Here is a 72,089-nt window from a genome sequence, read left to right as displayed (position 1 = left end):
TCCCTCTTCATCATGGTGATGATGGTGGAGATGTTGGAGAAGGTGGAGATCCCTTCGGAGGCGGCTCCGGCGGAGTTTCCCCTCCAATCTTTGCTGGTTCTAGCTCTGTTTCAGTGTTTCTCTGTTTCTGTTGCGCTCCCCTCGAGGAAGCCTCGAAAAGCCATATATATGGGTTTTTAGGTTAAACAATGTTCATGGGCAAAAGAATCAAGCGGATCATATGACCAAGGCAGAAAAGCAGGGGTGGCGCGCCCTCCTCGCTCGGGCCGCGCCACCACGCCACTCTTTGGGCACTCCTGGCACATCTCGTGAGGTCCAAGCGCTGCAGATGCTTCTCTTGATGAAATATTAACATCCCCAAAATTCTACCTTAATTTGACTTTTAAGGTCCCTCAAAGTCAAAAATACTCAAAAACAGAGTTTCCTGTCCTGTAGATTTATAACCCAAATAATGGGGATCTTTGGTAAATCCTCAAAAATCAATATAAAACCATGATATAACATCATATACGTTGCAAATACGTTGGAATGTGTTTCGAAAACTACAAAGTTCATGCATGCATTTTACAAGCATAAGGTGGTTGAACTTTATGTCTTAATAATTTCTTTGTTTGCTCATAGCTATGTCCTTAGCATCAATCACTCACGAGTAAAGAAAAGCCTACTAGTCGTGTGCCGAATTAGGCTACCAGTCGCGGGGACCGGTCTGCTAGTGGTAAGGCCGTACTAGTCACGTGTTTACCCTGACACGCGATCAGTCTGTCAGCTACTAGTCGTGTGCGCACCCAGCACACTGCAGGTGTTTAGGAAGACATGGGACACACATTGCTCCCCAGGTCACCTGGCCAACGAGGCGGAAGATAGCTATTTTCTGGAGCCCTATGTTGCCGAAATGCAGATGATCTTATCAACGGCTTCTTCATCGTGTGCGCCGCTGAAGGCGACTCCTGCCGGAAGGAATATGTTCTTTCTCATGCATTTTTATTTAAGTAGACTTCCGATCTGATGCGTAACATAGTTAGCAAGGGAGGATCCATTTGAATTTTGTGTTAGGATCGGTGAGTATGGATTTTGTTACTCATTAGCACAATTAGCAAGGCTGGATCCATTAGAATTTTGTGTTATGGATGGGTGTTTTGTGATCTCATGTGTAAGCTTCCTTGTATATATGTTTTGTATACTAGGATTATATTATTAGATATGTATGTTACATGTTGTGTATATGGTATTGTGTATAGTTTGATTTATATGTTAATGTGTACAGCATAACCGAATCTATTGTTGTGTATAGCTTGATCTATATTTTTTCTACACATTTCTACTTTATCTATCTATTTCACATAGTTAAAGCTAGCTCTCATCTTATAACAGATTTGTGTGTGTGTTATTTAATGATTGGGACGAGATATCGGGGTTGCTTGTTTCGAGAAGCTCAATTACGCTCTCTCCATGTCATAAGAATGCATACCACACGCTGCACCTCGACCTATTTCTATTGCGATGTTTTGGTCTATTGCATAAAATACTTCTTTAGTTTAGAGTGTCATATGCAGTGTGGCCAAAATATCACACAAGTGACGACAAGATCACTGAAGCTACTCAACAAAGATCGAGCATTTGCAATATAACCTTCTGATGCATGGGAACAACGACGTAACCAAGAATTATAGTTAGCAATTGAGTCTATGTCGAAATACATATGCATATATGAGATGTACAATAAAAACAGAAATTAGTTTTGCAATGTATTTGCATGTGTTGAGTTATGGGATACTGGGTACAACTGAGTAATGTTTGGTGTATACATAAAACATTTGTGATGTTTGCGTAAAGCATACGACTGGATGAAACAAGCGTGTGCCATATTTTATAAATACATATAATTGCCGAAAAAGCATCGTATGTGATTGTATAAGTGGCTTACGGTCAAGTGTAAGAAAACGTCTATGATGGCCCTTTAAATCATTAAACAATTAAGGGAAGAAAACAGTTTGCAAAAGTGGACCCCAATAGCATACGGTTTATTTAACTCGTGTGTGTTGTAGATGAGCAATCCATCCTTTTCAGTGATGGTTAGTTTGATAGTTTCCCGCGTGCGACGGACCATTAATTACCGCCGTCTGTGAAGCTCTGTTCTGTACTAGCTGTAGCTTATTTGGGTTTGCTTAGAGAGTTAGGATCTCTCAATATCAGCCTCCTGTTCTTTGTTATCATAACATTTTTGCAATGTACCTTTCGTAAAACAGGGACACCGGGAAGAACAAAACGATAGCACAAGGGCGAGGCACAAGGTCAGGTTTTGAAAAAACCCTAGCTCCCGCGTCGCTCCCGCGAGCGACCGGGAGCTCCCTGGCGGCGCCTCCCCTCCCCTTCTCCTCGCCACCGCCAGAGGGCGCTGCCGGGCAAAGCCCGTGCGGGGCCGGCGGCGCTGGGGCCTTTTCTTCTCCCACGCGCGGCGGTGGAGGCGCGGGTCTCTGTGGTCGTGGTGGGCGTCCCGCTGATGGAGGGCGCGACGGCGCGGTCGTCTCGGCGATGGCGCGGCGGCTCCGCGTTCCAGGCGGTGGCCTCGTGGCGGCGGCTTCCCCAGATGCGGTCGTGGCGGTGGGCGGCGTGGGCTTGTGTCGGCCGGCTTGTGGAGGGTGCTGGGGTCGCCGCTCACCCGACGCACCGTGCTGTGCTCGTCCGCCCACGGCGGCCTGGTGCGCCGGCGGCGTTGCGGTCTGCGGGCCTAGATGGGCTTGCACGGGCCCGGATGGGCTCGAGCGGGGCGACTCCCCCTCCCCGGCAGCGCCGGCTCGCTCAGTATCCGCGCCTACGGAGGGCTGTCCTCTTGGTGGCCCTCCGGCGGCGGTGGTGGCCGGAGTGCTCCGGCGGCGAGCAGGTGACCCAACTACCGGGAGCGGACCTTCTCGGTCTCGTTTCTCGGCCGGTTTTGGGTAGCCGATGCGGTGGCTTTTGGTGCGTTTCGCCCTTCTCCATCGACCTCTAGTTGCCTCCTGCCGCGGTGGTCCGAGCCTCGCTTTTGGCGCGTCTCCATCTCGCCGTTGGGCGGTCTTTGGCCCGGTGAAAACCCCGCTTGGTTCTTCCGTTGCGGACCACGGTGACACTCGTGGGTGCCATCTCCCTCCTTGGAGGCGTGGTTTTGGGTCCCGACCGTTCCTACCCTCGACGCCGGGGAAACCCTAGGTCGGTCTTGCCGGGCCGGGCAGCGGCGGCGCAGCAACGCCGTCCCCTTCTTGAAGGCGCTGTTTTGGCTGAGAGGGATGGCTCTCGGTGATTGTAGCCTCACCGGTTTCTGCTACTACTCCAGGTGTGTGTCTCTGGAGCGCTATGTACGCAATCGCCAACACGCTTGTCGACCCATTTCCAAGTTTGGCCACACCCTGCCAATCGCGCGCTTCATCTTCTAGGCATATGATGTGGTACGTTGGTCTGGGCAGTTTGGGAAGTTGGTCGTGTTGTTGGAGTTGGCTGTGACGCGGTTTGGAGACTCTGTGCCCCGCCGCCTCGCCATTCTTGGGTTGAGGTTGGGCAAGGTGTGCTTTGCGTGGGTGTTGTAGGAGTGTGTTGTAAGCCAAAAGACATGTGTGGTGTTGTAGCCATTTTTGGCGTTTCTTGTCAGCTTAATACAATGACGCGCACGCTATTGCGGGTTCTCGAAAAAAAATGTACCTTTCGTAGAATCTAGCGTTTCATACCCGAATGAAATTAAACTATCCTTTATATGGAAAAATGGTGCTCATAAGGTACTCCCTCCGTTCTTTTTTAATTGACTCGGATTTAGTACAAATTTGTACTAAATTTAAGTCAATTAAAAAGGAACGGAGGGAGTACTTCAAATCTATTTTGCCTCTTCTACTGACGTGTTCACGAAATCATTGTTGTTGGCGCGGCCGGTACATGGATCATTAATTGGGAATGTGTGTGTCGACGTGTCCTGGTCCTGGCTAGTTACTACTACACTGTTTGGCTGGCTAGGCTAGCTAGCTTTGTGATGGCACGTCATTTACACCCCTGCGCCGACTCGATGGGAATGTGCGTGTCAGACGCAACCCGTATCCAGGCCGACCGGCCGTAAACGCTAAGCTGGACCCTGCGCCGCGTGATCCTGGACCATCCAATAAGTCCGGCTGAGGAAGTATCGACGGAGGAAACAGCACTCGCGCGCACTAGTGTTGAAACTTTAACGATCCCCTGGCAGCGCGTCATGCTGCCTGCGAGCATGATCTTCATGGAGTAGTGTACTACGTACGTACTATCCGCCGTCCGGCGTGTTGAATTAACTGGATAGCTTTGCACTGGTCCTCTACGATCAAGTGCGTACATAAATTGTATATATGGGATGGAGCTGGTGATACGTCGATATCTTCGGTGTCTGGGACCAAATTAAGCATATGATCAAGCATCAACTCTCTAGGTGGCTACTAGATAGGTAGGTACCGTAGACGACACTTCAAGCCAGCGCCTAGCACTTGCCGTACGTGGCTAGTTAGTTAGGTGCTCCCTCCAAATTATACGTGCACGTCAGCCAGGGCAGCATGGTTTTGTACCAACGAAACATTAGAGCAGCCAGCCGTATATTGCGTCCCTCGTGAGAGAGCGACGTCGTACGTGTCGAGTCGTGTCGTGTGGGGTCCAAGTGGATGGAGAGGTTGGCGCCTGCGTGCGTTCATCGTCGGTGACGAGTCGTCGCCGGTTAACCGCCGCTAGTAGCAGTGAGGCAGAGGGCCGTCCATGCATGCCGAACTGCACGCAGGACGGCGCCATACCCTTGTGCATACTATCGTTCCGGCAACAGTGAAATCTCGGACTTGGCGATGCTAGTCATTCCGGCTGTGGATCTCTTGGCGAGAAGCAACTTAATTTGTACCAACCTGCTAGCTTGCTGTTACGTTGCAGCTGCCGCACCCAGAGTAATGTGGCTATCTCCAGGCGTATGGGCACTGCGGGTACCATACTCGGGCGTCTGCTCAACAACGACCTGAGCTTCTCCAATTAGCGTCACTCTAGCTAATCCCCATGAATGATATCTCGGACCCGAAGCTGGAAACTTTTTTTCAAGTATGAGATATCCTGCACATGAACAAAACCTAGAAATTTACATTGCATTTAAAAAAATACACAGAAGATTTTGCGCTAGGATCAACACGATTTTACTGCCAACATAATTTACATAGAGAGATAATAGTTTGCTACATTTGACCAAGACCTAACCCTAAACATGGAGACACTGAGGTGGCGTCGTGCGGTATTGTTTTTGTTTCAAATAAATTCTTAACCAGCTAGGCATTTTGATTTTTCTCTTCAACTCTAATCGTGTTAGTTTTTTCATACATGCCCCCACAAAGTAGATAGTGCATGTTGTAGTATGGAAGGCAACCCAACATACAAACCTACAGTTTATGACGTCACACACATATAATTTTTTATGCAAACATTATAATTTAGCAGATCACACTACCAATGCATTGCTTATCTCTTTTAAGTCCTAGATCGGCTATAATTTAGCAAATCAGGTTACCACTTACATTGTGTTGTGAATATGCATAGAACCTTCGGCGTGAGTCGGTCACTTCAAAAGCAACACTTTTCTCTGGCACATGCTTTTGTATGCGACAAAGCTGGACTGAATTGTTGGCAATTATGAGTTATGTTTGATTGGCGATGGTCTCAAGAGTATAGTCCACCGCAGGGCACTACAAATTGGGAAACAGTATGACCAAATTTAAGCTAATGAAACCCTAAATCCTACACTAAACTGGCCAAAATAGTAGCGACTCGCCTAAGAAGACACACATCGCCTACCTAGGATCCACTGGATGTCTCTCTGTCGTTCCATCTTGGCATGTCGGAAGGAGGCGGCGGGAGCACAAGACACGTAGCGGAGTGGAGTATTCAGAGTTGTGGATCGGATGGCCGAACCGAACAGCAGGGGCTTCCAAACGACAACGCGAGCAACATATAAAATGGGAGGGTGGTGTGGGAGTGCCAAACCAAGTTTTGGGCCACGCCTATTGCCGGCAACGATTTGGGAGCGGTTATGCGAGCCCATTGTCATGTGGGAGTCCCCTTAGCTCTATTGGGATCATTCTGTGGGTGCCGGTGAAGATGCTCTTACTAGGCTATTCTAATAGATTTTTGTACAATTTGTTTACCAAATGCACCCATATTTCTACCTAAACACACAATCATGTTGTACCTCAATATAGACATGAAATTTTGCAAATTTAAATACATTACAAAAAGTTGTTTTCGTCGATGAAGTTGGCCGACGATCATGGTCAATGGTGACCCATCTACGATGTTTTTGGTTAGTTCTGTGGTAGACCGTAAAGCCTTCTTTTTCTCGTTTTAGAGGCCTTCTATCTCTATGGATTTGAGAAAAATGTGGCAGATGGCCGGTCGATGCATGGTAGATGTCGATTCTTATGGTGAGCGTGCTAAGTCAATCCAAACCGGAACCCATGTGATGTTTTGATGATTGTGGGGCCACGACTCTGGCAGATTTTTTCAGGCACGCCCTTTGCTTGGACATGGTTGACGTTCCCCGATGAAGTCATTTACGGTTTTGCTAATGGTTCCTGATGTCAGCCCCTCTATATAAGAAACGTTACTATCTTGGATTATTTTTTTACCCGTGATTTTTGGCTAATTCATTTTTATTTTTGGCCCCTTCCGTCTTGTTAAGGGATCGCTGAAATATTCGACGGAAAGTATTACCCATATCTATGAGGAATGCAAAAATATCAGTAAGACTTTATCAATTGAGGCGTCACTCTAAACGATACCCAGTATCAATATTCTCAAAAGGGAAGTGGTGATCAAAGCAGTAGAACAAAGCAGTAAACAATAAGAGATGATTCCCACACTAGTAGGAAAAGCCTTATAGATGAGATCTTATTTCTGTGACGCACCAGCTACATATGCGCCACAGAAATAGTTTATGTGGCGCACCAGTCATGGTGCGCCACAAAAATAGCTAGAAATAAGGTGGGGTCCACACCCTGCCACCCCCAATCATTGGTTTCCCTGATTCTGTGGCGCATGGACCTCGGTGCGCCACAGAAATAACATATTCTGTGGCGCACTGCACTCGGTGCGCCACATAAATAAGGTATTCTATGGCGCACTGGCTCTGGTGCGCCACAGAAATAACATATTTTGTGGCCCACTGGCTCTGGTGCGCCACAGAATTAGCGAACCAGATCTACAAAGGTGCCAACCTCCCACCTACCACACTACCCAAGTCATTCTTCTTCCTGCTCCATCTAGCTCGTCCCCCTTCTCTCTCATCCCATTTTTGCCATACTTTTCACTTGCTTGGGTACTTATTGCACTTACTTTGGTTGATACACAATTGGTGTTGAGGAGAAGGCTCTCCATACTCTCTCCTCCTCTCCAACTCATCGTTCACGGTCTTGTCTCGGTATCAAATCTACAAGGTGAGTAGTTGGAGGAGACATGCATATGCATGTCGATCTTGTGTGGCCGTCGGTGTGTATGGATACTTGTTGCAGGTGAAGCGCTTGTGTGTGTGCCGGTGTGGGTGCATGGATGTTTGCCGAAACATAGATTCATTTCCGTTTCGGCAAATTTTTGCACTACCCATACGTCCTACCTTTAGGAGAGGTCATGCCGAATTTTTCCGCTCCATGTATACCTTTAGGAGAGGTACGGCCCATACATGTGTGTACATGTGTTGCGGTTCTAATTTCCTACTCTATGTATACCATTGGCAGGCAAGCATGGTCCTCTCGATGAGTTCCGCTCGAATCTCTAGATGCAAGATAGACGCGAAGGAGGACATGATTCGGAACAATAGGCGCCAGATAAGATGTCCGTGTCGATCATGCAAACTCGAGCGCTGGATCAACCCTGATTCTGACAACTGGAGGAGAACCTGCTGAGGCGCGGTTTCATGCAAGACAACCAGGCGCGGCCGGCCCCATCAAATGGTGCGCATGAAGACCATGGCGAGCGAGACGACGAAGCACCACATGTCGGCGGAGACTATCATCATGAAGAAGAAGTCGACGGAGAAGATCATCATGAAGAAGAAGATGCCGGCGGAGAAGATCATCATGATGAAGAAGAAGATTCCGGCGCGACCCCGCTAATTTCGGCCTTGCGGGACTCTCATGTTCAAGATCTGCTCCTCCAGGAGACGAGCAACGACAGAGAAGTAGCCAGAGAGAGCCAAGCTGTCGCAAATGGAGAAAGACGGGATGACTCCGATCTTTCCTGGGTGCCGTCCACAGGATACGCGCTTGCATGTAACGCTTGATTATCTGCAGATGAAGACGCATAACAAGTGGACCGATTCCAGCTTCAACAAGAACTTGAAATTCTGGCACGATCGTCTCCCGGAGGGGAACAAATTGCCAAGTAGTACCGAGGAGGCCAAGAAAGTCGTGTACCCTCTTGACCTACCGCACGAAAAATACCACGCCTGCATCAATGATTGCGTGATTTATCGGGGCGAGTACAAGGACAGAACTACATGTCCGGTGTGCGGCCACGGACGGTACAAGGTTGGGAACAAGAAGGTACCTCGAAAAGTGGTATGGTACTTTCCTATCACTCCCCGTCTGAAGCGGTATTTCGTTGACCCTAAGGAAGCAAAGCTCATGTAATGGCACGCGAAAAGGGAGAAGCCCGAAGAAGATCCGGAGATGGGCTATATGCTGACACACCCTTCAGACGCTGGCCAGTGGGAAGCATTGGACATCGCCTTCCCTAGGTTCGGGGGCGACACAAGGAACATCAGGCTGGGTATGAGCACCGATGGACTCAATCCGTTCGGCAACCGCAGTAGCACGCATAGCACTCGGCTCCGTGTTTGTATGGCCTTACAACCTACCCCCGTGGTTGTGCACCAAACAAAGGTACATACACCTGAGTATTCTCATTCAGGGGCCGAAACAACCAGGTGTCGACATGCATTTGTATCTCGGGCTGCTGAAAGAGGCGTTAGACACGATGTGGAAGACGCCACCCCGTACGTGGGACGCCTACACTAGAACTTATTCCGATATGAGAGCCGCGTTGATCATGACGGTCACGGACTATCCTGGTTACGCATATGTATCTGCCCAGGTAGGCCATGGATTCTGCGGCTGTGTGAAGTGCATGGACGAGACCCCGCATCTACAGCTACCAAGGGATCCCGGGTCCTCGAAAACCGTGTACCCAGGTGCTCTAAGGTGGCTTCGCTTAGATCACCAGTGGAGAAAACGCGGTGATATTTTCAATGGTAAAGGTGAGCCAGATGGACCCCCGCGCCCGAGGAGCAGCGCAGAAATCGACGATCTTCTGAAAAAATGGAAGGAGTGCCCAGCACCGGGAAAGAAGCGACCGAAGCCAGAGCCGCTGCTCGGTGTATGGAAAGAGAGGTCTGTTTTCCACGACTTGGAGTACTGCAAGGTTCTCCAAACGCCCCACAGCCTCGATGTCATGCACATTACGAAGAACGTTACCGAGAGTCTGCTTGGCACTCTTTGCAACTCAGAAAAGTCCAAGGATGGACCGAAAGCAAGATACGATCTGAAACATTTTGGCATCAGGAAAGATCTTCAAGCCCCCGATATTGATGATGACAACGATGACGATGATGATGATGATCAGACGGAAGGGACTCAACGTCTCCGCAAAAGGGCTAAGAAGAACGCGGTGCTGCTTCCCGCTGCCTGCTTCACAACGAGTCCGGAGGAGCTCGAGCAGTTTTTCAGGTGCCTCCTAGGAGTGAAAGTTCCTCATGGTTACTCGGGGAATATAAGCAGATGTCTGGACGTAGCAAAGAAGAGGTTCACCGGGATGAAGTCTCACGATTGCCACGTGCTCATGACGCAGATACTTCCCATTGCGATCCGAGGGATAATGGACGAGCACGTCCGTGATACGCTATTTGGCCTTTGCAACTTTTTTGACGTTATCACCAGGAAGTCGATCGGCGTGAGGCAGCTCAAGATGCTACACGATGAGATCGTGGTGATACTATGTGAGCTCGAGATTTCACTTCCCGCCCGCATTCTGTGATATATGCGTCCATCTCCTTCTCCATGTCGTTGATGACATCAGGCAGCTCGGCCCGACGTTCCTCCACAACATGATGCCTTTCGAAAGGTAGAACGGTGTCATGAAAGGATACGTTCGCAACAGGGCACGTCCAGACGCAAGCATGGCCAAGGGGTTTCTAACCTACGAGTGCATCTCCTTCTGCCAGAATTATCTAAGCACCGAGGACGACGAGGATCATGTTGGTCTATCCCCAGGACGCACCTCGGCAGGCTCGCTGGAGTCGGTCACCGCGAGGGTTACCGCTCAGTCCATGTGGGCATTGTCAATCGACGCGATGACTTTGAAAGGGCTCACCGGGTCGCGCTACAACACTTAAAAATGATCGAACCTTTGGTGCAAGAGCACAAAAGCATGATCGAGCAGAATTACATCGATATGGGCCGGTCGAGGAAGATGGGAGACGTAACCAAAGAGCACAACTCCAGCTTCACGCGTTGGTTCAAGCAAACTCAAATGCTTCATGCACAGAGAAAAAGGCCTTCTACCGAAGATGAAAAACTCATATCACCTTATCACAGGGCCCTGGGCATAACGTAAGGACCTATCAGGGGTACGACATTAACGGTTACAGATTCTACACCGAGGAAAAGGACAGAAATAGTGAAAATCAAAACTCATGAGTAACTATGCTGTCATACGCTGATGACGAGACTAATGTCAAGGGAAGATTTTTTGGAAAGATCGAGGAGATATGGGAGCTCAATTACTGTGGAGAGACGGTGCCAATGTTTCGTGTGAGATGGGCCAAGAAGGTCAAAAAATAAGGCCGATATTTCACCACCATGGTTATAGCCGATGCAAAATCGAAGAACGCATCCGCGAAAAATGAGCCATGGGTACTCGGTAGCCAAGTTGACCAATGCTTCTTCATCACCGATCCGTCAAGGCCTAGCCATGTTGTCGTGAGGAGGGGCAAGAGGAGCATCATAGGAATGCAAGGAGATGCCAACGAGGAAGACTTTGACAAGAACGGTGACCCGAAGATCGAGGAGGAATTTGACAAGCACTTCGACATGCCTACTACTAGTAAAGTAAGAAGGAAGACCTCCCTACCCTCTAAAGGTTGTCCGTTCACGAGAAGAAATCTCAAGGTGGCCGGCATAAAGCATTCAACCGCCAACAACAGAAAAGGCAAGAAGATTGCGAAGAGATGCTAGAGCTCGGAGCCGGGACGAAGAAGATCTTTTTTTTGGTCTATGCACATGTGTGTGCGTGTGTGTGTGACAAGTACATGCATGTGTGTGTGAGAGAGACAAGAACATATGTGTGTGAGACAAATACTTTATAATTCTCTACTAATTACTAAATGTTGTGTTATTTATTGAAATGTAACTAAAATATGAAAAAAGGAACAAAATTGTGTGGCAGCCAGGGTTCGAACCTGGCTACTAATGGGCTAACGTTGGCCTTAACCGTTGGGCTAGTGCTAAGTATCTGTTAGGACACATCAGTAACCCAATTTGTTTTTCTAAGTGTCTGAATTCTGTGGTGCACCCCCCTGTAGGTGCGCCACATAATCCCTTAATTCTGTGGCGCACCAACAGGGGGTGCGCCACAGAATTAAGACACTTGGTGAAATAATCGACTTGAACCTTTCTTCCCCACTCACAACAACAGTACTTCTTCCCCGACAAGCCAACCCTAGCGCGCCCACTCGCAACCACCACAACCGCCACCGCCGAGCGCCGCCACCTAGCTCCGCGGCCACCTAGGAGGAGGAGGAGGAGGAGGAGGACCGCCACCCCGCCGCCGAGCAGGACGCCCGAGCCTGAGCCGCCGCCACAGATCAAGGAGGAGGAGGAGGACGCACGAGCCCGAGCCGCCACCGCAGAGGAGGAGGAGGAGGACAACGCCATCACCACCGCAACCCTGCCACCGCCGCCGTTCGGTTGGAGCCCCTCTCCCCCTCCCCACTGTCCTGTGCCCGTCCCCAATCCGATGTGCTCCCCATTACCCAATCCTATGAATGCCTATGATCCTATAGTAGCCCAATTTTTCTTGCCTACGAATGCCTATAGCAGTACAATTTTGCCAATTCAGTGGTTGTTCAATTAGTGTATCAATTGGTAATGAACTAATGATGGTCTTCTTCTCTTGTTCTTCACCAAATAATACAGTGGATGATGCTTTCAAGAATAAAGTGGCTAATTTATGCCGTGGCTACTTTAGTTGCTGTCATATTTGATGTTGTCTCAAATTTAGTTGTCTTAATGCAAAATAATATAGAGTACTGCAACACTACATCTCCATTGAACAAGCATTCATGAAATAGAAGAACATAAATATAGCAACTTGATGGTAGTAGTTTTAGTTAAATAAAAAATGAATAATGATTTAGGGTTTGGCAGTAGGTTTAGTTGGAACTAATTTATTTAGAATTTAGTAGTAGGTTTAGTTGGTAGTGGGTTTTTAATTTATTTTTCAGTGGTTTAGTAGGTTTAGTTGATTTGGTAGTGGGTTTACTTGGCAATGAATAATGACTCCAATTAGGCTTTCATTTTAAATGATGAAATGCTACTGCCTAGTTGATTTAGGGTTTAAATTTTTTATTTATTTAAATTTGAATGAAATGCTACTGCTAGGATTTGTTAGCAATTCTTGGTAAAAGCTAATGATGCTACTAGTTTAAATGAAAATGATGAAATGATGCTATGATGCTATGATGAAATGATGAAATGTACAAGCTAAAAATTGATTTAGGTTCTCTGGCTCATGCAAATGATGCTACTGGTTTAAATGTAAATGCAAATGATTTTGGCAGTTGAGTTTAAGCAACATTTAGCTTAGTAGTGTATTGCTTGTTAGTCTTGCCTGCAGCATATATGTATTTTTAAATGGTATTACCCTGGGTTTGTAAGTTACAATAATATTATGTGAAGTCTATTATCTAGTGGTATTGCTCTGACCATTTAATCTCTGTCTAGGATGGTTATGGGGAAAAAATCCTATAGTACTACTTTGATTTGTAAAAATCCTATAGGATGGTTTGCTCCAAGTTTTTTACTATGTTGCTGCTACTGCTATGTTGTTGCTGCTGCTAAATAGCTGCTGCTACTATGTGATGTTTAAATGAATTGTTAGCATTGAGTTACTGTTGAATGAATTGTTTACTGTAAAGAAGCAAAATTCCAGTAATGCAATATTTTTCCGGCGGGTTTATTCTAGTAATTTGTCTGAATAATGATGTAGATAATGGTTATGTAGATACTGGTTATGTAGATAATTATGTATATTTTTTTGGCAGGTTTATTCCAGTAATTTTTCTGGCAGGTTTATTCCAGTAACATTACTTTGTTGAGTTGCTTCTCATTTAGTCCAAATGGACAAGTGTCAGCTCTAGTGTCCTTGATATGCTCTTGATTTCATGGATACATATAAATTTTTGCAGGGATTTCATTGAGTTGCCCATTTCTCCCGAAGCGTTGATTAACTTCCGTTTTGGTTGAGAAATGGGCACTCTTATGTAGAAAAATTAGCAAAGGTCATGCCGAAAATTTGAATTTTTTGGTTGACTTTTGTACTAACTTTTTGCCTCTTTTTAATGAAGTGCAAATAAACATGTCGGGCACACTTCTAAGCCCAGGAGCCAGAATGAAGACGCGAGAGAGGCCAACAAGGACTTCTGGGTTGACTACGATGGAGAGCAGCGCCGGAAGGCTGCCGCCGAGTCGACCGGCGATGAGGAAGAGGGCCGGGACGCCGCCTCCGAGGGAGAGGGCCGGGGGGCGCCGCCGACACCGGCGATGAGGGAGAGGGCCGGGGGGCTTCCACCGACACCGGCGACGAGGACGAGACCTGGGACGACGCCGCCGAGACCGCTGGAGAGACCGGTGAAGAGACCGCGGCCAACCGACGGAAGGTGATAGTGGCGGCAACCCTCGGGAGGGTAAGAAGAAGAGGACGGCGAGGAGGCCAAGGAGGGATCGGAGGCCACAAGTGCTCGCCAACGTCACCGATGCTATCACGGTAGTCTCCGAAAGTGGCCTACCCTTGGATCCTTCGTGGGTTGCCAGAGGGTACAACATGCAACTAGGGTGCATCATCTGTGAAACCGTGCCGATCCTAACTAAGGACATCAGAAGCGAGGACAACGCGGCTTTGGCCGAGTCCCTCCTCCAGAAGCTTCACCAACAATACGTTCCCAGACCCGTTCAATAAGAAGGTGGACTCTTTAGCTCTCACGAAGATGAGCACCGCCTTCAGCATCTGGAAGAACCGGCTGAAGAAAAAGATCGAGGCCGGTGAAAGCTGGGAGAAGATAAGTAGAAAAGACCCGTCGCTCTCCATAGAAGACTTTAATGCATTCAAGTCGTACTTAGAGACTGACAATGTTAAAAAATGGACCGTCTGGGGGAAGAAAATGCGGGAATTGAACTTAGGGACCCACCATTGCGGAAGCAGCGGTTACCGAGGAAAACAGCCCACTTGGGACAAGGAGGATGCCGAGATGGTACGTCTGGGGAAAGAAAGCCCCTGGCTAAAAATCGAGGATGTATAGGCTAGGAACTTTTTCCGGTCCCGCTACTACTTAGACTGGAAGACAGGGGAATTTATTACGGATTGCAAAGACGTGAAGGATTTCGAGCAGTACCTGGTTGCGCTGATCTTATTAGGCAATGACGCCAAATGGGATATCCTTAAGTTCCTTTGTCTGAAGGAGGATGAGTTGAAGGCTAGTTGTACGGCTGGCCCGTCGTCCCAGGGGTCGACGGAACCGTGGGACACACCTTTCAACAGGGCGACGAACAAATACAAGAACAGGGACCTGGACAAGCCGCCGACATCGGGTGGCTGTGTGTCCGGCTTTGGCACAAGTATGAAGCTATCCGAGTACTACGGATCGGATGCCAAGATGAGAAAGCTGGAGAGGAGGTCGTCGGCTAAGGATAAATCCGAGGTTCAGGATCTGAAGAAGAAGGGGGAGTCACTAGAGAAGCTGGTGGCCGAAAAGCCTGCGGAGAACACCGAGCTGATGAAGTTATTGGACGAGAAGATCCGGCAGATCATCCCCCCTGGGTTGATGGAGGGGTTAGCTGCTTGGAATGCGGGAGGTCAAGTGGGGCCGATACATGTGCCCAGCATCAGCGGCAACAACTCAAGCTTCCACGTGTCGCCGACGCCGCCGCTCCACTCGACGCCGCCGCTCCACCCGACGCCGCAGCTCCAACTGGTCGCATCGACGCCCCCAACCGCGGAAGCTGATAGGGTGGCGGTGCTTGATAATGCACCCGGCACCGACACCCTTGTATTGACAGTAGCCGAGATCGACGCCATCAAGAAGGTAAACTCATTAGTTAGTCCTCCGCGTCATCTTGTTTAACTATATATGCCTTTCGTGACTGCCATCTCATGATGCCCAACATGGCACCCCTGACTCAGGACGAACCTTGCATACTCCTGCATGCGGTGGAACCCGGCGGCAAGTTGATGGAAGTTGCTAGCGGCACTGTCATGGCCACCCGCGTTATGCACAACGCTAGAAATAGCGGAAGACGTGGTGAAGGTCAAGTTGGCACTGGTACTGCCGGAGTACAACTACATCATCCCCCCTATCAACCTTCGGGCATAGACGAGGGAGACGTTTTGACCCTTGGAGATTGCACATCATGGATTATGACATGGCCGAAGAACCAGATTCGTCTAGGGGGGGTCTTCCGAGTGCTAGGAGGAAGAGCACCGGCGCCACCTCCCCTATCATCCGGCCCAAGATCGCCCGTGCCGACGACACCCTTAAGGAAACGACGGTCGCCGCCGCCCCCACTACCCTGAAGGAACCGGCGGTCGCTGCCGCCCCCACTACCCTGAAGGAACCGGCTGTCGCCACCGCCACCCGGAAGGAACCGACGATCGCCGCCACCACCACACTCCACCAACAGCTGTTGGGAGTCGACCAGACGCAAGGTACGCCAAGCGGCGGCATCGCAACCGCCACCACCTAAGGTCCAGGACAAGGCGCCACTTGATGGCAACGATGGAGATGATGATGATGACATCGATGCCTACATCAACACTGGCGCCTGCAGCCAAGATATGTACATGCCTCCTATGGATGAAGAAGCCTTCCGCACTCATCACGGCGATCAACTTGGTTGTCCCACTACAATCACGAAGCAGCGCCTGACCTTCACGGTTTTTCTCTCCAAGACACTCCTCCGGAGGCTGGCAATCCAGCTCAAGTCAAGCCTGCTACCGTTTTCAGCCCTAACATGCTGCGTAAGACGATCATCGGGGAGCCACCCAAATCAACCCCAGTAGCACCCCAAGCAACCCCAGAAGCACCACCAGCACCACCATCAGCACCACCAGCACCCCCAGCAGGTCAGGTGAAGAAGGCAAGGAAGAGAGGAGCCAAGAAGGGCGCATCTTCGAGCCAGCCTGCTCCTAAGAGGATCCGAGCTGACGACATGGTACCACCTACACCGGATGGCTTGCCCCGGTGTCATGAAGCTGGTAAACCGATACTTCCTACGGACATGGAACACCTCACAAGTGGACCAATGCTCCCTTTGCAGCACACTATTAATTATCTAGAGAGCATCCTTCTTAAAGACAAGGATCCAAATTACCCGGTGTTCTCGGTCAAGGTGCCAGAAGACCCGAACTTCGTCCATGAAGACCCCGCGGATATCTTCTTCATAGCGTTCGAGGACTTTTTCAATCTATTTCACTGGAAACGGCTCGACTATAACTTGGTCCGCTTATACGCGATCAATCTTCAGATGAAGATCAACAGAGAGAGACCCCCCACATCGCGGTAGCGAAACCTACTACATGCGCGATAGCCAGCTCCATGACGGCTCAAGGACACAGACCAAGGCGGTGCGGTACCTCCAGAGTAAGTACACATCCGCCCACGGCCGTCGTAACTTATGCTTTCTTATATATTTCTTCCATTGCCGATCCTTTCCAACATTCCATTTCAATTGCATGTGTTGAGTGATACGTCTCCGACGTATCGATAATTTCTTATGTTCCATGCCACATTATTGATGATATCTACATGTTTTATGCACACTTTATGTCATATTCGTGCATTTTACGGAACTAACCTATTAACAAGATGCCGAAGAGCCGATTGTCTGTTTTCTGCTGTTTTTGGTTTCAGAAATCCTAGTAACGAAATATTCTCGGAATTGGACGAAATCAACGCCCGGGGTCCTATTTTGCCACGAAGCTTCCAGAAGACCGAAGAGGAGTCGAAGTGGGGCCACGAGGCGCCGCCACCATAGGGCGGCGCGGCCCAGGCCCTGGCCGCACCGACCTGTGGCGTGGGGCCCTCGTGTGGCCCCCACGTTGCCCTTCCGCCTACTTAAAGCCTCCGTCGCGAAACCCCCAGTACCGAGAGCCACGATACGGAAAACCTTCCAGAGACGCCGCCGCCGCCAATCCCATCTCGGGGGATTCCGGAGATCTCCTCCGGCACCCTGCCGGAGAGGGGATTCATCTCCCGGAGGACTCTTCACCGCCATGGTCGCCTCCGGAGTGATGAGTGAGTAGTTCACCCCTGGACTATGGGTCCATAGCAGTAGCTAGATGGTTGTCTTCTCCTCATTGTGCTTCATTGTTGGATCTTGTGAGCTGCCTAACATGATCAAGATCATCTATCTCGTAATGCTATATGTTGTGTTTGTCGGGATCCGATGGATAGAGAATACCATGTTATGTTAATTATCAAGTTATTACCTATGTGTTGTTTATGATCTTGCATGCTCTCCGTTATTAGTAGAAGCTCTGGCCAAGTTGATGCTAGTAACTCCAAGAGGGAGTATTTATGCTCGATAGTGGGTTCATGCCTCCATTGATACCTGGGACAGTGACAGAAAGTTCTAAGGTTGTGTTGTGCTGTTGCCACTAGGGATAAAACATTGATGCTATGTCTAAGGATGTAGTTGTTGATTACATTACGCACCATACTTAATGCAATTGTCTGTTGTTTAGCAACTTAATACTGGAAGGGGTTCGGATGATAACTCGAAGGTGGACTTTTTAGGCATAGATGCGGTTGGATGGCGGTCTATGTACTTTGTCGTAATGCCCAATTAAATCTCACTATATTTATCATGACATGTATGTGCATTGTTATGCTCTCTCTATTTGTCAATTGCCCGACTGTAATTTGTTCACCCAACATGCTTTTATCTTATGGGAGAGACACCTCTAGTGAACTGTGGACCCCGGTCCATTCTTTTATACTGAAATACAAATCTGCTGCAATACTTGTTCTTTACTCGTTTTCTTGCAAACAATCATCTTCCACACAATACGGTTAATCCTTTGTTACAGCAAGCCGGTGAGATTGACAACCTCACTCGTTTCGTTGGGGCAAAGTACTTTGGTTGTGTTGTGCGGGTTCCACGTTGGCGCCGGAATCCCTAGTGTTGCGCCGCACTACATCCCGCCGCCATCAACCTTCAACGTGCTTCTTGGCTCCTCCTGGTTCGATAAACCTTGGTTTCTTTCTGAGGGAAAACTTGCTGCTGTGCGCATCATACCTTCCTCTTGGGGTTCCCAACGAACGTGTGAGTTACACGCCATCAAGCTCTTTTTACGGCGCCGTTGCTCGGGGAGATCAAGACACGCTGCAAGGGGAGTCTCCACTTCCCAATCTCTTTACTTTGTTTTTGTCTTGCTTAATTTTATTTACTACTTTGTTTGCTGCATTATATCAAAACACAAAAAAATTAGTTGCTAGTTTTACTTTATTTACTATCTTGTTTGCTATATCAAAAACACACAAAAAAATTAGTTTACTTGCATTTACTTTATCTAGTTTGTTTTATTTACTACTGCTAAAATGGCCACCCCTGAAAATACTAAGTTGTGTGACTTCACAACCACAAATAATAATGACTTCCTATGCACACCTATTGCTCCACCTGCTACTACAGCAGAATTCTTTGAAATTAAACCTGCTTTACTGAATCTTGTTATGCGAGAGCAATTTTCTGGTGTTAGTTCCGATGATGCTGCTGCCCATCTCAATAATTTTGTTGAACTATGTGAAATGCAAAAGTATAAGGATGTAGATGGTGATATTATTAAATTGAAATTGTTTCCTTTCTCATTAAGAGGAAGAGCTAAAGATTGGTTGCTATCTCTCGCCTAAGAATAGTATTGATTCATGGACTAAATGCAAGGATGCTTTTATTAGTAGATATTATCCCCCTGCTAAAATTATATCTTTGAGGAGTAGCATAATGAATTTTAAACAATTGGATAATGAACATGTTGCTCAAGCTTGGGAAAGAATGAAATCTTTGGTTAAAAATTGCCCAACCCATGGACTGACTACTTGGATGATCATCCAAACCTTCTATGCAGGACTAAATTTTTCTTCGCGGAATTTATTGGATTCAGCTGCTGGAGGTACCTTTATGTCCATCACTTTGGGGGAGGCTACAAAGCTTCTTGATGATATGATGGTTAATTACTCTGAATGGCACACGAAAAGAGCTCCACAAGGTAAGAAGGTAAATTCTGTTGAAGAATACTCTTCCTTGAATGATAAGGTTGATGCTATTATGTCTATGCTTGTGAATGATAGGACTAATGTTGATCCTAATAATGTTCCGTTAGCTTCATTGGTTGCCCAGGAAGAACATGTTGATGTAAACTTCATTAAAAATAATAATTTTGACAACAATGCTTATCGGAACAACTCTAGTAATAACTATAGGCCATATCCTTATAATAATGGTAACGGTTATGCTAATTCTTATGGGAATTCTTACAACAATAATAGGAATACACCCCCTGGACTTGAAGCTATGTTTAAAGAATTTATTAGTACACAAACTGCCTTTAACAAATCTGTTGAGGAAAAGCTCAATAAAATTGATATTCTTGCTTCTAAGGTTGATAGTCTTGCCTCTGATGTTGATCTTTTGAAATCGAAAGTTATGCCTAATAGGGATATTGAAAATAAAATTGTTACTACAGCAAATGCCATCCAAGTTAGAATTAATGAGAATATAAGATTAATGGTTGAACTGCATGCTAGGTGGGATAGAGAAGAAAATGAAAAACTAGCTAAAGAGAAAAATGTAGCTAAAGTTTGGACTATTACCACCACTATCAATGCTAATGATTCACATGTTGCTGCACCTCCTACTAATAATGGTAAAATAATTGGTGTTGGCAATGTTTCTACTCCTAGTGCAAAGCGCGCAAAATTACCCGAAACTGCTAAAACCGCTCGAAACCGCCTCGTGATAAAACTCGCTGAATTTTTTCCAACCTTGGGGATGATAATCCCATTGCTTTAGATTGTAATGATTTAGATTTTGATGATTGCCACATCTCTGAAGTTATAAAGTTCTTGCAAAAACTTGCTAAGAGTCCCAATGCTAGCGCTGTAAACTTGGCTTTCACAAAACATATTACAAATGCTCTCATAAAAGCTAGAGAAGAGAAACTAAAACTTGAAACTTCTATTCCTAGAAAGCTAGAGGATGGTTGTGTTGGCGTCAGAAACCCCCTGGCGGGCAGAGACGGGCAACACAGTAGAGCCGGGAACAACTAGGGCTGCGGCTGGCCCCAGTCCCTCAGAGCGACGGCCCGCAAAGCCTCCTGGTCGCACGTCCGATGCTATCGCAAGGGCGTGCCACCCGACCTATACCCGGTCAGGAAGGTGTGGATGATGCCTCGCTTAGTTTCCCGCATGGCATACACGTAAACATTAAATACGAGCCTCGATCGGCTCTCGAGTTATCCTGTGAATCGGCTCAAAGAGCCGATCCACCCATGATTCGAACGAGGTGTCCGAATATATGGTGGTCCTGCTTGATCAAGATAAAGCTAATGAGATCTACAACGATTTAGGGTTTTCACCGCATAATCGGATCATCCTACTCACGATTGGGCCTCGCGCTCGCGCACGGTGACCGTAAGCCGATCCTAGACAGGGCCTAAAAACCAACACGAGGTTGATCCCCGGAACATCCTTTCTAGGGCTAGCAAACGTCACCCTACACGCCGCCGGATCCTCCAACCCTTTGTAAGGCCTAACTATTGCGGATGTTAAACTAATCCTTGATGAACAAGGAGCAACCGTAACGGATCAGATCTACTAAACTATGATCAAGCGGGTGCCGCCCCTACACCTAAGATTGGTGTAAGGGCGGCTAGATGCGCAAGGGTTGCATAACGAAAGCATGTAATTCGAAGAACAATGCTAACCCTAACACATCTAAGATAACTACGTTGCTCGCCATCAAAAAGGCTTCAGCACGAGCAACGCATGAACAACGTGGGCAGGCTTGTGTTGCCTAGATCGCAAGATGCGATCTAGGCAGCATGGTGCTTACCGGAGAAACCCTCGAGACGAAGGAGTTGGCGATGCGCCGAGATTTGTTTGTGTTGAACGTTGGTTGTTGTTTATTCCATAAACCCTAGATACATATTTATAGTCCAAGGGACTTTCTAATTTAGGCGTGCACCTAACCGTGCACGGGTAAAACTCTAACTAACCGACACGGTATCCTAATATGTTACAGATACACGGGCCAACTCGCCCACATTTTGCATACAAAGGCCGATTCACATATTTCTTCCATATATATATTCTTCAAGTCCATCTTGATCGCGGCCCACCTCTGACTCGGTCAAATTCTGGTGATAACACATGCCCCCCTGGTTTTGGAAATGACATTTCCAAAATCATTACGCTTTCCTTTCGTCGGGTCATGTCGTGGCAGAGCAAAAAACCGCCGCAGAATCCTCATCATGATGCCCTGCCCTCTCCACTTCTCCACGTGGCCGTAAAACCTTCCTGTTGGGCAACATCTCCTCGGAAACTGCTGTGGCATTGAATTTCCCTCATATCCCCTTTATTTAACCGTTCTCAACAGCTTGCGTCTCCTTCGTCCTCCTCGCCTTAGCACCAAAAAAAAACCTCTGTGCCACCATGTCTTCTTCCTCCTCCTCCGAGCTCTCCTACGGGTCCGACTCCTCCCGCGAGACGCCGCCGGAAATCCGTGCCCCAGAAGAATGGGACGAGGAGAGCCACGCCTCCTCCATTTGGTCCGAGGATGACAAGTCCTTGACCAGCGGGGATGAAGATCTTCAGTTCCTCGCCGACGGAGAACTGGAGTCGGAAAGCGAGGACGACCGGTTCCCCTGGGACGGCTGCCCCACCTCTGAAGAAGAGGAAGAGGAAGACGACGACGACGACGACGACTCCCTCGAGGGCTACCTGCCGGCGAAACGCCTCCACATGTGGTGGGACGACGACAGCAGCGACGATGAAGACGGGGATGAAGCTCCCGTAGAGGGCTACGGGAGTAGCGACGAGGAACCCATCGGCAGCAGTGCCGATGAGAGTTCTGAGGATGACGACGAGGGCAGTGATGGCCCGTAGATTAGGATCTACTAGTATAGGCCTAGTAGTAGTAGATTGGTCAATAGACCCTTCTTTTGTTCTTCCTTCTTTGAGCAATCGGTTCTTCCTCTGTAAGAAATCCTATTTATTAATGAAGAAATTTCCCCAATTTGGTATTGCCGATTTCTTTTGAACCGATTCTCAATGAGCCGATGGCAACACATCAAGTCTTCATGAATTATCCTTCATCCTTTCGAATAATGAACTTGAGTTCCGCCGCATCACCACCCTTGACGAAAATCGCGGCGCAGGACTAGCCGATGGCCACCCAATCGGCTTTAAACGGAGCACCCATCGTGCCAGCTGCCCCCGAGTCTCGGTTAAGACGAACGAGAGACGAGGGCATGTCGATTCGGACGGATAGACTTGGGCTACTCCCGAGAGCTAGCAGCAGAACCTTCAAGGTGAGCTGTCCCCGGGCTCCTTCAGTCCTTCCTGCACCTTGCCGGTCAGATCGGCTCCTTTCCTTTGGCGGATCTAATGCAATCCATCCTTGACCTGATCTGCGCATCCACGCTGCTCTCGGCATTGTTCTTGAAGAGAAGATCCGAGCCATTGAACCACTGAACCACTCCACTGAGGAGTTCTCCCATCATAGACTCTCTTCGTGGTCCACTTCCTGCTCCATTGATCCCCTGACAGTTATACCTCTTGAGTCGATGGCCATGCATCGGCTTTTATATCCTTAAGTCGATGTCTGCTGCATCGGCTGTGCTCAAAATTTTTCGAATTTTTTGCATTTTTTACGGCCGATTTATGCCTCGGCCCCCATACTTCAATACCCATCCCCAAAGGATGAGACGCTTCCACTGCATATCCTCGTGTTTTATCCACCTGGGTGCCCCCCGAGCCGATTCTGTCAAGAGAATTGATGGTATCGGCTCTGTTGGATTACATGTTGAACCCAGGCAGAATGAGTGGTGAGGATAATTTTGGCCGATTGCTGGAATCGGCCTCCACGTTGCTTGCTCGGTGAAGGTTTTGTGAGGTCCCTTCATAAATTTTTTGGGGCCGATCACAAGGATCAGCCTCGCCACGTTTGCTCATTGACGTGCTCTTGCTACTCGTTCAGGCCGGTAGATAAAACCAGCCCAATCTCTGATTTTATCATGTTGGTGCGCTTGCTGTCGCCCACCTTGAGTGCATCGTATAATCGTGGAGCACTAAGCTTCGTCGGAAGAACGAGCACCATGTTTGTGCCAGCCGATGTTTCATCATCGGCTTTCCTTTGCTTGGGGCGCCACTCCATTTTCCGTGGACGACCCTCTTCATCCAGGGTTCGCTGAACCTTCGCAGCCGGATCAGGCCTTGCTTTCCTCAATGTGTGCAAGTATAACCTCTCGGCTTCCTCCGGGCCGCGCAATCGCTGAACCCCGCGTTTCGGGAAACGGCTGAGTCCATCGTGGCACCACCTTGGCCGGTGGTACCTATCTTCTTCTTCTCCCTCGTCTTCCGAATCTTCGAGATCTTTCAACCGAGGGGACTCAGCTCGTTTGCTTTGTGGCGGGAGAGGCCCTAGGCGCTTGAATACGGACACGTTGGCTGCCTCCTTTTTCTTCTGGTTGCATTCTGGGCAATTGCCGATTGTGGGCAATCGGCTCACTCCTGAATCCCAGCAGTGTCTGAAAAAGGGACAGTCCCAGTGCCTATCCTCGTCGACTCGCTCCCCCAACTTTTCCTTGGCACGGCGCTCGTGCTCCTCCTCATCACGATCATGCCGACGACGTCCCCTGTCGTCCCTAGCCAGCTGATCTTCTTCATCATCGCCGTTGTATCGCCGGCATTGGTCATACTGACTCACATACTTGTTGAGGAGGTGATCAGAGAGAGGTCGTTGATACCTTATGTTTTTTACCTCTCCCTCTGTGACGTAGCGCTTGCCGTCTTGGCAGAGCCGATCGCGTGGAGCGGCTTCCTCTGTATCTTTGCTATGAGAGCAGCTGCCCTCATCTCCGTCCTTACCAGAGTGGTGTCCAGGTCTTACCATGTTGATATTGCACGAGAAATCTGGCTGGCACCCTCCATGGTAAGTATACTCCACCATGTTTACGGCGGGGAAGGGGTGTGTGTCGACCTTCATGGCGTATTGGTTGAAACATCAGGGTCCCACCGGGCGTGCCAGAATGTGTTGGCGTCAGAAACCCCCTGGCGGGCAGAGACGGGCAACACAGTAGAGCCGGGAACAACTAGGGCTGCGGCTGGCCCCAGTCCCTCAGAGCGACGGCCCGCAAAGCCTCCTGGTCGCACGTCCGATGCTATCGCAAGGGGGTGCCACCTGACCTATACCTGGTCGGGAAGGTGTGGATGATGCCTCGCTTAGTTTCCTCGCATGGCATACACGTAAACATTAAATACGAGCCTCGATCGGCTCTCGGGTTATCTCGTTAATCGGCTCAAAGAGCCGATCCACCCATGATTCGAACGAGGTGTCCGAATATATGGTGGTCCTGCTTGATCAAGATAAAGCTAATGAGATCTACAATGATTTAGGGTTTTCACCGCATAATCGGATCATCCTACTCACGATTGGGCCTCGCGCTCGCGCACGGTGACCGTAAGCCGATCCTAGACAGGGCCTAAAAACCAACACGAGGTTGATCCCGGAACATCCTTTCTAGGGCTAGCAAACGTCACCCTACACGCCGCTGGATCCTCCAACCCTTTGTAAGGCCTAACTATTGCGGATGTTAAACTAATCCTTGATGAACAAGGAGCAACCGTAACGGATCAGATCTACTAAACTATGATCAAGCGGGGTGCCGCCCCTACACCTAAGATAGGTGTAAGGGCGGCTAGATGCGCAAGGGTTGCATAACGAAAGCATGTAATTCGAAGAACAATGCTAACCCTAACACATCTAAGATAACTACGTTGCTCGCCATCAAAAAGGCTTCAGCACGAGCAACGCATGAACAACGTGGGCAGGCTTGTGCCGCCTAGATCGCAAGATGCGATCTAGGCAGACATGGTGCTTACCGGAGAAACCCTCGAGACGAAGGAGTTGGCGATGCGCCGAGATTTGTTTGTGTTGAACGTTGGTTGTTGTTTATTCCATAAACCCTAGATACATATTTATAGTCCAAGGGACTTTCTAATTTAGGCGTGCACCTAACCGTGCACGGGTAAAACTCTAACTAACCGACGGTATCCTAATATGTTACAGATACACGGGCCAACTCGCCCACATTTTGCATACAAAGGCCGATTCACATATTTCTTCCATATATATATTCTTCAAGTCCATCTTGATCGCGGCCCACCTCTGACTCGGTCAAATTCTGGTGATAACAGGTTGGGAGCCCATCATTAAAATGAGGGTCAATTATTTTTATTGTAATGCTTTATGTGATCTTGGTGCAAGCATTTCTGTTATGCCTAAAAAAGTCTATGATATGCTTGACTTGCCAGCATTGAAAAACTGTTATTTGGATGTTAATCTTGCTGATAATGCTAAAAAGAAACCTTTGGGGAGAGTTGATAATGTTCATATTATGGTTAACAATAACCTTGTCCCCGTTGATTTTGTTGTCTTGGATATTGAATGCAATGCATCTTGCCCCGTTATATTGGGAAGACCTTTTCTTCGAACCGTTGGTGCTACTATTGATATGAAGGAAGGTAATATTAAATATCATTTTCCTCTCAAGAAAGGTATGGAACACTTCCCTAGAAAGAGAATGAAGTTACCTTATGATTCTATTATTAGAACAAATTATGATGTTGATGCTTCATCTCTTGATGTTACTTGATATACACTTTCTGCGCCTAGCTGAAAGGCGTTAAAGAAAAGCGCTTATGGGAGACAACCCATGTTTTTACTACAGTATTTTTATTTTATATTTGAGTCTTGGAAGTTTTTTACTACTGTAGCAACCTCTCCTTATCTTAGTTTTGTGTTTTGTTGTGCCAAGTAAAGTCTTTGATAGTAAAGTAAATACTAGATTTGGATTACTGCGCAGAAACAGATTTATTTGCTGTCACGAATCTGGGTCTAATTCTCTGTAGGTAACTCAGAAAATTAAGCCAATTTACGTGCGTGATCCTCAGATATGTACGCAACTTTCATTCAATTTGGGCATTTTCATTTGAGCAAGTCTGGTGCCTCAATAAAATCCATCTTTACGGACTGTTCTGTTTTGACAGATTCTGCCTTTTATTTCGCATTGCCTCTTTTGCTATGTCGGATGAATTTCTTTGATCCATTAATATCCAGTAGCTTTATGCAATGTCCAGAAGTGTTAAGAATGATTGTGTCACCTCTGAACATGCTAATTTTTATTGTGCACTAACCCTCTAATGAGTTGTTTCGAGTTTGGTGTGGAGGAAGTTTTCAAGGATCAAGGGAGGAGTATGATACAATATGATCAAGGAGAGTGAAAGCTCTAAGCTTGGGGATGCCCCGGTGGTTCACCCCTGCATATTCCAAGAAGACTCAAGCGTCTAAGCTTGGGGATGCCCAAGGCATCCCCTTCTTCATCGACAACATTATCGAGTTCCTCCCCCGAAACTATATTTTTATTCCGTCACATCTTATGCACTTTGCTTGGAGCGTCGGTTTGTTTTTGTTTTTGTTTTGTTTGAATAAAATGGATCCTAGCATTCACTTGTATGAGAGAGAGACACGCTCCGCTGTAGCATATGGACAAGTATGTCCTTAGGCTTTACTCATAGTATTCATGGCGAAGTTTCTTCTTCGTTAAATTGTTATATGGTTGGAATTGGAAAATGCTACATGTAGTAACTCTAAAATGTCTTGGATAATTTGATACTTGGCAATTGTTGTGCTCATGTTTAAGCTCTTGCATCATATACTTTGCACCCATTAATGAAGAAACACTTAGAGCTTGCTAATTTGGTTTGCATATTTGGTTTCTCTAGAGTCTAGATAATATCTAGTATTGAGTTTTGAACAACAAGGAAGACGGTGTAGAGTCTTATAATGTTTACAATATGTCTTTTATGTGAGTTTTGCTGCACCGTTCATCCTTGTGTTTGTTTCAAATAACCTTGCTAGCCTAAACCGTGTATCGAGAGGGAATACTTCTCATGCATCCAAAATCCTTGAGCCAACCACTATGCCATTTGTGTCCACCATACCTACCTACTACATGGTATTTATCCGCCATTCCAAAGTAAATTGCTTGAGTGCTACCTTTAAAATTCCATCATTCGCCTTTGCAATATATAGCTCATGGGACAAATAGCTTAAAAAATATTGTGGTATTGAATATGTACTTATGCACTTTATCTCTTATTAAGTTGCTTGTTGTGCGATAACCATGCTTTCTGGGGACGCCATCAACTAATCTTTGTTGAATATCATGTGAGTTGCTATGCATGTCCGTCTTGTCTGAAGTAAGAGAGATCTACCACCTTAATGGTTGGAGCATACATATTGTTAGAGAAGAACATTGGGCCGCTAACTAAAGCCATGATTCATGGTGGAAGTTTCAGTTTTGGACATATATCCTCAATCTCATATGAGAATAATAATTGTTGCCACATGCTTATGCATTTAAGAGGAGTCCATTATCTGTTGTCCATGTTGTCCCGGTATGGATGTCTAAGTTGAGAATAATCAAAAGCGAGAAATCCAAAATGCGAGCTTTCTCCTTAGACCTTTGTACATGCGGCATGGAGGTACCCCATTGTGACACTTGGTTAAAACATGTGTATTGCGATGATCCGGTAGTCCAAGCTAATTAGGACAAGGTGCGGGCACTATTAGTATACTATGCATGAGGCTTGCAACTTGTAAGATATAATTTACATAACTCATATGCTTTATTACTACCGTTGACAAAATTGTTTCATGTTTTCAAAATAAAAGCTCTAGCACAAATATAGCAATCGATGCTTTCCTCTTTGAAGGACCTTTCTTTTACTTTTATGTTGAGTCGAGTTCACCTATCTCTCTCCACCTCAAGAAGCAAACACTTGTGTGAACTGTGCATTGATTCCTACATACTTGCATATTGCACTTGTTATATTACTCTATGTTGACAATTATCCATGAGATATACATGTTACAAGTTGAAAGCAACCGCTGAAACTTAATCTTCCTTTGTGTTGCTTCAATACCTTTACTTTGATTTATTGCTTTATGAGTTAACTCTTATGCAAGACTTATTGATGCTTGTCTTGAAGTACTATTCATGAAAAGTCTTTGCTTTATGATTCACTTGTTTACTCATGTCATTACCATTGTTTTGATCGCTGCATTCATTACATATGTTTACAAATAGTATGATCAAGATTATGATGGCATGTCACTTCGAAATTATCTTTGTTATCGTTTTACCTGCTCGGGACGAGCAGAACTAAGCTTGGGGATGCTGATACGTCTCCGACGTATCGATAATTTCTTATGTTCCATGCCACATTATTGATGATATCTACATGTTTTATGCACACTTTATGTCATATTCGTGCATTTTCCGGAACTAACCTATTAACAAGATGCCGAAGAGCCGATTCTGTCGTTTTCTCGCTGTTTTTGGTTTCAGAAATCCTAGTAACGAAATATTCTCGGAATTGGACGAAATCAACGCCCGGGGTCCTGTTTTGCCACGAAGCTTCCGGAAGACCGAAGAGGAGTCGAAGTGGGGCCACGAGGCGCCGCCACCATAGGGCGGCGCGGCCCGGGCCCCGGCCGCGCCGACCTATGGCGTGGGGCCCTCGTGTGGCCCCCCACGTTGCCCTTCCGCCTACTTAAAGCCTCCGTCGCGAAACCCCGATGCCCGAGAGCCACGATACGGAAAACCTTCCTGAGACGCCGCCGCCGCCAATCCCATCTCGGGGGATTCTGGAGATCTCCTCCGGCACCCTGCCGGAGAGGGGATTCATCTCCCGGAGGACTCTTCACCGCCATGGTCGCCTCCAGAGTGATGAGTGAGTAGTTCACCCCTGGACTATGGGTCCATAGCAGTAGCTAGATGGTTGTCTTCTCCTCATTGTGCTTCATTGTTGGATCTTGTGAGTTGCCTAACATGATCAAGATCATCTATCTGTAATGCTATATGTTGTGTTTGTCGGGATCCGATGGATAGAGAATACCATGTTATGTTAATTATCAAGTTATTACCTATGTGTTGTTTATGATCTTGCATGCTCTCCGTTATTAGTAGAAGCTCTGGCCAAGTTGATGCTAGTAACTCCAAGAGGGAGTATTTATGCTCGATAGTGGGTTCATGCCTCCATTGATACACGGGACGAGTGACGTAAAGTTCTAAGGTTGTGTTGTGCTTGTTGCCACTAGGGATAAAACATTGATGCTATGTCTAAGGATGTAGTTGTTGATTACATTACGCACCATACTTAATGCAATTGTCCGTTGTTTAGCAACTTAATACCGGAAGGGGTTCGGATGATAACCCGAAGGTGGACTTTTTAGGCATAGATGCAGCTTGGATGGCGGTCTATGTACTTTGTCGTAATGCCCAATTATATCTCACTATATTTATCATGACATGTATGTGCATTGTTATGCTCTCTCTATTTGTCAATTGCCCGACTGTAATTTGTTCACCCAACATGCTTTTATCTTATGGGAGAGACACCTCTATTGAACTGTGGACCCCGGTCCATTCTTTTATACTGGAAATACAAATCTGCTGCAATACTTGTTCTTTACTCGTTTTCTTGCAAACAATCATCTTCCACACAATACGGTTAATCCTTTGTTACAGCAAGCCGGTGAGATTGACAACCTCACTGTTTCGTTGGGGCAAAGTACTTTGGTTGTGTTGTGCAGGTTCCACGTTGGCGCCGGAATCCCTGGTGTTGCGCCGCACTACATCCCGCCGCCATCAACCTTCAACGTGCTTCTTGGCTCCTCCTGGTTCGATAAACCTTGGTTTCTTTCTGAGGGAAAACTTGCTGCTGTGCGCATCATACCTTCCTCTTGGGGTTCCCAACGAACGTGTGAGTTACACGCCATCATTGAGCAGGGACAAATACTGCACACTCATCATCCTTTGCCCGAAGTGGTCACTAGCCCAGTATTTCGACTCGTCGAATACGACGACGAAGAAAGACTACACGAGAATAAGGGGTGTCCTCGATGAGGCTATCCTTGGATAGTCCAAAAATGGAGGCACCTTCGACAAGAAGGGGCAATATATCAGGCCGGATACTAAAAAGCTCGAGTTCAAGCACGTGATCGACTTCCCTTGCATCAAGCAGCCAGCTGGCAACATCAAGGAGGCCTTCTATGTCCTCCATCACCTTAAAGGGTTTGTCGAGGATGTAGAGATGATGTGTCTGCCACCTAGTAAGCGAGACCCCACTAAAATGTCGGGGGAGATCAATGATGATGATCTTAGAGAAGAATTCCATCGCATCCAAGTAAAGCTCTCGGAAATTATCGTACAAGATGTATCCAACGGATCGGGGCTCTTACACCAACTCAGAGGGTTGTGTAAGAGGGATATCGAAGAACGCCTACATAGGCAGGGTGATGGAAGGACGTGGACGACGAAGGACTTGTACAAGCCGTTCCCGGAGCCGCCCAAGAAGACGTCTCGTTGACCGAGGCCGGTGTGCGCCTAGCATTACTTTGAATCGACGGACAATTTGTACCGTGTTGTAAACTAAACTTGCTTAATTTTCTCGAAACGGTCATCGTTGTTGGACTTCAATTACTGTTGTAGTCGTTGTCGTTAAACTTGATTACTTATGTGATACCGATGCTATATGTCTTTAGGTTTATTATTATTTCCTTGCTTTAATTCTTGTGAATATGTATGCTTGTGAACCCTCTAACTCTTTCCATTGCATTATATACTAATATGCCTTGTGTTTATAGAGATGACGTACTACGTCGTGTTCGAGGGGCGGGTTCCAGGAGTGTACGAGTAGTGGGAGGACTGCAAGAAACCGGTGCACAAGTTCAGCGGCAACTGCTACAAAGGGTACCCGACTAGACACGAGGCGGTTTCCAAGTGGAGGATGCACAAGTCGAACAAGAGCAAGATGAAGACCTTCGTTGTGCTCTCGCTCTTGCTCACCATCATCGCGGCGGTACTCTACTTCATCCTAGTGTAGGCGGTGGCCGGTGTCACTTCATTTGTATCTAGAGATGATGAACTTAACTAATTTGCATGAATTATGAGTTGTATGGAGCTATATGTATAAATCGATCGGGCTCGTAATGTGATGATGATGCATAATGTTGCTATATTATATATGTCCATATATATCTGTATATATTATATCTGTATATAACCTATATACTGTGTATAAAACCCATATAAAACCTGTATAATACACCAGGCAGCACATCGAGTATACATGTACATTATTCTGTGGCGCAGGGAAACAAAAATCAGTGGCGCATGAGCTCGTGCGCCACAGAAATCTTAATTCTATGGTGCGCCACAGAAAACCTTAATTCTATGGCGTATGGGCCAGTGCGCCACAGAAACCTTATTTTTGTATTGAAGTTTCTGTGGCGCACCACCCATGCGCCACAGAATAGGTATTTTGGTGCGCCACTGATGAGGCTTTCCCTACTAGTGCCAGTTTTCACCGGAGGTAGTAACTTCAGTGGCTAAAAGCGTAGGCATGAGATGATAGCAGGGTGTTGCATGAATAATATTGATCATATAATGAGATGCAAATAATATGGCATTCATCTCTAACTCTGGTGCGTGTAGGTATGTGTTCCAAATATAGTTATGAGTACTAACCAAGAGAATTTTGACAACATCTATTTTCCTACCTGCCCTTTCACTGGGGCCAACTTGGAACTATAGGCAATTAAGATCTACCCTTTCAAATAGCCTGGAATAATGAGTTAACACTTCATGAACACACAATATTCTCAAACTACCACATATCCCCTTATTTTCCCTAACTGTCTCTTTAGGGTTCGCAAATTCAACATAATAATAGGCAATACACTTTGCAGATAAATACCAAACTCATATATATGATGGGGCGATAAAAGTTCATTACTGAAATCATGTTACTCGGGCCCTACAAAGAAGCATTAAACATAGCAAAAGTGCATCAACAACATACAAGAATATCCTCAAGATAAACACCTCAAATCTCAATGCATTGCCTTATTACATGATCAATGTCATCCAATACCTATCCACCTTGCATGCCAATAGAGAACTACCCACTCATGGTGATGGAGAGTGAGCACACGGTTGATGGAGACAGTCTTGATGATGATGGTGATGAAAATGTCATCAAAAGCCCCCTCTCTAACGTGGAGAGCAGGACCAATTTGACCGCTGAAATGAAGATCATGGTTGTGGCGGTGCTCTGTTTCGCGAATGACTCCCTCCTCCTGGGATGATAGGTTATCAGAGTTTATAAGGAGGTACGTGAAGTGAAGAGACGACGCGATGCTCGAGAGTCGAAAGGCCCTAGGTGGCACGGGCCCCACCTATGGTCGCGCTAACTGGTGCTTTTGGGGCCTCTTGGCTCTTCTAGGAACGTTTCAATCCCCAATGTCTTTGTTTCCGTGAAAAACTTGCATAGTAATTTTCCCGATTTTATTTCCTGCGAAAAGAGACGGAAAGATGACTTTTGCTAAAAACAGTGTTAGATTCTACAGTTTGGGTCAAGTATGGTGACATTTCGGAGCAAAACATCGAGCGAAGTATTTTAAAAAGTAGAAACATTTTGGATCTATCAGGACCGCGTTGCTGTCCAATTGTTTCTCGAGGTCAACCTTCATGCACAAAAAAGTGTGACATCTTTGATTACTTTTTTACCCATGATATTGCGGGCTACTTCCCTTTTTCGATTCTCTCCATTGAACATTCCCTTGTTAAGTTTTAGGGACGATATTGGATGATGGGTCCCCAATGTCAGCCCTATAAAAAAAGTGTGATATCTTGATTATTATTGACCCATGGAACTGCATGCTACTTGCATTTTTTATCCCTTCCCGGTTACCTTGTTAAGTTTCAGGGACATAGCTAGTTGATGGGTCCCGATTTGAGCCTCCCTGTACAAAAAATGTGTGATAACTTAATTACTTTTACCCTGATATTGCAGGAAACTTTTTTTTCCGACCCCTTCCGTTAAGTTGTCTCTTGTTAAGTTTGAGGAACACTGCTAGCTGATGGGTCCATGAGGCTAGCCTCCTGTATAAGAAACATGTGATATCTTAATTATTTGTTAACCATGGTATTGTGAGTTGGTTGTTCTTTTTTCGCTCCCTTCCGTTAAACATTACCTTGTTATGGTGTTGAGGGACGCTTCTCCCCAAGGTCCACCTCCATCGTACATGAATTTATGGCTACTTACTTTTATTTTTGATCACGGCCATTAAATTTGATTTTGCTAAGGTTGAACAACGTTGCAGGTTGATGAGTCCCCGTGGTCAGCCTCCATGTATAAAAAAAGAGTGCTGTCTTTTTATCCATGATTTCTGGCTAATTTACTTTTATCTTCGATATCAGTTGTTGAATTTTACCTTTATAAGGTTGAGGGACACTGCAGGTTCATGTGTTCTCGATGTCAGCCTCCGTGAGGAGCGATGTTGCTACATACAAATGTATAACGAGTAGATAGAACAAGAGACCTCAGCACAAGATAACTGTCTCCCACTGTGTCTTGCCACTGCGACGATAACAAGATATGAAAGATATATGGTATGTCTGTTGCACTAAGCATAAATACATATTTATCTTCTCGAAATATCTACTACATACTTGTAAAGATTTAACTTCTTCGAAATGAAAAGGTGGCGATGCTTATGGATTCTCACAGAATGAAAAGAAGTTCTGCATAATTTGTTAAGAACTTGGGTAGACCGAGTTTGGGCCAATTTTTTGTGTGATTGACTAAAAAAGGTAAATTAATGAGGTTTTGGCTGGAGCATATCACACCACCGACCTCTCGCTAAAAAAGTTGACTCGGGTACTTTTTTTAAGATGAAAAAAATCGGTAACCTCACCTGTCACGTTGGCTTGTCTTGTTCATATGCGCCTGCCCTACCTCGAACTACTTCATATTAAGAGGTTGGCGCGAGCACCTTAATTAGGTCCCTGGGAATCTATGTGATTCCAGTCAAATATACTCCTACTAAGGCATGTACGATGGTCTGACTTTAGCTTTGTCATGTAAGATGATTGCTTGCCTTCGTAGTTTAGCTAATAGAGATGATGTCTTTCTAAGAATATGTAAGATGAGTGGGTTTTTTTAGGATGAGCTACATGTAGCTCGTTTAAAAAAATTAAAATTGTATTTTAATGTTTCAAAAGAATCAAAAAGCAAATATAGATGTAGACAATGTTGAGTTCCATCAATATGAAAATTTTCTACTCGAGATACCATATATCCAGGACTGCAAAAAAAATAAAGTTTGATAGTTGATGTCTTAAAACTTTAAAATCATATTCTTAAATTTTTCAAAAAAAAAATGCTACATGTAGCTCGGGGTACATTTGTGGTTTCTGCAATTCTCCCCATTATATAGCATGTCATCTCTTAGTTACATGTTTTGTAGTCTAATTTTAATTTACTCCATATTTATAGGATCGTATTAAACATAACAACTTAGACATTACCCATCGTGCAACGGAAAAACTGAAACGAAGGCCGAGCTACATGCAGCCCTTTATTTTCAAACACTCATAATTCATATAAAAATTTCACAAAATCCGAAACAAAATTCTGGAGATAGTCAGTGATGTATACTACAATAGTGTAGAATCTCAATATAAACTATTTCATATTTTAGGCTAAACAAAAATGACAAATTCTAACAAATTTTATAGTGAAAGTGCATATTTCAATACTATAAAATTTCTCAGGTTTTATCAATTTCGTGTAACCTGAAATACAAATCAGTTTGCATTGCAATTTTACACCATTGTAGCATTCATAATTGATTACTTCTAGAATTTTGTTAAAAAAATCGAAAATTTAAAATACGAATTTTGGATGCTCGAAAATGAAGAGCTACATGTGCTCAGTCTCCAAAACGTCACACTCGTTATGCAACCTATTATTATTTTGTCTTATCTAAATAACATGCATTGACACAAGAAAAGACCGCCTGTCGACCCTTAAACTTTCATGAAGTTACGTGATAACGACGTACAGTACGAAAGTATAAAGCCTTGCCTTGCTCTTGAACGCTGTGCTATGCTAACCTAATTAATACCAGTTTGCTTTCAGGTCCGACCTCCGTACCTGATTAGGATATATTGCATCTGTATTGTGCCTGCCTCTTCACTGATGAGCGGCTAAAGTATACATGCTGACAGCGATCCAAGGTCCGACACATGATTCGCTACAATGTTTCTCCTCAATACGTCAATAGATTTCACCGATAGCAGTGTGTGTTTACTAGCATATACAACTTCAAATAGGTATTTCATAGTTTTTTCTATGTGTCGGTGTGTGTCGAACGGTCGATGTGATGGTCTCTGCTCCTCAACTGCAGATCATAAAATCAGAGAGAATTGACATGTTCTTGATTACGTTTTTTGACCCCCATGAATGATACGCAATGGAGATTGTTGTTTGGAAGGCTTGGATGTCCTCTAAATGCAAACTGTTCTCTTGGCTTATCATTGAAAATTCGGTTTGGACGGCGGACCTTCTTAAAAGACGTGAATGGTCTAGTGGAAAGGTTTACCTTCTATGTCATTGTCATGATGAATTGACGTCCCATCATCTATTCAAATGCCGCTTCTTGGTTCGCGTTTGGAAAATGCTTAAGGATTGGGTTCATTTAACCTCTTGGAGTGGGTTTGATAGTGTGGAGCATTGGTGGATCTGCATGTTCTTTGCTCATGGCGGAAGGAGGAAGGCAATGGCCTCTCTGCGTGCTAGTCACTTTGGATATTTGGAATGAGAGAAATGCAAGAACCTTCGAAAACGTGAGCACCATGCCAACCCTAATCTTCGATAGAATTAAGTCAGAAGCTAGAACACGGGTTATTGTCAGCGCAAAATATTTGGATCTTTTGATTGCGGCAGAGTAGACTTTATCTTACGTGTGACTGTAACTCTAAAGCTTGGTTCTGTAACTTCTTATTGAATGAATTAAGGCAAATAGTATTTTTTTTTAAGATCGTAGCACTGGTACTTACCAACTGCCAACATAGCCATATGTGTACCATGCACTATGCCATGTGATGGCGCGTGCCACGCCAAAGGAAAAACATGCATGCAGGTGCACCCACAGGTCATGTGTGCTTCTGAGAACAAACTGCATTTCTTGCTCTGGTTTACTATAACGCGCGTCTGCTGTTACTCTATTAAGTACCAAACCGTACAACGACAAGCTCCAGTTGGATTCCGAATTCTGAAGTTTTGATGAAATTTACAGCAATAGATCGATCTGCAGCAAACTGCATGGAAAATGTATCGCAAGAGAGAAACGATGTGTCATCTGGTAAGAGAGAGAGAGACTGATAGACGAATTAATTACAAGCTCCCAATTGCTTGCCAACTCTGAACCTCTGATAACGTCTTACAATAACTCTGAAGCTGTGAATGCCTGCAGCAATGTTAGGATGTGAACTCTGAATCTTTCCTGCTCCGATCTGCAGTGGCTTGCTTGCATTGTTGCCGCTGCATTGAGGTCATTGTGCGACTTTGTGACTATGAATAGTAATAGCACAGCATCTGCATGCATATGCATTGCATCTCATGAACTCCGCGCTCAAAGAGCGTGAAACAAAAGAAAGAAAAGATTGTTGCAGTTCGAGCACTGTTGATCAGGATCAATCGCCATTTAATTGCACGCGAGATGCCATGATAGGCGCCTGACGAACCAGCGCCACGCACATGTCTTTGTAGCGCAAACATCTACTGCAACTGCTTTCCAAGAATGAGGAAAGAAAAGGGAAATACCTACTGCGACCAAAGAACAGTCGAGCATGGCCGTTTTCAGGACAACTGTTGGATCAGCTTGACTGCGGCATAGATTCCTGGCGCATTGCAGGGATCCCACAGGATGCCGAGAGAAGCACGGCGACTTCCAAGCCGGCCTGTCAGTGTAGCAGAGCATGGTCTCTGGGACTGCACCATGGACGGGCACAGGCTTGTCCCCCAAAAGGATTGACTCAGTTCGTTTTGTTATAAACACGTCGGTAAAAAGGGTAGGATGTAGATCAAATTAACATACAGGGGACGAAAGAATTTTAACTTGAGTGAGACATTAAATGAGGGTTTCCATGCCTCCCATCGGCAAGCAAAAGCCACTAATCTGCCTCGCCTCCTGGGATCATAAAAGGCGTGGTGGATCTCAGTCCTTATCGGCGGAGGGCTAGCTTTATCTTTTGTTGTTATTTTTTGGTATGTTTAAGGTTGTGTCATATTTAGAAAGGTGTGATGGTGGCGGTACACTAAAGATGGAATAAAGTCCTCCCGTCTAGCCTATGTTCTGATGATGCTTCTAACGTTGTTGAAGGGTGTGAGAAGGCTTGTCTCTAGTGGATCTCACTGGATTTGGTTCGAGTTCATTCTAATCTACATTTCTCATCATCGGCCATAGTTGTTGCTCTTGTGTGTTCGTCATTTAGGGTGTGTTTCATTTGGGAACCAAGTAGAATGTAATGTTATAGTTTCATTCCAGAGGAATGGGTTGATTCCATCCTCGTGTTTGGTTTGAGTTGAAAAATATAATGGGTTGATTTCATTCTCGTGTTTAGTTGGAGAGTGGAATGGAACAGATTCTAGGAATAGAATATGTGAGAATGCATGGGTGCGTTTAGCAGAAAAAGTTGTAAGATAATAGAGGTGGTGGATGAGCATGGGTGGCTTTAGCATAGAGGAACAGAGAGATTCCACCAATTTTAAGGTATGAGTACATTCCGGATATAGAGGGTATATTTGTTTGTACTATTAGGATCCCCTAGCTGCTGCATCTAGTGAGTATGTTTCTAGTCTAACATGGGACGAAAAACGAGAGGGGAGAACACCGTGGCATACCGTCGGGCTTGTTCGACGAGGAGCTCGCCATGGCGGCGACGGAGGTGTGACGGTGATGTTGGTGGAGCTTCCCGCCGCTACAGCGCCTCACCAGATCGGGTGGTCTAGGGTTAGGTGTGTCGGTGTGGAGGATGGCAGCGGACGAACCTTTGGTGTCCGTGCCCCGGCCCCCACCTCTTTAATATGGCGCTATCGACAGGGGCCCACCAACTAGACGTGGTTGGGCGCCCCCGATCAGGGCGCGAGATAGGGTCATGCTCGACCGTTGGATCGAGGACGAGGAGATCAACCTAACATTCTCCCCTTGATCTCATCTTACTTTAATCTTAGACTTAAATTTTTCTTGGTATCCACTTCATCACAGATTAGCATTATAGAGCATGCCTCATCATAATGGCCAGTTACGCATCATTAGATTCAACAGCTACTACACACCTTTCTATTTTAAAATAGATTCTTCCTCTAGGCCCCTAATATCCAGGTATCATAGGCTTTTCCGTAAACCCATGTCGGCTACGTGTTCACTGAACACACTGGGTGGTAAGACTTTTGTAAGCAGATCCACGGGCATTTTTTTGTACTTATATGCTCTAAACTTATGGTATGCTCCTGGATTCTTTCTTTCACAATATAATACTTAATGTCAATGTGTTTGGCAGCATCACTTGACTTATTGTTGTGAGCATAAAACACTGCTGGTGTTGGAGATATGCCCAAGAGGCAATAATAAAATGGTTATTGTTATATCTTAGTGTTCATGATAAATTTTACATCCCATGCTATAATTTTATTAACCGGAAACATTAATACTTGTGTGTTTTGTAAACATAAAAGAGTCCCTAGTAAGCCTCTTGTTAAACTAGCTTGTTGATTAATAGATGGTCATGGTTTTCTGATCATGAACATTGGATATTATTAATAACAAGGTCATATCATTAAGAGAATGATGTGATGGACACACACCCATAGTAAGCATAGCATATGATCAAGTCATTAAGTTCATTTTGCTATAAGGTTTAAGATACATAGTAACCAAATCTTTCGACCATGACATTTGTTAATCACCTGCACCGGATGGATGCTTTGATGACATCAAACACTACTTCTTAAATGGGTGGTTATAAAGGTGGCATTAAGTATTCAGAAAGTATGGGTTGAAGCGCATGGATCAAGAGAGGGATTTGTCCATCAAATGATGGATATATATACTCTGGGGCCTCTCGGTGGAATGTCATCCAATTAGCTTGCAAGCATGTGACTAGGTCACAAGGGATGTCATTTCACGGTACGAGTAAAGAGTACTTATCAGTAACGAGGTTGAACAAGGTATAGAGATACCGATGATCGAACCTCGGATAAGTGAAGTATCGTGCAACAAAGGGAATCAGTATCATATGTTAATGGTTCTTTCGATCACGAAGTCATCGTTGAATATGTGGGAGCCATTATGGATCTCTAGGTCCCGCTATTGGTTATTGATCGGAGAAGTGTCTCGATCATGTCGGCATAGTTCACGAACCGTAGGGTGACGCACTTAAGGTTCGATGTTGTTTAAGTAGATATGGAATTTGAAATGGAGACCGAATGTTGTTCGGAGTCTCGGATGGGATCCAGGACATCTCGAGGCTCCGGAATGGTTCAGCGAATAAGATTCATATATGGGAAGTTATATTCCAAGTTTGGGGATAGTCCGATGAATTTACGGAAGGTTCTAGAATCATCTGGAATATTTCACTATGGTATGTGGAGTCCCGGAGAAACTCCACCAGCCTAGCAGACCCACAAAGGAGGGAAGGTGGAGTCCCACCTCCTTGGCCGGCCACACCAAAAGGAAAGGGGGAGAGTCCCACCTGGACTAGGTTTGACCTTTTGCATATATGGTAAGTTTTCCAATAAGACTCCTAGAGGGAGTACGATTGGAGCTAAGGGTTTTTCACCTATATAAAGGGGAGAGGAGGGGAGGGGCCGGCCACATTGTTGTCCGCACCACCCCAGGGCACCAAGGCCGGCGCCCCACCCCTCTCTCCCAAACCCTAGCATCACCCTCCTCCACCTCTCTCCCGCATGGCTACGATGAAGCCCTGCAAGAGATCTTCACCAACACTGTCACCACGCCGTCGTGCTGCAGGGATTCCGAGGAGGATCAACTATTTCTTATACCCGCTGGAACGAGGAGAAGGACTTCTTCATCAACACCGTACGTGTGACTGAGTGAGGAGGTGCTGCCCGATTGCAGCACCGTCGGGATCTTCTCGTTAACGCTTAGCGATCTTCGAGGGTACGTTGATCCCATCTCGTTGCTACCATATACTAGATTAGATATTGACTTGTTATTCGTTCTTGCGGTAGGGAATTTTTTGTTTTCTATGCTACGAATCCCTACAGCTGGCTCATTATTGCAGTACATTCTAGGTGGTCTTTGAATGTTGTCTACCACTCTCAACCCGGGTATAAATTTCTTTAACATGTTTGCCTGCCCCGTGGCCTCATAACATGTTACATACTCAGCAACCATCGTGGATGGTGCCATGATAGTTTGCTTGAATCTTTTCCATGATATAGATCCACCTGCGAGAGTGAATACATAACCTGATGTGGATTTTCTTTCATCTACATCTCCCGCATAGTATGCATCTGAATACCCTTCTATCTCAAGGGAATCAGTTCTTCTGTATGTTAGCATGAGGCCTTTTGTGCCTTGCGCATAACGCAATACCTTCTTCACCATTTTCGAGTGATCTATTCCTGGATTACTTTGGAATCTGCCAAGTATCCCGATAACAAAAGCTAAGTCAGGGCGCGTAGATAGTTACAGTTGAAGCATATGGAACCGCTTTCATTTGATCGATCTCATATTGGTTCCTTGGACATTGAAAGTTCCCAAATCTACCGCCCTTGACTATAGGAGCAATCGTGGAATTACCCGCATGCATACCATACTTATTTCAATTCCTAGAACGAATGAAGTTTCACCAAGATCTTTCATATCGAAGTTCGAGGACAAGAACTTCTTCGTCTCCAATAGTAGACTAACATCACTACTAGCGTGTAGAATTTCATCCTCATATAGGATAAGGAAAATAAATTTCCCATTCTTAAACTTTGCATATACACAATTGTCCTCCCGATTCTCATTAAACCCAAAATTTTTAATTGTCTCATGGAACTTCAAGTACCATTGTCTGGAGGCTTGTTTTAATACGTAAATGGATTTCTTCAGACGGCATCCCATATGTTCTTTTCCTTTCACGACAAAACTCTTGGGTTGTGCCATGTAAACATTTTCCTCCAAGTCTCCATTTAGGAAGGCCGTCTTTACATCCATCTGATGCAACTCTAAATCATAGTGTGCCACCAAAGAACTTCTCGAGGCTTCTTCAAATGTGGTGGGATCACCCTCCATTTGAACTTCTTCACTGACATAGATATCAAGATCGTCGGGAATAACTGGCTTCCTTGCTCTTTGAGACCTTCTAAGGGTCTCAACATCTGGCACATTTTCTATGTGGGGTTGTTGCAGCTCTTCCTCATGTGTGGTAACATGCTCTTCATTTTCTTTCGTTGTTGCCACAGGAGAATAACAACATGTGTCGTAGTGACATTGTCATGTGTCGGTGCAGCTGCAGCAGGTATCGAGAAAAATGGTTCCTGAATCATTGCAGTGGGTGCATACACCCGCTTCTCCTCAAGGTTGATTTCTCGGGATACCATGCTCCCCTGATCATCTCACCCTCCAGAAACACAGCGCGTCTTGTTTCTACAAACTTAGTAAGTTTGTCTCCACAATAGAAATGATAACCTTTCGACTTGTCTGGATAGCCAATAAAATGGCAACTTACTGTCTTAGAATCTAATTTCCCAATGTTTGGGTTGAAGAGTTTGTCCTCGGCTAGATAGTCCCACACTCGCAAATAATTGAGTGAAGGTTCTCGACTAGTCCACAAGTCATATGGTGTTTTAGACACCAACTTACTAGGAACTTGATTAAGTATGTCAATAGAGATGTTTAAGGTATCCATCCACAAAATAACCGGTAAAGTAGAGTAACTTAACATGCTTGTCACCATATCCATCAGGGTATGGTTTCATCTTTCAGCTACTCCATTCTGTTGAGGCTCGCCCGGTGTAGAATACTGAGCAACTATGCAATGTTCCTGTAGTACTCCCCACCACGGTCAGACCTTACTATTTTAATCTTTAAGCTATGCTGATTTTCTACTTCAGCCTTAAATATCTTGAATTTATCCAATGCTTTTGAACGCTCTTTAGTTGGATAAATATAACCATAGTGTGAATAATCATCAATGAATGTTATGAAAGAATCTTACCAATCCACAGATTTCACAGAAAACAGACCACATATATCCGTATGAATTATTTCTAAAACTCATGTGCTTCTTTTGGCGCCCTTCTTAATGTTCTTTACAAACTTTCCTTTAATGCAATCGATGCATTGTTCTAAATTCAAAAATTCCATAATCCATAGGCGATTGATTCTTTTACTAAGCGTTCTATTCCCCCCTCGAAATATGGCCTAAACGATAGTGCCATAATTTCGAAGAGACTTTATCAATGTTCTTCCGCTTATTATTTTCATTTAGGTATGTGGAGGCATTCTCATTATCAATGCTTAAAACATTCACATTCTCATCACAAAGTGACAACAAATAAAGCTTGTCTTGTCTGAAGGCAAGACCAACAATCTCATTATTAAATTTGATCTTACATTGACCATCACCAAAATGGCAAGCAAAACCATCATCATCTAAGCGCGATACACTTATTAAGTTTCGATGTAAAGAGGGTACATAAAGTACATCTACTAATAAAAGTAAAAAGCCATTTGCTAATACTAATGGGAGTTCTCCAATGGCCTCGACTTTAGCTTGGACGCCGTTTGCAACTTTAATACATCTTTCTCTCTTTGTAGGGTCTGTCTCATACGGAATCCATGTAATGAATTTGCAACATGAACAGTTGCACCTGAGTCAATCCACCAAGTAGATTTTGCATAACATAAAAATAAGGATTCATGTAAAAATGTAATTAAATCCTCACCTTTCTTGCGCATATATGTTTCAGGGATACTACAAAGTCTTCCTGGTAGTGACCCTTTTCCTTGCACCACTTGCAAGTGTCCTTGGCCACCTCCTCATGCTGCTGGTGATCATGAGCCTTTCCATGCGGCTTAGAAGAAGGAGGATTCTATTGAGGTTTCCCTTGTGGCTTGGAACTCTGAAAGTTCCTCTTCTTGGTTGGGCTAAGGTAATTGACGGAATCACCAGATGGCCCTTGATCCTCTCTTCTTCTTGCACACACATGGCAATCATCTTCTCAATGGCCCACTTTTCTGGCTGTGTATTGTAGTTCACAGCAAAGGTCTCAAATTCTTTTGGGAGTGAGGCAATGATCAAATGGATGATGAAATTTTCTATAAGCTCCATCTCCATATACTTGCGCTTGGAAGACATATTTCTCATCCTCAATATGTGATCCCTTACTCCACCACCAGTGTACTTTGTAGTGACAACCTTTCTTATGAGAGTGCTAGCATATGCCTTGGAAGACCCAGTAAACCGAATCTCTACCTTTTTTAGGTACTCACTGGCGGTGTCAAATTGTGGGATTGCTCCCCTTATAGCCTCCAAAATGGAGCTCTTGATGACCATCAAGCACTTTATGTTGGACGAGTCCCACTTAGCACGATCAAGATAGTACTTCATTCTTATTGGTCCATGGTCATGAACCCTTTTGTTGAAGTCATCTTCACTTTCTTTGTCGCCTCTCACGGGGTCCTTAGGTTCCAAGGGATAAGTCTCTATCAGTGCCAAGTCGAGGTCAAGCAAAGCAAGCCCCATCTCAACCTTCTCTCGCCATGAGCCATAGTTCCCTCCACTGAGGGGCTCAATAACTGAGATAAAACTCATAGGATTTCCTGAAACAAAATTTTCATCAAAATGAGTCAATTCAACGTTGGTCAAATTAAAACATGGCACTTCTCAATATTAATTATACATCACCATTGGGCAGAAATAGAACCAATAATGATAACACTAACTCTTGCGGAATACAATTTTATTAACAACATTGGTCATTAAATAAAATCATCATACTCAAAAAACTAACTCTCATTTCCTAATTCAATTTTCCCGTTGGTTCCAATTAAATTAGGAAAATTAAAATATGAATTCAACTTAACTAGCACAACCGAAACTTAACTTAATTTTTGAATTTGAACACACAGGAAAAAAATCCATATCTCACTTTTATTCTTGCTAATAAACAATTTCCAGAAACTAAAACAGAAAACTATTACTGGAAAAAAGGTCAAAACAGCCCAAAGGGCGTGTTTCTCATCTCTCTATTAAATAATGAAGTGCAGAGATGCCGAAACAGACCCGCGTCGCGAGATGGGCTGAGCCCAGCAAACCGGGCCATGGCCTCTCCTTTCTCTCCCTTGGTCCGAGAGCAGCTCCTGGCGGCTCTTGACCGTCGGATCGAATCAGACGGCTGTGCACCACTATCGGTGGCACAGAACCGGTCGGGGGCCTGCCCGAAAACCCTAGCCCTCACACTCTCCTCTCTCTGCCTCTCTCTCACCCAAAACGGCGGCGCAAGGATCGAGCGGCAGAAACCACCGGAGCAGACCATAGCGCGGGGAGGCGGGAGATGGCGGCGTCGTAGCCTACCCTCTTGTCGGTCCGCTCGTTCCCCTTGCGGGTGGGCGCGCCGCCGTCGAGCGGATTGGCCGTGGTGCCCTAGCGTGGTGCCTCTGCGGAGGCGGAGGGCCCTTCCGGAGATCGCCGATAGGTGGAGGCCGGCATTGATGTCGCCTCCCTCTCTTTTCCCCTTCTCTCTTATCAAATTCTAGTTCTACTCGGGATGCAACTGATATAGGGTTAGGGTTTGCCAAAAATAAATCTTCTTTGTTTTCTTCTTCCCGATTTTCTTACGACCTCAACTAGATCAACAAACTAGACAATGCTCTGATACCATTGTCAGTACTATTAGGATCTTCTAACTGTTGCATCTAGTGAGTATGTTTCTAGTCTAACCGGGGACGAAAAACGAGAGGGGAGAACACCGTGGCATACCGTCGGGCTTGTTCGACGAGGAGCTCGCCATGGCGGCGACGGAGGAGTGACAGTGATGTCGGTGGAGCTTCCCACCGCTACAGCGCCTCACTAGATCGGGTGGTCTAGGGTTCACTCATAGCGCCAACGACCATGAGGCCGGCAACAACCGGCAGATCACGCCGGCGCCATTCACGATGGCGCCGCCATGGCCCCGAAGCGGGAGTTCACTCACAGCGCCAACGACCATGAGGCCGGCAACAACCGGCAGATGGCGCCGCCGGTGCCCTAGCGGGAGAGGATCTACGTCACCGTGGCAGTGACGCAGATTTTCTGGGAGGCCGGCGTCCCCATGATGTGGGGTGAAGTCCACTTCCCCCACGGGTGGCACCTGAGCCCATATCGGGTTCCGGTGCCACCGATCCCGTCCACCGGCCGCGCTCGCCTGGCGGAGGTCCAGCGGCGCCGCGCGTAGCTCCCGGCAGACCTCCGGGAGGACCCCTCCTACGGCGAGAAGAGTCCCTATTGGGACCTTTGGTTCGAGGTGGAGCTTGACACGCGTCGGCGCACGTTCTTCGCGTCACGCGCGGCGACGGATAAGCCTCACACACCGGTGGCATCTACGAGGAGGGAAGCCTGCTGGCCCGATGGGCTCTACATCGATGAGACCGCGGCCACAGGCGCAACCCGCGCCACAGGCACGACCCGACAAGGAGTACGACCCCGAGCTACGCGATGGCGGCGTCCGTCGAGGTCAATGACCTCGAGGAGCTGGCCAAATGGCCGCACCTCGCCGAGGTGCTCCGCGCCTTCGCGCTGGAGGAGGATTCTAGGAGGGTGAAGGAGGACGCCGACGCCTGGGCGTTCCTCGCCATGGCGCGCCGACATGAGGAGGCCACGCGCTAGGCCGCGCTCCGGGAGGAGGAGGAGCGCCACCTCCGCTTCAAGAATGAGGCAGATTTGCAGGCCGCTGCGGCGGAGCAGCAGGAGAAGGAGGCGGCGTGGCTGGCACGCATGCGCAGGCTGGCCAGCCCTCTGGACCCGCAGTCGGCCTGGGAACGGGCCCAGTGGTCGCCCTGGCCAGAATCCCCGGCACGCTCCGCAACAGCGCCTCGCCCCCCGAGGGCGTCGTCGTCATCGATGACGACTAGTTCTACTGGGACTAGGCGGCGCGCCAGCAGCCACCGCGTCCCAAACCCTAGCTTAGGATTTTATGTTTTTTTTAGTTATTTCAAAGCCCATATAGAGCTTTCTTTTGTATAAATTTTTCCAAAATAGGGTAAAAGTTTAATGAACTATGTTCAAATTTTATTGTTTTTTTTATTTTGTTGGGCTCACGAATTCTGATCAATGCGTTACGAAAACGTGTTAGGGCATCTCCAACGGGGATCCAAACTGGATATGCCGGGCCGTTCGGATGTGACCGTTTGCGCTGCATCGGCTATATCCATGTGTCCGCTCGGCCACCCAAACGGCCACATGCGGATTTTTTTTTCGAAATGGGGTTGCCCCAGCCTCTGCATCAAAATGATGCATATGGCCGCTTTATTACTTTATTTTGAGTGAGTGCATGACCTTATTACAAATCAAGTATCATTCACGGTGGATACAAAGATCAACCATTAAAAAAACAAAACAGCGGGTGCCAGTGATACATCATATTGTGATCCTATGATCAAACCGCCAACCGAACCGACTGTAGAAATCCCGTGCGACCGTCTCCAAACGGTTGCACCTGCACTCCATGGCAGCTCGCTGCTCCTCTGCTTGGATATAAGACCACGTATGGATCCAATGTATGGCCAAGAGAATAACCTGTAAGAAAGAATGAGGTTTCTGCTTGTTAAAAATAAAATCATTACGAACATTCCATATAGCCCAAACAATGGCACAAACACCCACCCTAATCTGAATTAAATCTTTTCCAATTTCCACATGCGGATGGCTCGGCATATCCGGTTTGGATCCTGTTGGAGATGGCCTAACACGTTTTCGTAACGCATTGATCAGAGTTCGTGAGCCCAACACGAGTGGTTTTGGCAACCACTTGCTCTCGAGTCTCGACAGCTGGTGTCCTGTTTGATGATGCTAGAACACTGTATGTAGATACACGAGGTGTGGTGCCGGGGCTAGCCGATCATCGCACCGCTGTTCTGGGCGCGCGCATTGAGTGCGGCCGGCAGGATTCAATCGCCGCGGGAAAGGTAGCAGGCGCCATGTGTGTGTGTGAAGCAGATTGTGTACGCACGTACACTGATTGGTAAATGATGATAGATGCAGTGTACAAGTTTCTGGATCCCGCTGCTGCTGCTAACGTGGCTGGATAGTGGACCCGATCCGATGAACCGTCCGGACGGCGTACGATCGAGCTTCCTGGTTAATCGGTGGCCGGCAAAGCAAAACAACAAGTTAGTGCACGTCACTACAGGAATCGACTATGATTCCTACGGCTCCGAACCCTTTGGCATAACGGCAAAATCCCTCGGCGTAGCATAGGTATGCCGAGGGTAACCGTCGGCATAGAATCGTCGACATATGCTCGTCCTTCGACATATACCAAGTGGTCCTTTGGTATAGACAAGAACGTGAGCATAAACATCTTCCATTTCAAACAAGAGTAGTGCATACGTTCGGCCCTTTTGAGGCTTGCTTTACTCTGGAGGATTTTTTCCCACCGAATTCTTCACTCTTCTTGTAGCAACCTTTCAAAAGATATCCCGAAAGGGTTTTTCTCTGCCCTTTTTAGTAGCAGATCCAACATTCTTCATGCAAATGGCCATATTTCACGTGTGCAATACATGTAGAAGATACTGAGTTGTTCAGATGTTTACTGTAAATCTATGGGTAAGTTGGGGTTGACCATCGGCAAGCACAATGCAATGGTGTCTGATTGATGGTTTTTTTCAGGCATGTGGATGGCTTTGCCGTCAGCACAGGCGTGTACGTGTTGGATGCTAAGCTTCCCTTGGGCCCGACTATGCCGAGAGCCAAACCGTCGGCCTACCCAGATCTTGTATGTCGAGGGCTCTACAGTCGGCATAGCTAACTCTCGCAGTATACCCCTTTGACTGGCTTTCAACAACATTGGACCAATGGACATTCTTCTTCTTCCGTTGTGTTGGTTTACGTAAGAGGAATATGGAAATCAAGGTTTGATCCAATGAAAAAAATAGCACGTTATTTCACGCTAATAGCGGCGCTATAGCGTATTTGCGAGTTGGACGCTACGCTATGCATTCTAGGCACGCTATGACGCTACACGCGCTAAAGACGCGTTATTTCACGCTATTTGGCGCTATTCGCTATTCCGCATAGCACGCTATTTTGCAGAGTAGTTTTTTAGTAGCTCATTCCATATTTTGACTCACTTGCGTATCCTCAATTCCTAATCCGTGCAACCCTAGACTAAGAAACTCAGATCGCGCACTCTCCAACTCCTTGTCACCTGCTCTGCCTGGCAGGCGACGACGTGACGGCGCAGCTCCGCCCCCTTCTCCTCTGTCAATCGGTGGTAAGCGGCCACGCCTAGCTTCACCTTCACGCCTTCACCCCGTGCCTCCTTTCCCCTCCTTCAGTCCTTCTAGTTCGGGACAATGTGAATATGAACTATGGTTTGTGATTTTGAGACTATGTCATATTAAGTTATGGACTATGTGAACTATCTCTGGTTGATGTTTGGCTGCAAAATATCATATCCGAGATTTTATAGCTGCAGAGTGCTATATCTATTATTATATATATGCTGAAATCCTGAATTTTCATATTGTTTTGTTAAGCGCTATTTAGAAAATAGCACCCTATTAGCACGCTATATTGTCTATAGCGTTTTTTTGAAGCCCACGCTATTTATGTTAGCGCGCTATTTTTTTCATTGGTTTGATCCCATTTTCTTGCAATATTTCCTTCAATGGACTCGATGTGGGAGTTTCCCCCCTATGACATCAAAATCCTCCTAAGTGACAGCGGTATATCTATGAAGCGGGCCACACCTGGGGGATAAATATTGGATCTATCAACCTTCCACCACAATCTCTAATAATAAGTTATAGATCAGTGGTGTTAGTAGGTTAAAAAAACGGAATAATTTTTCGTCCGTAAAAAAAACCGAGACTCCCAGTGCCTTCCGATCTGCAACCGGGCCTAGTGCCTTAGGTAGCGACCCCACATCCGCATCGATGCGTTGTCCGTGTACTTTGTATGTCTCCATGTCAGTTTAGGGCATCTCCAGCGGCGCGACGCATTTCGGACGCCCAAAAGTGGTCGGCAGCGTCCGTTTGCGTCGCCCAGCGGACATATTTTGACCGCGCGTCCGTTTGCGTCTGGGTGTGCTCCCACCGGGGCGACCCATTTTTGAATTGCAACATAGTTTGATCTTCATACAATTCCTTTGGTTTTCTACCACGAGCGATTGATTCATATGAAAACCAAACATAGAAAGTACATAAAAACTATACAAGACCTAGACTACTTGGTTCCTGACGGGCCGGCACCGTCGTTGCGTCCCTCCGTGGCCTGCTTCTCCGCCGCCTCCCGCGCGGCCGCTATGGCTCGGTGCGCCGTCGCGTCCTCTTGCAGTGCCTGCTCCAGCCTCGCGTTGGCGGCCTCGTCCTTGAGCGTCTCGAAAGACTCGACGAGGGCCCGCTGCTCCGCCGCCTTCTCCTCCGGCGTCGGCGCATCAGGGTCATCGGATGACCATAAAATCTCCGAGTCAGAGTCCTCGGCTGCAGCGGTGGCCGCCAGCCTGCGCTGTTCCAGCTCGGCGTCGATAGCCGCATGGGCCGCCCGCTCCTCCTCTGCTTCCTTCTCCGCTTCGGCCCGGGTCCGCGGCGTCCCTGACCGGGTGGAGGAGGTCGGTGCTGTCGTCGGAGTCGAACCCGTCGTCGGAGCTCGAGGCCAGGGGAGGTGGAGTGGGAGGTGAAGGTGGAGGTGGAGGCGCGGCAGCCTGGCCGCGCCCGGCGCTGCTCATGGTGGATCTACTGAGTGGCGCTACGGCAGCGGCGGCTAGGGTTTAGTGCGGAGGAGATGAGATGTTGGCGCCCCTGTTTATATAGGTCGGAGGCAGGGCGACGGCCGCGCCACGCGGGGCATCGCCATTACTACGCGCGGCACGCGAGGCAGCCGCAGAGCGCCGAAGCGACGCCTCGCTGCCGCATGCGGCGGAGAAGACGCATCGACGCGCGTGTCCGCTAGGCTGCGCACGTCTACTAGCTGCGCACGCTCGCGGAAGCCGAGGCACGCCATTAACGCGGCCCTGCAAAGGCTGCGGCGCGCCGCCCGCAAGTAATGCCGCCGAAGACGAAGCAGTTGTGACGCTGCCAGGCGGGCCCGTGCCAGGACCAAGCGGTCACTTTGCGCGTCCGCGCAGCGTCCGCCGAGACGGAAACCTGGCGCATATTTGGGCCAGGTTTGCGTCTCTGCGGACGGCCCGATCACTTTGCGTCGCGCCGCTGGAGAGGGTGCACGACGCATTTTCGGTCATGGCGGACACAAACGGTCGCTCAGCGTCCGTTTGCGTCGCGCCGCTGGAGATGCCCTTAGGCTATCGTCGAAGAAAAGAACTCTAGGTGTATCGATTATAGGCTTTCCTAGCAGGAGACTTTCCAAGCTTCAACCTCGTCCCTATAAATATCCACATGAAAATATGAGATCACATGAAAATATGAGATCAAGGAGACGAGATTTGGACAAAATCTACCTAATAGCTTCTCTAACCCAGGACCATCGATCGCTGGGGAGCCACGGCGGACACGGACGCGTCGTCATGTCAGCACATGTACTGTGTGACCGTGGATGATGCCGGCGTGGACGTGCGGGGATTTGCGGAGACGGTGAACAACAAGGACGTGCTCCTCGCCTGCATGGCGCCGGGGTGATGTACCAGGTGTAGACCGTGATGTGGGCAAGCCAGGATGGCCTCAACGGCTCGTCGGAGTTATGGAGGATCCGCCGGCAGATCGAGGACAACCCCTAGACCCTTCCAAGTTGTCCACGCGAGAGGACATGACATGAGGGAGGCTGCTGACGTTTATTAAGGGCGAGTTGGATGTGTTCTTCCACGAAGGACGTCGGTGGTAGCGAGCTTCGCGATGTTGGCGATGACGTCGCACGCGCTGCCCACCATGGAAACTTTCCCCAACTGCTTCTGGGTCACGGCGGTAAAAACGGCGATGGCCCGGAGGGATAAGAGGAACTTGATGGCATCCTTGCCACCTGCAAGAACAACACGCGCTGCGCCTTGGCGTTTACCAGAAGCTTCGACGATGCTCTATTGGTAGGCTGTGTTGGGGATGGTAGAGCTTGTTAGCTGTGGCCAGGAACTTTGATCTCTCTCTCACGAAGAACACAGAGACCAGGGAGACACAGGGGTTTTGCGTTGCTGAAAACGTCGCAACTTTTCTGTCCTTCTTTCTCTTCCTTTTATTCGAAAACGGGAAAGAGGTGGCTGGTAGAGATCCTACCTTTCCGCCATGATCCGAACTATCTGCTCGTGCCATCCCACGAGCTCAGATCAACGCGGCCACTAAGTTTGCGCACGACCCGCTCTAACACACGCGAGATCGTGGTTTATCTGCAGCCTATTGACTGACGAAACTGAATTTAACTGAAACTACCGCTAAACAGCTAACTGTATCCAACGTCTAGATTAAAACAGCTAACAATTCACCCCCTTAATCTTGACGTTGGCAGGTTAATTCAGTCATACCGATCCTCCTTCTCAGCTCCTGGAACATGAGACGCCCAAGTGCCTTTGTCAGAACATCAGCAAGCTGATCGTTGGTCCTGATGTAGTTGATGTCGATGCGTCCCTGTTCCACACATTCTCGAATGAAATGATACCTGATGTCAATGTGTTTGCTCCGATCGTGGAACACAGGGTTCTTTGCCAGAGAGATTGCTGACTTGTTGTCGATGAACAGCTTCGGCTTCACAGGTTCCTCGTTCAGCATTTCGCCGAGAAGTCGTGCAAGCCAGACGCCCTGGCAAGCAGCAGCAGTGGACGCCATGTACTCCGCTTCACATGAGGAGATCGCCACCACCCGTTGTTTCTGCGACAGCCAGCTCACCGGACTCGTCCCAAGGAAGAAGATGACCCCGGTGGTGCTCTTCCGATCGTCAATGTCTCCGGCGTGATCCGAGTCGCTGAACCCGATCAGCTCCAGAGCTCCGTTGCCGCGCGTGAGTGCGCAGCCATGCTCCAAAGTCCCTGCGATGTACCTCAGCAGATGCTTCACGGCGGCGTAATGGTCTGAAGACGGATTCTCCATGAACCTGCTCAGGTACCCAACAGCAAAGGCAATGTCCGGCCTTGTGTGCGTCAGGTGCCGTAGTCCGCCGATCACGCTCCGGTACAGTGTCTTGTCGACAGCATCTCCTCCACCTTGCTTGCTCAGCTTGAGTCGTGCCTCCATCGGGGTACTGCAAGAGTTGCAGTCATCCAGGCCCATGCGCTCCAGCAGCTTCCTTGCGTATGCTGTCTGACGGAGCGTGGTCCGATCGCTCCCCTGTGAGACCTCAATGCCGAGGTAGAAGCTCAGCTTCCCAAGGTCGCTCATGCTGAAAAGCTTCGTCATCTGCAGCTTGAAGTGGGCAATCTCCTTCAAGTCCGTGCCGGTGATGATGAGGTCGTCCACGTACACACCCACGAGCAGCAATTTATCACCGGCGCCGCGGCGATAAACAGCATGCTCCGATGGGCATCTAGCGAAGCCAAGCGAGGTCAGGCTCTCGTCGAGCTTGGCGTTCCAAGCCCTGGGTGCTTGGCGTAGTCCGTAGAGGGCTTTGCGAAGACGGAAGACCTTGTTCTCCTCGCCTTCCTTGACGTATCCCGGCGGCTGCTGCACGTACACCTCCTCGCGCAGGTCTCCGTTGAGGAACGCGGATTTCACGTCCATATGGTGGACCTGCCAATCATGGTGAGCAGCTAGCGCGAGAAGAAGGCGCACCGAGTCCATCCGTGCGACTGGGGCGAACACGTCGTCAAAGTCCACGCCCTGCCGCTGGACATAGCCCTTCGCCACCAGCCTTGCCTTGCGCTTCACCACTGCGCCCTGTGCGTCTTTCTTCAATTTGTAGACCCATTTGAGCCCGATCGTGCGGTGCCCAGGTGGGAGCTGGCACAGCTCCCAGGTTTTGTTGTCGATGATGCTCTTCATCTCTTCTTCCATCGCCCTGCACCACCCTCGTTCCCCTTCAGCTTCAGTGAAGGAGCCAGGTTCCTCTCCGGAGAATAGACAGAGGTCGTCGTGGCTCGCCTGCACCTCCACCGTGGTGTCCAGGAGATCCTCCAGGAGCCGGTATCGGCGCGGAGCCTCCTCTCCAGGAGACGGAAGTGAGGCGCCTGTTGGTGGAGTGACGTACTCCACCTGTACGCGTGAACTTGGCGTTGTTGGCGCAGGCGTGGTCACCGTCGTGTATGGTGAGTCCGCTGGCGTGGGGCTTGACGTTGACGCCATCGCGTCGTCCTTGTTGGAGCTGGTGGTGCTTGGCCAGAACCCTTGCTCCACCGTGAAGTACTCGTAAGCGAGGGGCTCCTCGCCTGGCGCGCCGTCGGTGCTCCAGTCCCATGCCGCTCCTTCGTCGAAGACGACGTCCCTGGAGACGTGGATGCGCCCGGTGGGAGGATGGTACACGCGATACGCCGCAGACCCTGGTTCGTAGCCCAGGAGCACCATCGGAGTGCTCCTATCATCCAGCTTCTTCACGTCCGGGCGTGTCACTTTGACATGGGCAACGCACCCGAAGGTGCGCAGGTGACTGACGCTCGGCGCTTGCCGGACCAGGCCTCGTGCGGGGTCATTTTCACCACGCTCTTGGTCGTCGATCGGTTCAGGAGATACACGGCCGTGGTGACGGCTTCTCCCCAGAATCGAGCAGGCACGCCTTTCGCCTTCATCAAGCTCCGTGCCATCCCGAGGATGGTCTGGTTCCGTCGCTCGACGACCCCGTTCTGCTGTGGCGAGTAGGGTGCCGTGGTTTGGCGCTGCACCCCCTGGCTCGCGTAGTACTCGCCGAGGCTCGCGGAGTTGAACTCCCCACCGCGATCCGTGCGCAGGGCTTTGAGCCGCTGGCCAGATTCCAGCTCCGTCGCGGCCTGAAATTTCTTCAGCTCGTCTTGCGCCTCGTCCTTGGAGGTGATCAGGCGCAGCCACATAAAGCGGCTCTTGTCGTCGACGAGCAGGAGGAAATAGCGTTTTCCTCCCGGCGTGGGCGGTGAGATCGGCCCACACAGATCGGCGTGGACGAGCTCGAGGACGTTGCTGGCGCGGCGGATTGCTTGGCGAGGGAACGATATGCGCCGGTGCTTGCCTGCGAGGCACGCCTCGCACACATGGTCCGCCTCGTCGACGAGCGGCAGTCCATGCACCATCTGGTCCCTGGCAAGTTGTCGTAGAGCCTGGAACCCGATGTGCCCGTAGCGCGCGTGCCAGCGCCAGGCGTCGTTGCCGTCGTGGAGGGCGAGGCACACTGGCCGCGAGAGGTTCAGCCGCAGGACGTACAATCGCCCTTGCGTTCGTGGCACCCGCGCTAGCAACCGTCCCATTGGATCGCGGAGATGCAGCGCGCCGTGCCTGATCCTCGTGTCGTACCCGATCTCGTCGAGCTGTCCGATGCTCACAATGTTGCTCTGCAGGCGGGGGATGTAATAGACGTCAGTGAGCACCAGATGCTCACCGGTGCGACACGCGAAGAGGATCGTTCCGCGCCCCTCGATCTGCACCGCGGAGCCGTCGCCGAGCTTCACAGCGCCTCTGACTCCGGTGTCGAGCTCGGAGAAGATGTCCCTGCGCCCCGACATGTGGTTGCTGGCTCCCGTGTCCAGGAACCAGGAGGTGTCGCACTCCGTGTCCGTCGGTGCGACGCGCGCCTGGGAGCGCTCCTCATTGAGCAGGACGCGGGGCACGTCTTGCTCCGTCGTGATGGTGAGCGCACACACGCTGGCGAGAAGCAGTGTGGCCTCACTTGTCTCCTCCTCCTGCGCCAGGTTTAGACGTTCCTTGCGCTCGCGACGAGGCTCGGGGCAGTTCTTGGAGAAGTGATTTGCATACTTGTTACAGTTGTAGCACTTCACCTTGCTCATGTCGCGCTCACCGTTGGGCCTTCCGCCGTCGCGGTTCGTGGCCGTTGCCTTGCCCTTTGGCTTGCCCTTGGCGCCACCAGAGCTCGAGCCTTGCCCCTGCTCGCGTCGTTTGGATCGTGCGATCCACTCCTCCTCCGTGAGGAGCACTTGTCCTCCAGCGGCGTTCGAGGTGTCGTTGCCGCATCGCTCCATGGCAGACCGTAGTCTGCCGATGAGCTCCTCGACGGACATCTGGGAGATGTCGAGCATCGTCTCGATTGAGACGACGATCTGCTTGTAGTCGCTCGGCACCTCCCGCAGGATTTTCTGCACAACACGTACCTCTTGCACGGAATCACCCAGGGTGCGGAGGTTGTTGACGATCCCCGTGATGCGCATGCCGAACGAATCGAGGGATTCGCCGTTCCCGAAAGAGATCTGTTCGAACTCCCTCCGCAGGCGCGCTGCGCCGTCGCCTCGCGCACCCGATCGACGCCCATGCGCATCATCTTGATTGCCTCCCACGCCTCGTTCGCCGATTCCTTGACGGCAAGGACCGGCACCATCTCCGGAGGCGCCGCTCGGATGAGTGCGGCCAGCGCCGCCATGTCCTCGCGCTCGCCCGGCTCGCCCATGCCGGACACGGCCTCCCAGAGACCTTGGGCCCGCAGGTTGATTTTCATCACCAAGGCCCACTCGATGTAGTTCGTCGCCGTTAGCGTGGGGTAGACGATGCTGCCGCCGCCGCCGCCAGCGGGCTGGATCACCCGCTCGTGGACGACGATGTCGTTGCCGCCACGCCTGGCGATGCTACGTCCCCGCTCTCGCGACGCCGACGTGTCCGCGGGCGGGCGTGAGGTCGCTCGTACGGGCGACCTGCTCGTACCCTTCTTCTTCCCAGCTTCGTCCCTGTCCTTGCTCCCGGCCATGGCTATCGAGGAACCTCGCGAACGAGGCTCGATACCACTTGTTAGCGGTGGCCAGGAACTTTGATCTCTCTCTCTCACGAAGAACACAGAGACCAGGGAGACACAGGGGTTTTGCGTTGCTGAAAACGTCGCAACTTTTCTGTCCTTCTTTCTCTTCCTTTTATTCGAAAACGGGAAAGAGGTGGCTGGTAGAGATCCTACCTTTCCGCCATGATCCGAACTATCTGCTCGTGCCATTCCACGAGCTCAGATCAACGCGGCCACTAAGTTTGCGCACGACCCGCTCTAACACACGCGAGATCGTGGTTTATCTGCAGCCTATTGACTGACGAAACTGAATTTAACTGAAACTACCGCTAAACAGCTAACTGTATCCAACGTCTAGATTAAAACAGCTAACAGAGCTGTGAGACAACCCTCAACGGGGGGGCGGCAGGAGGTTGGCCGTCGAGTCGCTGGAGGACTCCGAGGAGCACCTTGCAGCGGCCGCTGACCTGAGAGAGGCTGGCCTGCCAGGTGGTGTAGCACTTCACGATGGAGGAGTTCCGCTAGCTGATGATGCGCTGGACGGCAGCACGATCGACGTCTGACCCGGAGGCCCTACCTCGAGAGAGGCCGGCTTGCACTAGCAGGTCGCCATGTTACGTGGGGTGTGCTTCTGTGTTCCTCTTAGCTCCACATTTCTGAGAAGTCGGAGCTGCTCCAGCTTTTGGTACAAATACGTGAAGTTGAATTCGTCAATTATAAAAGTGCAGAGCACACCGCGTTATGTCTGGGACGCACCGGGTGATCGCTTAAATCTTTGGCTGGAAGTTTATCTCAGCCTGTGGCGAAGTATTTCCTGGCGGTGGAGTTAGCTTGGCCACGACGTTGAGGATGGCTATGGCGGTCGACGCTGAACCACCCAGCACTGCTGTAATGTTCCCAAACACCAGGTAATTAGAAATCTTGAACTAGTTTTCAGATTCATATTTAGATACTAGTAGAATTATGAGTCCATCACGCACACTCAAGAGAGGAGACGGATTTGAAAAGTTAAGTGCAAGCTACCCTAGCTTTTGGTACACAAACATAAAAATACGGAGTGCCCGTAATTTACATCCGACTGCTACTGATTTGACTTTATCGCAACATGATTTACATTTGTCGCCACTGAATCGTGGACTCCAGCGAACGAGTCGACGTACCTTCAGCCGAAGTCAAATTTGTCTGATTCATTTTTGCCGCCGCGCAAATCGAGTTGTAGCTCGTAGCCGCCACCGCAAGGAGCTTGTTGCCGCCGCCTCACCCATGAGGAAGTTGGTTGAGGCGGCCACACAAGATTCTGGCGGCGGCAACAATCTACAACTCGATTTGCGCGGTAGCGAGAATCATTCAGACAAGTTTGACTCCGGCTGAAGGTAAGTTGATTCGTTTGCCGGCGGCCTCGATTCTGTGGCGGCAGGTGTGAATCACGCTGCGGTGAAATCAAATCGGGGAAGAGTATGGGCATTGGGAAACATCTCCGAGAGAGAAGGGGGAAAAGATAAAACGTGTGTAACAGTTTGGTCACTTATCGGTAGCAGTGAAACGTAAATAAATAACCAATTCATGTTTTTGTTTTCTGCGGAACCAACTTCACGTATTTGTACCAAAAGCTGAAGTAACTACATGTATTTGTACCAAAAGCTAGAGTAACTACAAGTATTTGTACCAAAAGCTGGAGCAACTCCACAGATCAAAAGAAAAAACTGGAGCAGCTCCAATTTTTCGGAACCATAGCTGAGGAGGGACACCGGAGCAATCACCATGTTAGGTCTGTTGAATGTTGGGCCATCGTCTTTATTCAGTGCGAAGCACCCTACCACGTTAATCCCACGCTTACTCCCATGGAAGGTGTTTTGCACTCTGCAGCGACAGAGATGATCATCCCTAAATCGATATATTTAGTAGCTTTGGCTTTAGTTGTCTCTCTCCAGGTGATATTAAATTATGGAGCCATTACTGTGTCTTGCAAACTTAACCAACCGGATAAATGAGCCATAACCAAATAAAAATCTATGGCAAAGCGCTAACTAGCTAGGTTCTAGAATCGTCTCTTTTTTTTTGTTGAGGAGAGGACGTAGGCATAGCCCAGTGGTTGGGGTCGTAGTGGCGCACCCCAATGACCAGAGTTCGAATCCTATCAGGAACGAATTTCTGGAATTCTCACGCAGAGATCCCGCTTCTACTATATCATTTAGTGTCTAGTTCCTCCTAGCACTAATTCATTTTTTTTTGTTGAGGAGCCCCACGAGTCGCTCCTCTCCCGAGCGACTCCGGGGGAACCGTAGTCCGCTGCCGCCCGCCACCGTACGCCGCCATCCTGGCCGCCGCTGCTGCCCTCCCTGGAGGAGGTGGGAGGTCGACTTCGGGGCGCAGGGCGGCGCGGCTCTTCCTGGCCGGCGCGTGAGGATCTCCGGCGGGAGGCATTAAGGAGGAGGGGTGTGGCGCCCATGGAGGTGCCCTGACCTGCGAGATCCGGTGGAGGTTGCGGCCCGATCTGGTAATCGTGGGATTAGGTCGGTGCTCTGCACTGGATCCCCTTGTTCCTCTTCTGCCTTATCAGCTTTGGAGACGACCAGCGGTGTGGGGACCTACTAGTCTTGCGAATAATGGCGTCAGTCTTTAGATTTCTTCTCTCGCCAAGATGTAGATCTGCCGGTGCATGTCCTCATCGATCTGGCGGATGTGTCGTGTTCCGGATGGTTTCGCCGGCGCTTCATTGGGCGAATCAAGCCTGAAGGTTGTTGGATCGGGTGGAATTCGGTCTAGCGCACCCATATTTTTTCTTTGGCCGTTTGGTTACAGAGGGAGCGCTTCGAAGCTCTACTGGCGGTTATTATCATGGAGCACGTTTTCGTTTCGTGGTGCTGGCGGAGAATGACATGGAAGCCGAGATCTGTGGTCTTGCAATGGTGACTCGAGTCTGGGTGGCGAGGAGGAATTGGCTTCGTGGTCGGTGTCTTTGGAGCAGCGGCATGCGAGTGGGGGGCGACTGGATAGGAGAAGTTCAAAGTCTTACCTTTCAGGGTGAAAATCCAAGGTCTGACCTTAATTGGTTGTGCCTGGCAATATCCTTGTTGAAGGCATTGCTTTGAGAGTGAGGATTTTCTTCAGGGTGAAAACCTAAGATCTATGATCGGGTGATGACAGCACTGGTGCACTGTTATCTTCTTGGAGGCGTCGCTTTTGGAGAATCTAAACTTCTGGTGTTGTCATGGTTGTGTTAGTGTTGTTGTTTAAAGGTTTTGATCACTGTAGCGGAGCTTTTCTTTTTTAGTAATTCTTCTTTTTTTTTGGCTGTGTGCATCCGTAATATCGCTAGGGCAATGCGTTGTTACAGAGACTGTGTGTAATTGGTATCTTTGTAATATTATATATACTCTTTGTCGAAAAAAAAACTAGCTAGGTTTTTTATTCGCAAAATTGCAGTTTTTGACAAGCTCTACCGCGGTTTCGCCAAGGGCATTGCGAATTCAGACACACCGCAAACAGAAACACCGCACAGAGTTCGGGTGATAGAATCATGTGATTAACAGAACCTAAATTATTGTTCTTTCGCTAGAGGATTTTTGCGGGGTGTCTCCTTCACCGCTAGGATGGTCTTTTTTTTTGTGTTAGTACTCTCTTTTTTTGAGCTGTGGTTAGTACTCCATGATATAGAAGACAAGTTTAGACAACGCAAAACAATCTTCTCCACGGAAAGACGTAACATAATCCTGTAGTAAAAAAGAAGGAAGCTTCACATCATGTTCTTTGGTATGATCTTTCACATAGTAATAACATTCGTCCAAATTTTAATAATTTTGGTTAAAGTTTAATGATGGACTCACCGGTCTGGTGTTGCCATTGACCTTCCTGACTTTTAAATTTGTTTTGTGCAAATTTGAGTAACCATTTTATCATTTCTTCGCTTGATATTTTTGGCCATGGCAACTAATTGTGTTCTTGTTTTTCTATTTTTCTTATTAGAGAATTATTTCATAACGATTTAGATGAATTGATGTGCTATTTTCCATGTTGGATTGTATGCAGTGGGAAAATAAATTTAATATCTCGTAGCAACACACGCGTATTGTGCTAGTTGTATACATATCTTATGGACGCATATACAAGTTTTGGGGGCATTCCTACCCTAAAAAGCACAGTTTCTCGTGATATCGTATCCTAAGGTCCCTCGCGGTTTATCCCTTTTCCCGGTTTCGAACAACGATAGAATAATGAAATTTTTTCTTCATTTGTATTTGCTTAGGTCATAGGAACATGGAAAGCCAAGGTTGAGTCCAATTTCTCGCAAGATTTTCTCCGGTTGACCCGACATGGGAGATTACCCCTATAAGTTCCAAACCTTCCTAATTAACAGTCCATGTATGTAACCCGTGGGATATATATTGGATCTATCAGCCTCACGCCACAATTTTGTACATATCATGGGAACACACACAAGTTTTGGGGATATTCCGATCCTCCAAAGCATGGACGATACCCCAGCATGTTGACCCGCGCGGTCTACCCCTTTGACCGGCGCCCAGCTAAAAAATGAACATTATTCTTCCATTGTGTTTGGTTAGGTTAGAAGAACATGAAAACCAAGGTTTGAGCCCATGTTCTCGCAAGAGTTTTGCACCCAATCACTTGGTTTGCCCTTTCTCATGCATTTTTCTAGACCTGCCTCTAACTCATTGTTTTCAAGACACAACCTCTCTATATCCATCCTTTTTTTTGTAGAAAGTGAGTTGTTTCTTACAAAGTTCTCGCAGGGATCACACGCTAGGCCTCGGTGCTCTATGCGATTTACCGAAGCAAAATACACTTACGATGAAATTTTTATTACTCCATCCGTCTAGAAATAGATGTTTAACTTTATCTAGATACAGATATATCCAGATGTATACTTTATTTAGAGCATCTCCACCGGTGTCCTCATAGCGGCTCCGATAGTGTTTTAGGGACCGGGAGTGAAATGGGATCACACCGGCGTGCTCCAAATAGCGCTAGCGGCTTTTCGACCCCAATAGAAGCGCCGGGAACCCCGTGCCGCAGCCTTGGCGAAGGGCGCGAATCGGGCGCGCCGGCGCCTCGCGAGGAGGAAAATTTTGGGCGTGGGAGCCGCCTGTCAGTGACGCCAGGCGCCGCGCGGGAGATTTTACCGCGACGACGCCAGGCTGGAAACTCTCCTGCCATGACGGCGCGCGGGAAATTGTCCCGCCACAACGGCGCGCGGGAGGTTTCCCGCCTCGCCGCCTGTCTATATTATCCCTCCTCCCCCGCCTCATTGGTGCAAAAATCTAAACTCTAAAAAATACCACAATGTTCGATTCGTGGGAGGAGGTGGCGCTAGAGGCGGCCGTAGAAGTCGTGGAGGCGGACCCGCAGCTCGTAGATACGAGGCGTGGGAGGAGGCGGCGCTAGCGGTGACCGTAGATGCCTTTGTCGCGGACGAGCGGCAGGACCAGAGGCGGAGCGGCGGCAACGGGAGGAGGCGCGGCGGCAGCGAGAGGCGGAGTGGTAGCGCCGATGGGAGGTGCACCAGTAGCAGGGGTGGGAGCAGCTTGCGACACGACGGTTGATGCGGGAGGAGCACTAGCATCAGGATGAAGTCTACGAGCAGCGGCGTTTGGCGAAGATGCAGCTCCGGCTACAGAGGCAGGAGTTGAATCACCGTCGGCGGCGGGAGGAGCTGAAGAAGCAGCTGCGTTAGGCGAAGATGCAGCTCCGGCTACCGAGGCAGGAGTTGAATCACCGTCGGCGGCGGGAGGAGCTGAAGAAGCAGCTGCGTTAGGAGGCGGTGGTCGTGGATAGATCCTCCTACTTGACGTTCGTGGCGGAGAGAGCAACGGGGGATCAACGACGGAGAGAGCAGCGGAGAGAGCAGCGGGCGATCGTCCACCTCCACAGAGCCGGGTGGCCAGTAAGAAGTACGCTAGAGATGAAGCATGTTTCACATGTCATCCGGGGTGAAGGAGTGAATAATGTTTTACTCGAATTTTCCCGAAAATATTATTCATTCTTCGATCTGAATGACATTAAAATGAAAGTACAAGTATAAATGTTTAGTTTGTCTAAAAAAAACTTCTATCGGGCCACCGGTTTGGGGCCGCTGGTGTGGGAACAGCACCCCCAAAATAGAGGATGCATCGACTCCTCCATACGGCAGTGCCGACGTCCCTTCCGGCGATTATTTGGGGGGCACCGGTGAAGATACTCTTAGAGATACATTTATATCTAGATAAAATTAAAATACCTACGTTTAGACGGAGGAAGTATTAAAGCTCGGCTTAGCGCAAGTATGCAAGTCCACAATGTACTTGTTATGCTAAGAGGAGGGGCTTTACTGGGGAAATCAGAAGCTGAAATATTTCTGTAGCTTCGTACAGAAGAAAACCTTATCGTCTTCGTGCACTATAGCAATCGTTTGATGCGCGGATCAAATCACACAAGCAGTTTGTTAGCTCTCGACTCTGCTTGTCTCGGTTCAAGACATTCAATGGACCATATCAAGCGGTGCTGTTTACACTTCTACAGGAAGAAATCTATTACTGTTCTCGGACGTAAATATTTAGGTATCGGTACTCCTCTTCATTTCTCTTTCGATAAGGCTGGGAGCGGCAGGTCAAACAGTGTGCTGGCAGGTGGCGTGAAGGCTACTAGCTCGGCTTGAATAAAGGCAGTCCTAGAGTTTCAACTCGCATCAAGATGAACATCCAGGGTCCAGCTGACAAGGCTCAACTCATCGCTGTGAAACTCCCATACGTGTTCAAAGTAATGCCGCAAGAGGGCAGGACCATCCTGGAACTTGGCACAACTCATATCATACATTGCTTCCTGGTCACCTTCAAGTGAATACTGTACCGTGGAGATGGTGATAGGAGGATAGGGCCGGCCGGTAAGCTCCCCGCTGAACCCTCCTATACATGATGTGCTCTTAGGTACTGTACTTGTTATGCTAAGATGGAAAATCAGAAGCTGAAAATGTTTTTGTAGCTTCGTGCCAAAGAAAACCTTATTGTCTACGTGCATCTACAGCAATAGTTTGATGCGCGGATCAATCACACAAACAGTTTGTTAGGTCTGAACTTTTGCCTCGGTTCAAGACATTCAATAAACCATACCTAGTAGTGCTGTTTACACTTCTACAGGAAGAAATCTACTACTGTTATCGGATGCAAATACTTGGATATCGGTACTCCTCTTCATTTCTTTTTCGATGCAGAGCTGCTACACACCGTTTTCGGTCGTTTTCTCAATGAGGGCATCTCCAGCGGCGCGACACATTTCGGACGCCTAAATTGTCCGCGGGTGTCCGTTTCCATCGCCTGGTGGACGCTGAAATGGTCGTGCGTCCGTTTCCGTCTGGGGTTGGCTCCAGCGGGGCGACGCATTTTCGGCGCAGGACAGAATTCAAAAACGATGAACTAGCGTCGACTTTGCATGAAATTACAGCCGCAAATTAAGGGCTGAAACAAGTTCATCGCATTTGCAGCTCGTACGGCGCAAAGTGGAGCAAAAGGGGCACAATAAGGCATGAACAGGAATTAAAAAAAAAGTCCAAAAGGAGGCCAAGGTGCTGGGCGCATGGCGCGCCTCTTCATGAACCATGCCCTGGTGTCGTCGTCGACCCCGCTCAAGTCGGCAAGCATGATCCTTGTGTCTTCTGCACGCAATTTGGCCTCGGCGTCTGCCTTTTTGGTCTCGATGTCCAGCCTTTGCACATCGAGGACCTCCTTCGCGAGGTTCTGGTAGATGGCAGTTGCGGCCTCTTTTTCCAGACGCCTCTTCTCGTCCCTAGCAGCCATGACGGCACGGTTGTCGGCCATTATCTACTCCATGCTCTGCGTGAAAGCAATGGCATGCGCCTCCCGGACAAGATCAGCCTTGGTAGCCTTGTGGCCTCGTGGACGAGGTGGAAGGACTGGACGGCCTTGATCGTCGTCTTCCCCGTCGAGGTTGATCGATGTCCCATTCCTCACAGCTTCGTTGTAGGCCGCAAAGCTTGTCATCCACTTGTTGTTGTCTTTGAGCACCTCCCAACAATGGACCATATGGAAGCCCTTCTTATGCGTCGTCCTGAACTTCTCCAAGGCGCGGGATACCTGCAATCATAGCCGCCAATGATGTACAATGACGCAAATTGACGCAATGACGCAAATTGTGTAGAATGATGATGGTTGTATCGTGTTTACCACTGTCATGACGCCAGCGCCGCTTACGGGGTTGTTAATAGCATGTTCGACCGCCGAGCAGAACTTGCTTGTCTCTTGTTTGATGTAGTTCCATCTTTTCCGGAGGGACTCTTCCGTCCGAGGGCTTGTGATATGGTAGGGCGGGTGCATCCTGGTCTCGTTGTACTGCTCCAAGACCTTGGCCCAATAGACCTTGCCCTTTTGCTGCGCGCCATTGATACAATCATGGGTCGTTGCTAGCCACGCTTCACACAAACACTTATCCTCGGCGTCGACGAAGCCTTGTGTCCTCAAGCTCTTGCCCTTCTTCGTCGTCGCAATGTCCGTGGGGATAGGCTGTGTTGGCGCGTCGTCGAAGTCGTCGACGGACACGGGTGTTGGCTGCGTCTGCTGGGTGGCGAACAGGCGTGCGGTCTCGATGTCCTCCGCATCTTGCGTTGGTGGCCAGTCATCATGCGCGCCTGTCCCGGCCCAATCATCGCGAACGAAGCCGCCGCCGTAGATAATTTCCTGGATGTCTGAATCATGGCGGTCCTTCCAATAGTCCTAGGAACGATCGGACATCAGACGCATGATACACGGCACTCGCACACATTGACAGAGCTCACGTACCGGGTCGTCCATCGTCGGGGCAGGCGGCGCCATTTCGTCGAACAGGTTGCGGGGCTGCGGCATGCTCTCCTCTGGCACCTGGCGCGTCTTCTGTGTCGCGCCTGGGCAGGAGTCACCGCTTCTAGGCGTCCGTTTGAGGTCGGGAACCGGAGCCCCGGTCAACTTCACCGGCGGCAGGCCGGAGGCGAACCGCGACGCCGCGTGGCCCTGCAAGGGAGCGGGAGTTCCAGGGCGCAGCTGGGAACTTACCGAGCTGACCGATGAGGCCGGAGGAACGACGCCGGCGATCCCCTCTCTCTTGACGAGCATGTAGCCCTCCGCTAAGGTCGGATGGAGGGCTACTTGCGCGACGCCGGCTTTGATCTGCATCTGCCAGGCGTGGTGGTTGGCGGCCGCGGCAGTCTTGATCTTCTGGTTCTTCCGCCGCCCGCGACGCTTCGCGGCCTCCAGGATTTTCTCCTCCGCGGAGAGCACCTTCTTTGCCGCATTCGGCTTTGCCTCCCGGCCGCCGCCGGTGGCGGCCCGCTTTGCTTCCGCCGGAGCTGCAGCCTCCATCCTGGCTATGGTCGTGGCTACGGGGAGTGTGGGGCGGCGGCGGGTGCTAGGGTTTGCTCCGCATCCATGGCGGTAGCTGCGGCGGCGAGGACGTCCATCGCTTCTGGACTGCTCGCGCCGGTCTAGTTTGCAATTCGCGCGCGGGAATGGCCAGTGGCGGGAATAATATCGGCCTCCAGCCACTGACGCGCGGGTTCTACGTCTTTTTCGGCGGACATTTTCCGCGACGCCGAGCGTAGACGCAAACCTGGCGCATATTTAGGCCAGGTTTGCGTCTCCGCGGACTCACTTTGCATCGCCCCGCCGGAACAGGCCTCAGACGTATTTCCGGTCACGGCGGACAAAAACGGTCGCTCAGCGATGTCGCGCCGGCTGGAGATGCCCTGAGAGCAACAACACAACGAGGCCAGGGAAGGGACGGCGTACAAATATCATCACTGCACCTACACGGGAAAAGTAAATTACAAGTATGCGGTAAGTACACAGATGCGCACGTGTAGTCACGAAACCCGAATAAAAATGGACCAAACCTAGTATTTTTATTTTTTATTTTTTAAAATATATGTTTTACAAGTACGTGCTCTTCTGCCCGACACACCTGTGCAAGAGAAAAAAGTCCGTTGAGAGCGGGCAAATGGTAGCCAAGCTTCAGGGAGCCTTTTATTTTTAAAATTTCAAAAATCGTATTTACAAGTTAAAAAGACAGGGGAAAAAATCCAGGATGTAATCAATGATGTATCCTACAAATGTGCAAAATCTCAATTCAAAAGCATTCGGATTTCGGGCTGCACCAAATCTGATGTAGCTTTGAGATATGCACGGTTCACTTTACTCTTAATTACATTTTGTTATTTTTGTGTAGCCTGTATAATATAAAGTATTTTGCATGCTTGTAGTATACATCATTGACTAAAGCTAGAAACTGTTTTTTTTTTTGAAATTTTGAAATATGATTTTCAATTTGTAAAAATAAACAGCCCCCTTGAACTTGACCTCCATTTGGTGTTTCCGGCCACATAGACATGTTCTTCTTGGAATTTTTCTCTATCAGTTCTATGCCACAAATTAATAGAAGGATGAGGTACCAACGGCGTTGATTATGAAAAGGAATCTCTACTGTTCGTGATGTGTCTCTCCAACAAAGCAACAACACAACAATGTCGTGGAAGGAGGACGTACATACTAATGGTATCGTCATATGGTCGCACAGTCTCTTGGATGTACAGTATGCGTTTGCATTTTCTAGTTTTCTTGGAGTTTTTCTCTATCAAAGAAAAGTTAAACATAGCGGATACTATCTCCCAAAACATAAATCCTAATATTTCCCAAATTTTATGGCGTTTTAGTTTTCTTCCACGCCAATCTGTTGCTAGCCTAGAATGCATGGGTTTGATGGTGGGATCATGGGAGGGGATATCAGAAAGAACCGTCTCATTTGTAGCAATGAAAAAAGTCATGGCTTTGCGGTTACAAGTTAATGCTGAAACCCAACATGTGAGGAGCCGCATATACTAACAAGATAGATTACCTTTGAAATAAGGAAAATGCCGTGGAGGTTGTTAGCCTAGTTGTGGTTCTGAATGTAAAATGGGAAACAAGAGTACTCGTTTCGACAACATCGTGATCTTCCCTACAAAGGTAAGAGAGTAACTTAAGTCCAACGGTTAAGTTTGAACTCGCAGTTAATTCCGTAATTATGCCATGCCATATAGTTATAACTTGTTTGTTATTTTTGTCGATGTCTTGCAAGTACATTCAAAATACACAGCCATGCTTTTAACATGGCAGAACCCGTTGATGTGTACGCATTTTTGTGATCTAGGGAAAAAGATACCGAACGTAACCCTATGGTGTAGAGCCGTCTGTACCTAAGTAGTGATCTACATCTCCGCTGCCATATTTTGGTAGAGGCCATAATGCTGGATAAACATGTGATGACGTTGAGATTCCAAATGCAGAGTGTTGCGTCAGGCGTCAGCGAAGTATTTTCCGCGCAAGGGTGATTTGAGGGTTTATATCGAACTCTCGGAGAACTGGATGAAAGAGTATTCTCTTCTCTCTTCTTCAAACAATCCTGCAAGTAAAATAAATGCCTTGTATCTCTAACTCCACCATGTGGTTGTCAAGCACAAGGTTTCGCATAAGTAAATAACACAAGTAGTAACAAAAGAAGTAGTAACTAAACTAGATAAAGTAACTAAGTTAAAACTGTAAAGAGATTGATTGTTTTTGTTGTATTGGATGCAAATAAGAAAGATAAATATTTTTGTATTTTCGGAATAAAATAGTGCAGCAAATAGAAAACAAGGTAAATGCAATATAAAGGTGTTTCTTATGATAAAAAGTGGACCGGAGTTCATGGGTTCACTTGATTATTCTCTCAAAAAGTTATGATGGACAAAAATCAAATTATCAATGAGATATGAATGTACTAATAATATTATATGTAAGATCATATATGGGCATCAAGTTTTAACATAGATATGATGCAACACACCTCTCTTATGCTCCACGAGAATGAAACTTCATCAATCTTGTATTAAAAATTAACAGAGCCTAGCAATAATTACTTTGACATGAAGTTTGAATATCAAATATGCTACCTTGAATAAACAAGATCATCATTGTTGTCACATGATGAACATAGCACATGCAATCACTTTATCTCTCGTGAGGTAGCAAACGAAAGGCAAAGCCATAATAGATCATGAACATGTTGTCACTATCCAATCACTAAAACCATCACCCCACAAACGCTCTTGCATAGATGTTGGATCAAAACATAAACTTAAGAACGGGATACATAATATGCATATATCAATACATCTCACAATATAATAAGATCAGATCTCATAAAACAATATCATAGAATAAGGATCCACCACATAGGTATTACAAATATGACCATAATCATGATAGTCAACTTATATGACACTAAGTACTACGAAGAACATGAGAGAAATAGATCAAGCTACTACCACTAACCCGTAGTCCAGAGGTGGACTACTCCCTCTTGATCATGGTGATGATGATGAAGATGTTGGAGAAGGTGGAGATCTCTCCGGCGGTGATCTCGACGGAGTTTCCCCCTCCGATCTTCTCTGCAGCAGCCTCCATTTTGGTGTTTCTGTCTTTCTACGGCGCTTTTCTCCTGAGAACTCTTCGGGGTCATATATATAGGGGTTTTTAGGAAAAAAATAAGTCGGCTCGCGAAAGAATTAGAGCAAACGAACGCTCGACGGTCGAACGGAGGTGGGTGGCGCGGCCAAACTCTTGGGCCGCGCCACCTGGCCTTGTTTGGCCCTCAGGTCTCTCCAAGTGTGCTTCAAAAGTTCATGTTGTTTCTCCCGATGAAAAATGATGCTCTAAAAACTACGGGTCAATTTAACTCTGTATATATCTCTGAAAGTGAAAAATACGCAAAACAAGATTTTCCTGTTCTGCAGGGTTGTAAAACAAATAAAATGGATCAGTGGTAAATCCCTATAAATCAATGTAAAACATGGTATTATCATCATATATGTTGCAGATATGTGAGAATTCAATATGATAAAGGACAAAGTTCATGTATGCATTTTACATGCATCAACATGTTACATTGCTCGTCTGGGGCGTGAATGTGAGATGTCTCCTCACTTGGATCAGGGTTTCATAGGCGACCACTCCACACGTCGGTGCAGTTTATGGGAAAGTGCGTTCTCGGCCTTTTTATGGGAGGCCTTCTTTAGCTTCCTACCTCGACGTGGTGGATAAAGCTCACCTAAAGCTAAGTGGTTTCGTCCTCGGTGTCGGATGGATCGTCGTGTTTGCACATCAATAAGCGCAGGCAGTGATGAAGAAGTGGTCTCAATGGCTTTTCTGAAACCTTTTAGGGTTTTTCTTTCAAGAATTGAGAATATTGTTATAATTTGTTTCTCTTTGGAGGTCCTTTTATAAAATGTATGTTCACTGCCGATGATTAATGCAGTTTTGAGGTCTTTCGGGCCCTTCCCAATTCAGAAAATAGTACTTATTTGAGCCTACTAGTCTTGAGTTCAAGGCCTGACAAATATAATTTAGAAATAAAAAACTGAACCCAGTTTAATCCATAGTAGACCTGAGGAAGCATGTGATGTTGCGTTTTTGGGTGAAGGAATGAACATTGAAATAGCCACACAGGGGTGAAACCAAGCAAGCAAACCTTATACTATGACGACGAGGAGGAGATGGAAGTATGCAAAAGATGCAGGGCCGGCCGAGACAAGGGTCAGTGCACGTAAGCTCGTTTGGTCTGCCCCGGCAGCGCAACCGTCATACATGGCCATGGGCAGCCCGGCCCAGCCTGGCCCAAAATTTCCGGACCAAGCCCGATCTGATCATGTCTCTGGGCTGGGCCTAGGTCTGATTTTTTGGCCCGATGTTTGGGCGGGCCAGGCCAAGACGTGATTTTATGTGATTTACAGAAACGGCCCGGCCTGGCCCGAGGCTCGACGGGCTTTCTCTATCATGGGCTGGGTTTGGGCCAAAATTTTCGGCCCAATGATCGGGCCGGGCTGGGCCTAGGCCAAGATTTTTCATGTTGGGCTTTGATCGGCTAGGCCCGAGGCCTGGCCTGGCCCGAGAAATGCACAGGTATAGCAGGTGCATGATCGACCAAACAGAGCTAGCGGCCACATCAACGTTTGTCGTCGGCAATCGCGTGTTGCATTACTAGTTCCTATGGGCGGGTTTGGTAGGCTGCATGTTCCTTGGCTCGCATCGGCCCAGCTTTGTTTTGGTCCGTTTGGTTACCTGGTCGATGCCGCGTTCTTGCAGGAACCGGTTCTCAAAGCACCCTCGGGCCAGGCCCTGGAGGAACGCCCGGTTCGGCCGTTTCTAGCGAGCCACCCCCGTTTCCGCGGAAGTGTTGAACGCGGCGTCCTCGCAGAGCCACCGCGGGAGATGGCGGGAGATCGCACGGGACAGTGAAATATCGGCGGGATGAATTCGGTCACCGCGCTTGAATTTTCGCCACCGTATGTAGGGGCGGCTCTCTCACCGAATCCAAATCCCCCATTCGAGTTCATCCACCATCCCCGATCTAGCGACATGGCCGTCTCTACCTCACCCGAACGGTCGGCGAGGCTTGCGGCGACGGCGGCAGTGGTGGCGGCTACTGGCCGCGGAGGATGGTCGTCTTCTTCGTCTGTGTCGATGGCTTCGGTTGTGGTATGCTTCTGCAAACCCTAGCCTTAGATCTAGATCTTTTGGGTACACAACCGGGGTCTGAACGAATCCATTTTAGGACATTTCTTCGTCGCCGGCGGAGGTTGTGAAGGTTTTCCAGGTTCCATCTGACTCTACGACGGGGACCGTTCTTGCCGTTGACTCTTCCACTGAGACGGTGGTGCTACCTGCATCTTCGCTAGGGTCCCCTGCTTCCCCTACCTCAGTGCTGTGTGTGGCTCCTTTGACTGTAAGGCCGATCTTACCTACCTCGATGTTCATCGATGTGGTACTGGTAGTTCATAGATCTGCTAGTGCTTAAGGATGTCCATGTGGTAGTTCATAGATCTGCTAGTGCTTAAGGTGTTGGAGATATGCCCAAGAGGCAATAATAAAAGTGGTTATTATATATCTTTATGTTTATGATAAATGTTTATATACCATGCTATAATTGTATTAACCGAAACATTGATACATGTGTGATATGTAAACAACAAAGAGTCCCTAGTATGCCTCTTAACTAGCTTGTTGATTAATGGATGATTAGTTTCATAATCATGAACATTGGATGTTATTAATAACAAGGTTATATAATTGTATGAATGATGTAATGGACACACCCTTTTAAAGCATAGCATAAGATCTCGTCATTAAGTTATTTGCTATAAGCTTTCGATACATAGTTACCTAGTCCTTATGACCATGAGATCATATAAATCACTTATACCGGAAAGGTACTTTGATTACATCAAACACCACTGCGTAAATGGGTGGCTATAAAGGTGGGATTAAGTATCCGGAAAGTATGAGTTGAGGCATATGGATCAACGGTGGGATTTGTCCATCCCGATGACGGATAGATATACTCTGGGCCCTCTCGGTGGAATGTCGTCTAATGTCTTGCAAGAATATGAGTAAGTTCATAAGAGACCACATACCACGGTACGAGTAAAGAGTACTTGTCAGGAGACGAGGTTGAACAAGGTATAGAGTGATACCAAAGATCAAACCTCGGACAAGTAAAATATCGCGAGACAAAGGGAATTGGTATTGTATGTGAATGGTTCATTCGATCACTAAAGTCATTGTTGAATATGTGGGAGCCAT

Source organism: Lolium rigidum, chromosome 4, assembly GCF_022539505.1.
Source record: "Lolium rigidum isolate FL_2022 chromosome 4, APGP_CSIRO_Lrig_0.1, whole genome shotgun sequence".
Lineage (NCBI taxonomy): Eukaryota > Viridiplantae > Streptophyta > Magnoliopsida > Poales > Poaceae > Lolium > Lolium rigidum.
Note: the sequence above shows the minus strand (reverse complement) of the source record.